The sequence below is a fragment of the Lepeophtheirus salmonis genome, chromosome 13 (genome assembly GCF_016086655.4).
Source record: "Lepeophtheirus salmonis chromosome 13, UVic_Lsal_1.4, whole genome shotgun sequence".
NCBI lineage: Eukaryota > Metazoa > Arthropoda > Copepoda > Siphonostomatoida > Caligidae > Lepeophtheirus > Lepeophtheirus salmonis.
Window position 1 is genome coordinate 21324194 of NC_052143.2, and position 72089 is coordinate 21396282.

At 30.9% G+C, this 72089-nt stretch overlaps 1 protein-coding gene across 2 annotated transcripts; it reads left to right on the top strand.

Moving 5' to 3' along the window:
• The first annotated feature begins 946 nt into the window (after positions 1 to 946).
• On the top strand, positions 947 to 54149 carry LOC121128502 (troponin C, isotype gamma). Of its 2 annotated transcripts, XM_040724087.2 has the most exons (3): positions 947 to 1072; positions 33274 to 33458; positions 52644 to 53751. In XM_040724087.2, exon 3 carries the CDS (start codon positions 52714 to 52716, stop codon positions 53203 to 53205), a length of 492 nt encoding a protein of 163 aa, XP_040580021.1. In that variant the 5' UTR covers positions 947 to 1072; positions 33274 to 33458; positions 52644 to 52713; the 3' UTR covers positions 53206 to 53751. The 2 variants fall into 2 exon arrangements, with proteins under 2 accessions (XP_040580021.1, XP_040580019.1); XM_040724085.2 differs by lacking the exons at positions 947 to 1072; positions 33274 to 33458 and adding an exon at positions 44269 to 44634 and having other exon boundaries at positions 52644 to 54149.
• Positions 54150 to 72089: the final 17940 nt, after the last annotated feature.

The following is a 72089-nucleotide window of genomic DNA, read 5'->3' on the forward strand; positions in this document are numbered from 1 at the left end:
CAAAAAAACTAATATGTATCGTAATGAAAAAGTTAGGAATTTTTATTATTATTATTTTAAAACAAGAAAATAACAAGCAAACGTTCGAAAAAAAAGATCCTTCGTGGACGCGTTTCGATTTGAAAATCATAAACCAACAATGAAAGTATATTTTATATTAATATTTTAGACACTGTGTCTCAAAAAACGATATTTGAGTAGTAAAAATGAAGAAAAACATCAAAATAAATAGCCGTAATACTAAAATATCATATTTATTTATGGGAAGCATGTTTGGAACTGAAATACTCATATCACAATGCAAATTACAGAAAAAACTTGTTAAAATATTATGGAAAGATATATGTTTCTTCTATAATACTTATACGAATAAAAATCTTGTAACTTGATTCAAATCGATAATTTTAAAGAAACAAATTCCATTCTTTTTTTCTAAATTTGACAGATCTTCCAATCAAAATGAAGGACCTTTTTTTTCTCTAAATTTTATGTTTATTTTCTTGTTTAGAGAAATAAATACAAAATACAAAATTCCCGATGATACTAAATCCTCAAATTTTGTCATTACCTTCCAGATTAATATATAAAATCCTACAGAAGCCTCTCTCACTGCTAAAATTTATTTAACCATTTTTGGATACATTGTGTGCATATATTTCGCACATGCCCTACTCATAATGTAAATTATAAATTAATATCACAGGAAATAGTTTTATGAAGAGGCCTGGACTTTAAAAAAGTAAGCTTTTTACTCAGTTTTTTTTTTTTTTGTAACTAGTCATATGCACGACTCGTAAACATACATTTTACCTACGATGATGAGTCATTTTCTAGGGATATTATTACATTACGTACTAAGATATTCGTCTCCTTATTTTTGTTATGTAAGCAAGTTAAATATTTAGGAAGATAAATTAGTTTTCATGTTTAAATGGAGTTTGAAACAAGTCCAAAACATTATACGATATATATTGTGCAGTTAATATGATAAACCTATTACTAATATATATAAACTTTAATATTCCTTAAAAATATACTTATTTAATATAACCCCTATGCGAACAATCATCAGGTAGGTATATTTGATCAAATAAAAATGTAGTGAAATATGAAATTCACTATAAAGAAAGGAAAAAAACCCGGCAAAAGGCGAAAATGTAACAAGGCAAAAGCGTTACAATGCAAATACGTATAAGGTGGACACATTCAAGGCAAAAATGTTCATGGTGAATCCTCCTAGAACCGTGTTATGATTGGTTTAAAATATCTTTCTCTGTTTAGTAGAGGTTTTGTGAATTGGATCCCAAAATATCATCTAAATGAAAACGCCATCTATACCCAATCAAGTTATTTAACATAATGATCTTCATTGGGTACCTCAACCTTTCCTTATACATTGATATAAGAGAAAATATAAGATTTTTAGCCACTTTTACTTTTCTTGTTGACTATTGGATAATTAATTATTTATTTATTAGTGGTATAGAAATTATTACAAAATAGTGAAATTAAAATAAATTTCAACAAATCGGCGTTAAAATGGACACTAATTAGAGTAGAAAAATATGTCAACAGCTTATAAGAAATGCACTTAGTAAATGTACTATAGTTATTGTCCAGTTAACACTGTGACTTAAATCATTTAATTTGTTGTTAAGGATTGGGCATGTTTAATTACTTTTTCGTTTATTCATCAAACATTGTTTACGTTATCATTTTTATAACTAAATCTAATTGATTATGGAGGTTGATTTATTCATTTATTATTTACATTTACAAGGTATTTACAATTTGAAAAATTGTCATGAATAACTGTAGTTACTGACAGTAAAATATCCATACATGAGTACAAGAAAATCTTGCCAAAAGTTGCATTCATACTTTTAAAAAAAATTATTTTTACACATACTTGATCTAAAATATTACATATGTATGTAGTTATATTAAAAAAAATGACGGATGTGATCTCAGCTTTCTGTTAAATTTCAATTAAAAAAAGTTATTCAAAATTTTTAGTCTAATTCTCATTTCAGTTTCTAATTAAGATTTAGATATTGAGAAGAAAACCTATATGAGCAAACATTATTCTTAAATACTTTGATATAATCTTAATGTGAATGGTAGGTTGTCAAAGTCTCACATTTTCACGACTAAATACTATAAACGATCTCAGTAATGAAAGCAATGCTCATAATCAACTTTATTTGATTAGTGATTTAATCATAAATATCCACTTAACTAATGGTTAGAAAAGTTGGACAAATACCTTTGTTTTTTATATAAATGATCTGCGGTAAATATAACATAAACAAAAATTATATCTGCTGTGGATGTAGTCCTCTGTCATAGCGTCCCAGTGCTGCCTGATATTAGGTTTGAGGGCCTCTGTGTTAGGAATGACATACACTGCAGTCCTTCCCCTAGAAATACATACAAAGGTGTGGTCGAAGTGGTTGGCATCGGGGCTGTACCGCCCACAGCCCTGATGCCAACGACCCAAAGTGTCAAAAAAGAACAAAAATAATTACAAAGGACACATTCAAAAGAGTCTTGTAACGGAGGAGATGGGATTCTTTCAATGCGTTTGTCAAAAGTGGCCTCTCCATCCTATCCAAGCTCTTTTCCCCTACATTTTTTTATAGCTCTCTGAACAGTCTAGTGTGAAATAATTATTGAATAAGTAGGGTTCAGATTTCAATGGATCACCCCGTAATACAGTTTAACGATTATATTTAGTTACTATATCAAAACTAGCAGTATCCGACATTGCCCTGAGTTATTCTACGTCATTGAAAGATAAACTTTGTCTTAAAATATATAACATAACTACCCAAGAAATCATATGTGTTATTCACCTTTTTTCATAAGTACACTTACATTTAGTTACCCAATCCATTAATGATAGATTTCCTTTTCTTCTCAATATAATACAAGTATAATAATAATAGCTTTAGAGAAAAAAATAACATGAGGTTATGACTTATGTCTGATGAGCCAGGGTCTACTTTAGTCTTTGGAGTGATACCTAGCGGAGTCTTAGCTACATACCCTCAATGTTACATGCAAAATGCCTTGTAAGATTTTATTAATATAAATACTTTCATGAAACATAATACAGATCCAATATATGTACAAGATATACATCAGGGAGCATTATATACTGTTCACCCTGTATACACGCTTGATGCTACATGCAAAACTCCTCCGAGATTTCATTAACAAGACTAAGTTGTTATTTTTTTGGATTAAATATATATATATGATATATTTTCATTTAAAAATTATTTGTTACTCGTTAATTGTTACTTAAATTGAATCAATGTTACTTTTTTAAGACTTTTTCACGACAATTACCAGGATGTTTTGTAAAAGAGCAGATGTTTTAATAAATTCATTCATGTTGTATTACCGTATAGAATGCCCCAACTGTGTATCATGGACAGAATTCACTTAATAGGACATCCTTCTGTATTGACGGCCACAAGAGAAAGTTATTATCAATACCCTTAATTTAAATAATATGTATTTAAGAGTGACGATGTTCAACTAGAAGCAAACCTTTCGATAGATTGGTATGAAATATATTAATAGACAAAGTGAAGTGATGTAATGCTAAACTACATTTGTATATACACACTGTCTGTTTATAAATATATGTACAATATATAATATATCTGAACATGATGCCATAAAAACAAATCTTTTTCTTTCTTTCAATGTAAGACTTTTTATAGGTCAAAGCCTTGACTTACATATTCAATGTATCCATAAATATATTTTACAGTGTACATGCAGAAAGAGTACTACTACTTAAACAAGTAAGTAGCTTCATCATTACAACGAACTGTGGCTGCTTTTAGAAATAAAATGAAATGCTTCGAAAGTCTTTTGTTTATGTTTTGTTTGGACGTGAAAGTATTCACAGATTAATATTGAAATTAAATTTAAAAAAAAAAATACTCTTTCCTTTACCAAAAAAAGGATCAAATCCGCTGTGCCTCCTCCAAATGTATGAAAGCATCCAACGGCCCAGGGTACTACTAATCCTCATTTAATACATAAATAATTATAAGCTAGCGATGTACAATCACTCTATATATAGCCGGTTTTAGAGAGGGGTACTGACAGAAAGTGTTCCAGGCCCCACTCTAGATAAAAATATCAAAAAAGTCTAATTAAAAAAGTAGTTGAAATAATTTTCATTCAATTAATAAACAAATAATGATAAAAAAGGTAAATAAAGATTTGACCTTTTATAGAAAAGGTCAATTCAAAAGTAAATTCCTGTCATTCGATGAAATATGGACAGATTAAGGGTATTTTCATTATATTTCAACAAATGCAATATACTCATGGTTGAATATATAAAAAAATATTTTAAAATGGCACGTATACAGTTAAACTTACGCTTCCAAAAAATAACTTTAAAATCGGCCTACCGGTTAGCAAGATATGGCCGTTTTTAAAATCTTAATTACTAGGTGGTACTCACATATTTAAAAGCTTTAATCACTGATTTTAGAGGTCATACTTATGATTTTGGTATCAAATTATATTTTTTCGGGGTGAAGAGCTTGAATTTGATGATATAATCAGTGTAAAACAAAGGAAAAGCAATGTTTTTATGTTAAATTAATATTAAATTTGTATTGTTGAATTAAAGTCAAAGGAAATAACTAATATAAATACATTTTTTTTAGTGAGATATGGAACTCTTGAAAAAAATCAAAGAATTATGTTTTTTAAAATTTCGTGCAATCCTTCATCCTCAAATTAGGCCCCAAAGATATGCCTCTCGAAAAATATAAATATTGAAAATCATTGCTTTCCTTTAGTTGTACATTCATTATACTATCAAATTCAAGGTCATCCCCCAAAAACATATAATTTGATACCAAAATCAACCTTATATCAAAAGTAGGACCTCTAAAATCAGTGATGTAAGTTTTTCAATATGTGAGCGCCACCTAGTAGTTAAGATTTTCTACAAGGAGCCATATCTCGCTAACGGGTTGGCCGAATTTAAAGTTATTTTTTGGATGATCATATTGAATGATACTCCATGCAACTGTGCAGTGAAAATAAATTGCCATCGTAATGAGTATAAAATTGTTGAGATATGATGAAACTACCCTTAGTCAAATTTTATAAAAGGAAAGAACGAAAAGGGCCCGTACATATATATTTGCCTCATGCATGCTGAAGCTTAAACAACCCTCACTCATTGAATTCTATAGACCTTCGTATAATTTTTATGCCTCCATTAGGGCATTAAAAAAGGCGTGATTAGTTGAAAAAAGAAAGGAAAAAAGTCAATATAATTTTTACTCCATTCCAAGTGAGTGCAGGATTATTCTATGTGTCTAGAATTCTATGCTTCACTCTAAATATATCCATAACAAATAGATTTTTTTTTTTTTTTTTTTAGGGGAGTTTGGAGGCAATTTCATTTTTCAATTTTTCCCGAATATAACTTGCAAATCAATACAAACTTAGAACTAGTATTTAAAATAAGAAGAAAAAATTGCTTTGATGACTTTTAAATTAATAAAAGACAGTTTTTTGATGGAGTTTATTTATTTTCCATTTCGGTTTTTATTAATTTAATTTCTGGGGAAAAAAAAAATTAAAATTAATTCTCATAATATAGCTAATGATTTGGACAATTATTTGCTAAGTTTGATTAAATTAAGAGGAATCAATTGCCCCCTCCCCCCTCTTTTACACCTATGCAATATTCATATATCTATAAAGGAATTAGAATGAATTACATAGAGGGATGAGATACTGAGCAATAGCAAGGGGCATTCTTTGACGTCACGACAGCAACGAGAGTGAGAAGATAGTTGACCAAAAGAATCGTAAACTTAGCATTTCCTTCTATAATTGAGCCCCAAAACGTTTATAGTATTAGTATAGCCGTTGTAAAAAAAAATCAGTTTTAGGAAAAGGAATAAGGTCTTTCAATCTATTAATGATCATGTTTTTGATCCATGTTCTGAATCTAACCCTAAATTCATACTAATTACATCTATTTCAAGATGGTTTGCAGGTATGAAATTATATCATGTTTGGGAAAACATGAAAGAAAGAGGATTCAAGGGACCAAAATTTGGATCATGCTCACGAATCTTATTCAATTTCAGAATCAATAATTAACTATTCTATAAATTGAATTTATTGTCGAGATAATCTCCCAACTCCAGCATTAATATTTCGACAGACTAAATAAAATTATATTTAAATTAAAAATATTGGAGTAAATATTAATATACTTCTTAAAACGAACTGTTTAAAATACTTTATTAATCTATTGATATCTCTAAATTGATATAATTATGGTAATTAATTATTTTATTACAGTAAAGATTTAGAAAAAATAAAAAATATTTGAAGCACCTTCCATGTTTTCAACATACTTAACTATTACAATTCGAATGTTTTGATCAACTATTACTTCTTTTTTGACGGGGTCGACTAATTCATCATCACTCTATATATTTTATCTCTATGGAATCCACAAGTAATGGTGTTTATCCCGGATCCGTGCACCGTTATTGAAAGTGGAAGGAGGGTAATGACTGTAACAAAAAAGTTTTTTCCATGGACATTCTTAAATCATTAACAAATTTCGAAAATAAATTTTGTTAAAAAAGATTCAAAAATCCACAGCTATTTACAAAAAATTATATATTTTGGAATAAATTTTAAATATTAAAACTTTTGCTCTGCTGCATAATTTGTCCAAATGACCTTTTTTTTAAGAAAAACAATCTTTAAAAAAATAATCCCCTATTTTGTGCTCAGTTTTTGCAATCATTCTCTTCTTGAAGTACATTGAAAAGAAGATGCAATAACTAATCAAAATTATATCTGTAGCATACAGTTATTTGGACTTTTTTTTAAAAGGTTTTTTTAAAGTATGTTTCTATTTTATGCATACAAATATCATTACTTATTTTACTTGTGTCAAGGATAATTTTGAGAACATAAATGAGTAGGATATTAGTTGAGAAATTGGCTATTGATTTGGAAGAATAAGATGATAATAAATGACATTATTTTTAATTTACATCTAATGTCAAAAAAGTCTGGATAGTTAATCGAAATTTGGGTTAAAAACAAGGTTTATGGGTTATAAGTTACATTTCCTAGAATTACATGTGTATTTCAACGTCTTATCAATCCTATCAATAAAACTTTTTGTAGTTTAGGTTGCCCTTATTGATATTTTATCTTTAAGGATTTAATAGGGAAAAGAAAGCTGTTCAACTATACTTTGTTTAATAGCAGGGATAGATTACTGCTTAATTAGAGATACAAACTCAAATTTCTTACTAGTAAACGATTGCACTGAATATCATTTTAAATGTTCAATTAATGTGACCTATTAATATTTCTAAAAATACCTAAAAATCGTATTTCATTGTTTTACTGCATCTATAAATATAGAATTATTATTTGGCTATGTATATACAGGTTAGGGTAGCAAAACGTAGACTATTACTTAATGCTCATTTTCTCATTACTATGAAAAGGTTTAGGGATCATTTTTTGATATTCTGTTTCCGCCGTCTTTTTTACATGAACAGACTAAAATCATTTTTTCGTTTCATCATCATGAGCGAGCAACAACCAAAAAGGCAGTGTATCTCAGATCTCTATGAGCCTGGTTTTTAAGTTGGCCAAGATAAAAAGAAATGAAGAAGACTCTTAGAACCACCAGGAGGTTATAAAGGACAACTTGAAATTAGTTCCTTTCAGAAGGACTTCACACCACCATCTGATAGAGGGCATGAACGCCAGGAGGCTTGAAAAGTGCAAGAAAATCCTCACATGGATCAAGGAAAATGGGTCAGTTATGAAAATTTTCTGGGACAAAAAGATTTACACAGCTTATCAATTCCCTACCGCCGGAAACAAAAGAAGAGTTCCAAGGGGTTTACTACAGCAAATATCTAGTCCAAACAATGACCTTCCGTGTTATGGGCTCTGATGGAAAGAAGATACTTCTGTTCTTTTTCCACGCTGTACATAAAATATACCAGGGGGCCTATCATAAAGTGCTTAGATACATCATCAGGAGTTTGGAATCAAGGTAGCCATATTGTGTAAAAAAGTTTTGCAAAATCCTTCTCTATATATTTTGTTAACATTATTTTTTACCTATTATTGAAAATATAATGTTGATGTTATCTAGTAGATCACATTTTATTATTTTCGATCTGGTGCAAAATTACGGTGGAGGACAACACGGCATTTTATCTCTGAAATGAGCAAGCTGAGAAGGATGGAAAGAGCAAAGAAGACTGTAAATTTTTTCAAGGCCAACAAAAATCCGGCAAAGCTTTGCTCATTTCTGATGATATATTTTTCACCGTTGATGCCACTATAAATAAGCTAAACAGCGGCTGTATCACAAACGAACATACAGACAATGTCTCAGATTCAGTGAGACGTGTTTTCAGAATAAAAAATCCAGTGGTCAGCACAGGAAAAATCTGCCCACCCATTTATGTGGAGAGAAAGGAGCAGCTCAATTTAGATGCTTAAATCGAACTTCTGAATAAGAAAATGCTACTTTGGGCCAGAATAAAGTTTGGGGACAACTTTTTTTCTCTCTCAAGATTGAGCTACATGTCATCGTGCAACTAAGTCACAAGCCTTCATGAGAGACAACTTTCTAGCCTTTTGGGACCTCAACATGTTCAGACACGAACCCCTTGAACTACTTAATCTAAGCGAGTGTGGAGGAGAGAGTGTCGGCTTCTCCTCCCAGGAGTGCCCAGTCTCTAGAGGCTTCCATCAAGAAGGAATGGATTAAGCTCGAGTCTGACTACATAGTCAAGGTCTGCAAGGGATTTAGGCCTCGTATTGAGGCAATTATTATAGATGAGGGCTCACATATAGTATAAATGTTGTGTCGATCACTATTTTCAGATGATTTTGTTAAATGTTAAATGTCCTCACAGAACCTCTTGTTTAAATTTTACTCTTGAGAAATCGAAAAAAATAAAACGTGTACCACTAGTAAAGGTAAACCCTGTAGTTTTGATCCTATATTTGCTTGACCCCCTAAAGTGCCTCATTTCTGACTATGCATCCCATGAATAGACAATATAAATTAACAAAAGAAAAGGATATAGGAGTGAAGAAGTGAATTTATGACGTAGTTCAAAACTAAATATTTGTCCTGGATTCGTTTATCTTGAAATGAGACTATCTACAAAATATTCTTTAACCCACATAATATGCTACACATTGTCTGATTAAGAAATTATTAGAATATTTTGAAAATGGAGATGTACTGATTAACAGGGAGGATTTCTTGTCGGAAACTTTATCTACAGTATAAAATCTTTGTTCTAAATGGATTGTAAATATTTTGATATTTGTTTGAAAAGTATTAATTACTATATAAATATATTAGATTAATTAATGTAATATAAACAACAATGTAAAAATAGATCGTCCGCTTGTAGGGGATAAATTTAAACAAACTTTACGTTCACCTTGCTTTTTCTTTTGTTCAAGTTATGCAATCTTGTCTTAATACGTAGTGTTAGATTACGTGGAATCATGATTAGGTGTTTCTTTATAGACGCAACGCTATTAAGTAACAACACACATAATAAATACATAGGACACGAGTTAAGTTTATAAATAGTTCAATTCAGCATAAGGAAAAATTACTAAGGAAGAGGAGACGAAAGTATTGAAATAACAATAAAAACAAAGAACTCAATTTTGTTCAGCCTTGATAAAAAAATGACTAAGGATAGAATTTTTGCACTTCATTTGGAACACTATCCCAAAATGGGTCTCTTCCAGTATTTATATAAACATCAGTAAAATATTATTATTAGATTGTATTTAGTCAAATATAACTCAAATGGGATTCAAAATACCTATTTCAAAAAAAACAATCTTGTTGGTATTAAAGTTTTGTTTGATTCATTATCGTTATAAATATATTATGAGCTCATTGTAAAAAAAAAAACAATGATTATACACGTCACTTTTACAACTTTCTGAAGCCCCCCCCCTAAAAACATATCAAATCTAATATAAGTATGTTTTTGGTGTTATCACTTATGAAATCCAAAATTATCAAACAGATCAGTCCAAAATTTAGCAAGTAGACGTATAAAATATCCATGTATGTTCCCATGATATTTTTTGGGCCTCTGAGGCAATTAAGAACCTGTTTTGGATCGAAATAAAACCTCATTATCCTATTCTCTCTCTAAATCCCTCTATTTCTTCCCTCTTCTCTTCTCCCTCTATATCGTTTTACATCCTTCTCTTTGTTTCTTTTCTTGTACCTTCATTTTTTGTTTCTATTCCCCTCCATATAGTCCTGCAATGCGGCCACCCTCTGATAGTATACATATATAAAATATAAACCTATATATATCACGGCGTAGATAATTTTGCGGCTAAGCCCCCCTTCCTCTCCAATGATAAAACCTATCAATGCACCTGGTGGTGAGTATTGACGTCTCCTCACTAACAAAAAATGTGAACATAAATCCAATTGGGACTATCAAAGTATTCACTATTGTTGTCCCCATAATCAATAAAGCTAATTATACTATTAGTGGATAGTAAATACTAATTTTATATTATGGGTGTATAATATTTAGAATAAATGTGACTCTGAGTATATTCTATATTCTAACTAGTAACATGTGTAAATTTTAGTACTACTACGTTGTAGATAAAAAAAAAAAAGTTCTTTTTTAGGGGAATTTCAGAGTTTGATTTTTTTATAGAACATAAATTTAGAATCTCTTTATTTCGAGAAACATGAAGGGAATCCATATTTAAAAGATGAGACAGATCATTTTATTCTTGCAATTTTTCAGTTTGAAATTATTCACAATTACCGGGGGTACAAGCATTGTCCAAACTTATTAGGCGTCGACGAACAGACAACCTTTAGTTAATTAATATAGAATGTTACTCCCCCCAGGAAATAATCAGAGTTACTCTCTATTTTTCAGGAGCACACTCACACGCAGTAACTCAATACTCAGATATTCTCTTTTCAAGAATAAAATAATAATTACAGCTTTATATATATATTTTTAATATGATGCGATGAGCCAGGTTGTACCTAGAGACTAAAATACCTCTGAGGTTATTACTTCCTTTTTCTTTTAATATGACGTGCACGCTCGATTGTTTGTTACTTCTCAAAGACATTGACTTCAGGACTTGAACGCTCAAAACGAGCATGTGTATTCTACAACAACTACGTGCTATTGTTTTTCTTATTAGTTGCTATAGTATATTATTAAATGCTAAGTCATTCATTTCTCATCGTTTTATTTTCAATTCTCATTGCAAGTTAAAAAATGTGTAAAAATAGCACATGCACTGTTTAGGATTGTAGAACTGGATAACAATCAAATAAAAATGAAGAAACTAATTCAAAAATCACATTACAGGCTTCCCAACTAATATACATATTATAAATAAATGGAAAATAGCCATTCCAAGGACTTGGGCACAAGGTATTATACTCGTATATGTTACATTGGAATTCATTTTTTTTTTTTGGTTAAAATAATTCATTTTTATTCTACAATACAAACAGTCTAAATAATGAATACACATAAAGATAAAAGGAGATCATATAAATAAAAACTAACAGGACAATTACGTTTAAAAAAACATAATGAATATCATAGTTCATATTTAATTTCCTGAAGTAAAATAACCTGATATAATAAAAAAATTCTAAACATCAGCTCAGGTAAATAAAAAAACGACGATGCCCTCTTATTATTGACTTGATTTGATTAAAATATTACACGGACCTCGAAGGAACAAATTTGAGGATATTTCCCGCCTATGCCCACGACAAAGATGATGACAGAGGGATTTTGATTGGAAGTGCTGAATATCGAGCAGCTGGGCTTATCAATATAGTTTTTAATTCGTCCACATGTAATGGAGAGTCAATAGTTAACTTTTTAGCAATCAATGATTTAATATTTAATAGAGAAAACCGTGGAGGCTTTTTGAACAGGATAAGTATTTTTATTTCTCTTATAAGCTCCAAATTTGCCTTTATTAGGTTAGAAGTAATATCTTCTGTCACACAAACGTTGAATTGGATAAAATATTTGACTACTCTCAAAACCGGGCAATCAGCAAAAGCGTGTAGGGTAGAGTTGCACATAAAACCACGGTCTTTGCACGGATAATAAAATTTGATATTGTCAGTGGAAATTTGAAATTGTGCAGTAAATATGGCCCCGTCTGAAATTCCAGAAATTGATCGGAGAATTCTTCGTTCCCATGAAGGAGGAAGATTGAGTAGTATCATATATTTATCTGACTCAGACTTCCCTACTACCGATGAATTTTGGCAAAGGCTCATTTTTAAAAACCATGGTTTTGAAGGAGTAAAATACTTAAGAGACCTCTCTAGAGGAAGACGGAATCTCCCACCCTAAAAGATAGATTCCAGTCTTAGGTCATGATAACTTAAAATTTTATGATGGAGATCAGTCTTTTCTAATAGAAACGGATTCCCAAACTTATTAACAAAAGGCATTTTTGTCTTATTTTCGTGAGTTATATCAATTGTTGAATCTGAATGATAAGTAGTAGGCCTTCATTTCCATAAAATTCTCTGAATAGACGCTAGAAGTGGCGAAAAAACTTTCAAATCCCGATTAATTAAGGGTGTTCCCATTTGGATCCATTCATAATATTTAGAGGACGTGAAATTCCCCTCCAGTCTCTCAACGGGTATACACCTAATTCCTCCACAACCTTTTTGTAACATTTTGGAATTATACTAGATAAAAGGCAGAGCCCACCGCCTAATTTATACTTTGCACGCTTTAAAGCAGGAATATAATTTTTATGGAAGAGACCCTTAAACCATGCATCTTCTTGAAGCATTGCAGATTCTGCTAGAGAAGGAATGGAGGTAGCTCTGTATAATACAAGAGGAACAATTCTCAAATTGTACAAATCAATGCGTTTTTGTAGAGATAAATGACGCCATTTTTGGATCTGTTTGTTGGCCATCATATTTAATTGTACCCAATTACCTCTTGATACCCCATTGGTTGTCCATTCGATACCTAAAATGTTCACCTTCGTTACAACTCTACAACCTTCAATTATTGTAGAACTATCCGGTTTCCAGGATCCAAGGTGAAGGATGGCGGTTTTCGTTAGATTCATTTCTAATCCAGAGTTGACCTTAAATTTGTTAAAAAAAGTCAAAATAACTTTGATCCTATACTAAAGTTGAATTTCCAAATTGGCTTCAATCATTAACGTTACATCATCAGCATATAGGTCAATTAGATGTGGAGTCCCACAAAAAGAGACACCAAATCCCAAATACTTTTGGAAATGGTCCTTGTTAGTTCATCGATGGAAGATATAAATAGCAAGGGGGCGACTGGACAACCTTGTCTACAGCTCTTTCTTAGTTGAATGGGTTCACTCATTCTACCATCCAATGAAATTATGGAAGAACCGTTAGCAAGTAAAGCTCTGATAGGATAAAAAAACATGTTTTTAGGAGTTCCAACTTTTGGCCATGGACTCAAACCTAACATTGGAAATGTATAAGGAAAATAAACTACTACCCTTATCCGTAGTGAGCCATATAGAGCCTACAAAAAAAACCAATACCTGTTCCGAAGTATTGAATATTTTAGCAACTCTGAAGGGTCTTGAAACAAATTCCAATCCTGATCCAATTAAATATATTGAAAAACAAGTTGAAGCTATTTTGAATATTCTTTCAGATGTTGAGGATGATATCGCTAAATCAATCAGTTTTCTTATGAACAGTCTCTTTGTATTAAAACCTAACAAAGGAAAACACTATTCTCCTACTCTTTTGACTGTTGCTTTTGAATGGAAAATATTTGACCCTCCTTATGTAATTACTTATTTAATGAAGGCCTGCTTATATTACCAACAGTACGTTATTTGAAGGATTTATCATTTAATTTGAACGTTAAGCCAGGGACAGAAATAGAATCATATAAATATCTAGAAACCAGACTCAAATCAAAAACCCTTCTCAAAATATCACCAACTTGGAGGAGCAAATTATTATATTTCAATAAAGCAATTATTAGGAGCTAAAAAAATAGAATTTTGAGTCTTTTTTTTACTTTCTAAAATGTCTGTTAAATGAATAAAATGTTCTTCTATTAAAGCTGACGATCCGGATCAATTTGCACAAATTGTGAATCAAACCCTTCCGAATATTGACATCAACAATACTATCTTTCACAATGTTATATAGTATATAGTATAAAGTCACAAAATGGAAGAATGTCATAAGTTACTAAAGTCCTGTGATTCGCCACCGATTTTTGATCTATCAAATGAAGAGAGTGATTTAGTAGAGCTCAACCATTTAAAAGAAAATTTGTTAAAAATGAATAATAGGGTGGATTAGTTTCACCTTTTGATATCTATCTATCTTGTGGCTTTGCTGTTAAACTATATATGGAAATTATGAATGATGTGAAACAAGGGCATTATTTTTTTCTTTCAGTGAATCAAATGCCTTATTTTCAAACATATATCTTATTCAAATTCAAGAACAGACAGAGTTTAGTTCCATACTAACAATTGTATGGGATAAGGGTAATTCTTTTTTAGATTATTTTCGTCATATATCAAAAAAGTTATTTAATGTAATCATGAAAATTTTATATCTATAATTAATGACTCAATACATTCTAGTAAAAAGCGAATATATATTTATAAGGAAAAATTGTCATTCATCCAAAAAAAAATCTGAAATATCTTCCAGTAAATTATAGTGGTAACAATAACATATTAATTGAATTGTCATTTGTGTCTAGTTTTAGTAAAATATATTCATATTCAAAAACACAACTGTTCACAAGTAATTTTTATGATAACTAGTAGAGTTGAGAGATAATCTCGAGTGAAATTGAGAGTCTTTGCACACGTGAGTTAATGAGTTTCAAGCATCGAGGCTTATTAAAATTTTAACCTTGACTACGAGCTCTAGTCGAGTTAAGAGTCTTTTGCATCCAGTCCTAGTAAAATCATTAATTTATTTTTCTATTCCAAATCGAGTCCTCGTGGAGTTTGAAGTCCCAATTTAATAAGAGCTTAGTGCAACTAGTGTTGAATTGAATTGAGAGATAAGCTCGAGTGAAGTCGCAAAAGTAAAGTCCAATATAATACGACTCTAAGTCAAGTTGCGAGTTTTTGGGTACGTGAGTTTCAAGCCTTGAGTCTTATTAAAATCTGAACCTTGTTGATCTTTACAACGAATTCTAGACGAGCTAATAGTATTTCATATTGAGTCCTAGTCAAATCTGAAATTTCTTTTTTCTAGTCCAAATCGCGTCCTCCTGCTGTTCGAAGTCCCAATTTAATAATAGTTAACTACAACGTATGTTCGAGTTTCCAATTCTGATTAGTGAATTATAATTAATTGATGACCAAACAAACTGAATAATATTTTCTTCACTTCACTTGTATGTATTGAATGTAACTAAAGAAAACAGCACACACTTTTAATAGGTTGCGTGAACCATTCAAGTCATGTAGTAAAAGATGTCTTCGGTCACTTCTTAGATCAAATATCTACACGGTCCTAAGATACACTCAGACATGAAATACGTTGTACATAGACACATAAATACAGATAGAGTTTGCTTTATTAATATAGAAGATAATATGTATTGTAAAATAAATCAATTATTTTTAATATATACGAGGTTTATTCAAAAAGTAAGGTGACTTTGTGTTTTTTAGGAAAAAATATGATTTATTCATCAATATTTATGTTGTTTCCTTCAAAGTAATCCCCCTCAGATACAATACATTTGTGCCAACACATTTCCAATCCTCAAAGTACTTTGCATAAGCACTTTTCGATATAGCCTTGAGCTCTTCCAGCAATGCAGTCTCTTCAATTGTTACAAATCTCCATCTTTTCGTAGGTGTCTTCAGTTTAGGGTACAAGAAAAAAGTTACATGGGGCCAAATCCGGTGACTAAGGTGATTGGGGCATGATTGTGGTGTTGTTTTTGGAAAGAAATCGATTATTCTTTTTGTCAAAATGAAGCAGTTTGAAACAAACTTGGCTGATAATCGTCTCATACCCAAAACTTTCGGAAAAATTATATGGCACGAGCCAAATGATATGTCAACATCCTGAACAACTTCTCGGATAGTGATTAGACGCTTTTCAAAAACAATTTTCTTCACTGCTCCGACGTTTTCACCTGTTGTTGCCGTGCTCGGCGTCCAAAGCGAGGATCGCAATTGGCATCTTGGAAGAGTTTGTACCACTTGTAAACAATTTTGTTATAAGAAAAGTTTCACTGTTTGCCTCTGTCAACATTTTAATTCTTTTGGAGCACTTAATTTAATTTTTTACACAAAATTTGATGCAAATTCTTTGATCCATATTTTCAATAGCAAAAAATAGCCAAACAAGCAAAATAATTCAAACTTTTATGCCTCTCACCAACAAACTAAACAAATTATATAGATGAAACAGTAAAAATATTTTCCTGGCATGTTTACTAAGATAAAATACAAACCATGCATACCAAATGTACCTTGCCTGCAAAATTTGAAAAGTCACCTTTCTTTTTGAACACACCTAGTATATACTTTTTAATTTTTTTCCATTAATTTTTATCTCCTGGGAAGTCAAAACAGTGCTTGCATGACAGTAAGACTCGACAATTTCCATTACTTTATCCATGTTTTCGTAAATTGACCTTCCAGTGCATAGTGCACCTTCGACATTAAAATTACCGGAACGTAATTGACAAAACCAAAATTGCGAGTAATTGCCTATTACAGTATCAGGATCATCAACGCTATTCCTATTTTCAGACGCCTGGATTGCATTTTCCTCTTCATTGAAAAAACAAAACAAAAAAGCCTGTAAAATATTGTATATTTTTTCTTTGCGGGTGCCCATCTTTGACGTCCGTTCAAACAATACTGAGTCAAACAATCAGAAAACTTCTTTAGAAAATCTTTTATTAAAAAATCTTATTTTTTTAACGTCATTTACCGTAAACTGATTGTAATCATACAACGCAAGATACACATTACTAAAGCCATCCACTGTAAAAATGATGTATTTCTATTTACAACACCTAATTTTGTATCATTAAACCATGAAAATAAAATAAAGTAGTAGAATGAAATGTCATTTTTTAATGTTATTTCAAAATTAATAATAATTTTATCTGAGGTATTAGTCCTCTGAATTTGAGGAGGACCTTGTGTCAAGGGATACGTGCATCATTCTAAGCTTTCAAAAACCAAAATGTTTTTGTTTTTTAATGGGGCGGGGGATATAATTCTATTTTAAAGTCTCATCTGTTCATGAATTCCTTTTAAATAATGGGATTTTATTTATCCCGAAGAAACAATTAGTGTATTTTTCATTTGTTAACAAATTCTTAATTATATTGTTGGGAAAGTTTAAAGTTTTTGTAATGTATGTCTATTTCTTTCTTGTTCTTAACGTTGAATGTTGGGTATACACAAATATCTATATATATCATTTATGTATAACAACACAAAAAACTATTCTCCATTGTTGAAGAAAATGTTTCCCTATCAACAGACAATACATTTGTATCCATACATACTATCGTCATAGATAAACACACATAATTTTCATATACTACTGTATATTCATTCATGGAGAACATGATAGCATTTGCAAAAGCAATACAATGTATTTTCTTAGTTGAATGTTTTTCAACCTTTGTAAAGAAATTGCGCGGAACAGAGAAAATTTATATTTTTTTGTTTTGAACATACGAGGTGTGTTCAAAAAGTAAGGTTACCTTTCAAATTTTGTGTGCAACGTATATTTGTTGTGCTAAATTTTTTTTATGTTAGTACATTTGAAAAATAGGATATATTTGTTATTTAATACCTATGTTTAGTTTGTTTGTAAGAGGCATAATGATTAGAAGTATTTTAAGTGTTTAGCAATTTTGGGTTATACTTTCTCTTCCATTTGGACTATTGTGATTTAATTTCGATATCATAACCATGTAAACATGATTTTTCACCACTTTTGAGCACATAAAGATTATCAATGACGTCTATCAACAGCTCATTAGCGATGTTCATACGACGATTCTTTTTGTCAAAACAGTTTTGGCAGTTTCGGAACAAACTTGGCTGACAATCGTCTCATGCCCAGAAAATTCGAAAAAATTTTATGGTACAACCCAACCGATATGTCAATATCCTCAGCAACTTCTCTTATACTCATTCTACTACTTTCAAAAACAATTTTCTCCACTGTTTCAACGTATTTGGGCACCCAGGGCGAGGCTCGTCATTGGCATCTTGGAAGAGGTTGTACCACTTATAAAGATTTTTTTTACTCAGAACAGTTTCACCGTATGGTACTATCAACATTTCAAGTGTTTTTTGAGCACATTACACAAAATTTCTTGCAAATTCTTTGATTCATGTTTTTCAATAGCAAAAAATCGCCAAACAAACAAAAATTTTCTAACCATTATCCCTCTCACAAATAAACATATATAGCCTTCAACAATAAATATATGTTATATTTCGAATGTACTAATATAAAAAAATCCAGTATACCGAATATAAATTGCCCGCAAAATATGAAAAGTCACATAATTGTTTGAACACACCTCGAATATGTAATTTTTTGAGCCTGATTATTCTTTTTGAACATTTTGATTTTCCTCTAGTACTCTTTTCTCCTGACAACAGGAAGTATCTTACAGTACAATAGTCTTTCGCGGAACCACAGTTTTAAAAAAAACTGCTCTTGTTGTATATACATTAGGGTGTACCGTAATGACAAAAGTTGGGAATTTGGTATCACCGGATATTTTTTATTTTGAATTTTATTCCTCTAAACAAGAAAATAACAATCAAATGTCCAAAAAAATGGATCTTCATGGATGCATTTTCATTTGAAAATCCGTAAAATGTCAAAAAAAAGAGGAAATTTTGAAGTTTTTTCCTTAAAATTGTCGATTTGAATCCAGTTAGAGAATTTTTATTTTATTCAGTATTATAGATGAAATATATATTTTGCAAAAATATTTCTACATTCTTTTTTTAACTTGCCTCATGGTATGATTTTTTTAATTTCAAACATGTTGCCAATGAATATACATATATTCTCTTTTGGTACCGCGTATTACGCGCATGTATTTTGATGTTTTATTCATTTTTATTACTCAAATCTCATTTTTTGATACAAATTGTATTATATATTATTATAAAATATACTTGTGTTGTTCATTTATGCCAAATTAGACCTATTATTTATTATTTCTTAATTTCTAGAGTTGATTTGTTTTCATTTAAGCATATTTTATGCTAATTTTTAGTCAACTAAATTTAGTTTTCAATCTTAATTAAACATAAACAATAATTTTTGTTAATAGTAGTCAGAATATTTTGTAATATTAAAGTAATAACCTTAGCCTATGGATTTCTTGTGCTTCTAAACTTATACCAGGTGGTCTGAAAAGTTTCTCCCTTCGATATGAAGATGGCAGAACTTTTAAACAAAATCTAGTTACATCGTTGCAGCTTCTGTAGACAGTTACTTACAAAAGTTTCAGCCATTTTTGAAGTACAGTTGCTATGTGACAGTCGTTTGAGTGAGTTGATGTGAGTGTTGTTGTGAAAAACTATATAAAACGACATAACAACCGCACGCTCAAAATATCTCAAACTTTGGTGAGTGGCTTAAGCCAGAAACTTTTAGACCACCCTTGTACTTATAAGAAAACCCCAAAATTACAAAATCAAACTTTACAAAGTTTTAGATAGTAAAGAATCCTTTTAATGAAGTACAGAAATAAAATATATTTAAATTACTTCTGTAAATGCTTCAAAATAAAACCATCAACTAGTAACAGAACAGAAGTTTTATGGTCTCTGTGAAAGGATTCATAATATATATTGTCAATCGAGGATGAATTGCTGATATGACAGGTATTTTAACCGCTTTGCTATTTGAAAGTAAAAAAAAAGCTTTAGTACAACGAGTGGTCCATTAAAATTTGAACATATTGAATTTTAAACTTTAACAACAATAATACACGATATAATTTCAACAAAATTAATACTATAAATAGATGTGCTCTCTTAATCATTAATGAAGCTGCCCTTAGCGGCAATTATGCCTTCCAAGTGGCGGAAGGTCTGGCACAGCTGTAGATATAGTCCTCAGTCATGGCGTCCCAGTGCTGGATGACAGAGGCTTTAGAGTATCGGTTTTTGGATGATGGACACAGCAGGCCTTCCCTTTGACACGCAACCAAAAGGTGTAGTTGAGGGGGTTGGCATCAGGGCTGTAGTGGGGGCCAAAAATTTCAAAAAAGAGTTCAAAAGAATTCAAAAGACTCAATCGAAACTCATTCAAAAGAGTATTGCAACAAAGGAGATGGGTTTCTTTATTGCTTTTGACGAAAGTGGACATTTTCTTGACATCTAAGTAAGCTAGAGAGCTCAGGTTTGTTTTGTAACTAACTGTTTATGCTTTAATATATCGAAATATGAATTAATTTCAATAACTCAAACTTGAATAGTTTTGGAATTAGTAGTTCAGAACTCAATGGGACATCAAGTATTTATTATTCTATGCAGGTATTCTTATTTAATTACCAATTGCCCAAATCTAGAAATGTACCGATACCAAAATTTAAAATTTACGATTCTGATACCGATTCTTTATTATGTATAAAGGAATTTCTTTTAACAAATAACAAAATGATTTACTTTTTTTAATATTTAACTTTCTACTGATTAGGGGTGAGTAAGAAAATACATGAACATATCAATCATAATTATGATTATAATTAGTGTTATTTAATTTTAAATTTAAAAAAATTAACTCCTTCCTGTGCTCAGGAGTCAATTTATTCCTTGTTGGTCAATATATATTAATAGTATGACTGAATAATCTTTTCACTTTCAATGGATGAATGTGGTTGGGATAAGTATGTACAAGCAATTACGTAGCACCTTTTCTGAGAAAAGAATTAAGTAAATATCAAGCCAAATGCATGATACTTGAGAAGCTGATGTTGGAACAACTGCTGCAAGGGACCATTTATAATACTTGTTGTAGTTTGTTTTCCACATAATTATGATCCCCTAATGGGTAAGTCAGTCTTAAAGAACCACATCAAATACATACATTGAGAAAGGTATTTACAGGGGTCTCAAGTTTTAATTTATCTTTGCGTGCGATTTGTACATTCAAAGATTTTTCAGGAAATGCTGTGTTATTATTAATCGATCCTTATTTAATTTGATTTATGTCTATATGGTTCTTTCATGGCAAAATACGGCCCTGAATCGTAAAAATATACAAAAAACGTTAATTGTTTTAAAGGGTCTTGAGGCCAAACCTGGAACTATTGAAGATTATAAAGTTTTTTAGGACTTTCAATAACAATAATAAACGTGATTTTAGACCAAGAACATATCATGACCAATTTTTTTTTGTTATAAACCCAAGTCCTCTACAAATATGCCAAATATTTAAAAAAACTTCTTCGAGTTTGAGCAATACTTTACATAATTAATAAACGTAAACTAAAGTATGGCTTTCTAAAATATAGATACATTTGTTTCTCATCAAAGAAACATGTGTGTATAATTAAATTATGTACTATAGGCTAACTATTTTTTTTTACAAGCTAACATTCTTAAATTGTTTGGATAATTTTTATTCATATTACAAATAAAATTGAACTTTTAAAAGTAGTTTGAGTAAAAAATGAAACGCATACTAGGACTAAAAGTTTATTTTATTACCCTATTATATGGTTTTGAATATACAAATGGCATTATACTAATGGTAATACAAACTTAAGAATCACATAGATACAATCTAAATGTTACAATCCCTTATAGAATCAAAATAAGTTCTATTACAGTCATCGGATAGAATGAATGTACAAAATGAAATATCTTTTTTTTACTATTTTTTCTGAAACTATCAAATCAAAAAATAAGTTTCTTAGCTGCACCCACAAATATTAAACACCTTGGGCTAAACAAGTAAGCTAATATTTCATTAATATATTCAAATCAATGACCATTGAAAAAGCTAACAATTGATTTGATTTTACAACTTTAATCAAAATTAGGAAATTTTTGTATTATTTTAAGGTACAAAGTCATCAATTGACATTAAAGGAAATCCGTTTTGAAAGAAAAGGAAGAGAAAAAAAACCATTATGCTTATTTACATACACTTAAAAAAACTTCAAAGTATTTACAAGTGAAAACAAGGAATTTGACCCTCACTTTTTCTTGTTAAGTAAAATATCAAAATAAATACCTACCATAGTAGAGTGCTTCCCAAACTAGGGTTGGAGGACTCAAAGGAGGGCTTGTAAGATGATTTAAAAAAATTATTATATATGATTTAAATTGACATTATTTTAAGTGCATCAAAACTTAAATAATGATAAATTTACATATTCTTTATAAGTCTCTTCTGGATTATTTTAAAAAGTATTTTCCAGAAGATAGTGCTAAATAAAAACATAGATGGAAACGGCTCTTTTAAAGCTAAAGGTAATCATCTATCGTGCGAACTGGAAGAATAATTATAATTGATAGTATATAAATTATTCCAAGTGGTAGATATATTGCTGATTTTATACTTACAATATATTTGATTATTTCCTCGTTGTATTTCTTATTTTGTTGCTATTTTTTTCAATATACGTAGGATTAAAATCTTTATTTTGAGCAATATAGTCAAATAACTTAAATTATTTGCCTCCGGGTTTAACTTTATAGGTTGATATATGGCCTCTAAGTCATTTATTTGTATAAAATGAGATGTGTAAGCGTCACACATTGTCTAGCCACATATTTTAAGGGTCGAACGAAAAAAAAGTTTGGGAACCACTGTCCTAGTACATACAACAATATGTTAGTACTATGTATAATGTTCAATATCCACTCTATCCTTGTTTGCCGCAGAATATATCAGGGATTTTAATGTACATACGTGAGTAGAACAATAGTCTTAATGATTTATGAGCTGGCTTTAGTGCATTTTCTTTAAAACACAATATACATACACAAAAGCATTGTTGTGCAAATATGATGTAACAATTCATATGCAAGTTGGAAGGCATAAAAATGTGCATGCTTAATAGAGATGGATATTATTAGGGCTTGAATGATATATCAGTTGATTATACACAGTTTGAGAATAATTGATAATCGGATAAAATTTGTCAAAACACTTTTTGTTACTAATAAACAAAAACAGACATTTCTAAGGGAAAAAACGACATAAAAAAAATAAATAATGAAATTAATCATTGAAATTATCATTGACCATTTTTGAAATTTTATCTTTCTCTGTTATGCTTGATTAATCTGTTTGGTCCTGATAATACTTAATTAACTAATTTATTTAAAAAATGTGCAATAAATGTAGCTCTTATTATTCTTTTATTTTTTGAAAGTGATTCGATCAATCAATTATTTTTAAAAAGACTAGAAACTAGCATTAAATCTCATCCATGGACGGACCAGCCATGATTAAATTCAAACGCCTTTGTGTAGCAGTGCCGCTCTCACGGTTTTGTTATTGAGAGGGGGAGGGCTGATTAGAGGCTATTAAAGCTTTAAATCTGATGAAATTGATTCCGTAATAATGGTGTGTTTTGAGTTTGTCTTCAATAAGACTGATAACTAATGTATGAATCTTAAAATCTAACCAAAACTTCAAGGCATTTTGTTCCCTATACGGAACATTTCATTATTGTCACGTAAAGCCACACAGTTTGAGTCATAATTCAACTTGAGCTCCCCAAAAATGAAGTAAAAAGTTATCATTTATCTCTAATGAACCTAGTCAACCAACAATATATTTCCCCTTACATTTTTTTCGTCTTCCCGACTTTTAATGAACATCTTCTAAAATCTAAAAGATAACTCATAATTTTCTCTTAGAATGATAACAAAATAGTACCTCTAGCGGACATTTTTTTTTTTTTTTTTTTTTTTTTGTGGTACAATACATTTTGAACTATTGATCTCGTAGTTCTAATACTAATTGGTTTAATGCTTTAGAGGTTACAATCGTTTTTTGTTTTTTTTTATATCGGATGAATTGCAATGTACATATCACATCCCTCTTAGGAAGTTACTATTCTAACATTATAATACAAGTACTACTTAAAGCTAATTCGAGCACAAGGTTTTAAGAAACTTCAGCTCTTATCTATTAGTATTAGTATTTAGGATAGTGAGTAACTTAAATGATAAATACACAACCCCAAAAATAAGTATCTTCCTTGAAACTCTACAATGGCTTTGCATTCTCTTATTGATAACATGATGTAGTGTTAAAAGTCCAAACTGGACCCGGGGGAGTTAAAAACATCCCAGGCTAATCACCTTTTGGGTGTATGTCGAGGGAAAGGCCCGTCATCCAAACACTGAGTCCCTCAAAGTCACTGTCAGTCAGAATTAGGACGCCAAGAAAGAGGATTACATCTGCAGTGGGTGCCAGTCCTTCATAGTTTTAATTTGAAAATGACAACGATAAGTCATTGAACGGAACTAAAACGGGTCAATGTAAATCAAACACACGTTTGTTCTAATTTTATCTCTCTTTGTGTATTTACAATTATTTTATAGCTTTATTCTGTCTAAATAATGAAAGGACAACTGCCTTGGGACTATTATTTTCATGATTCAATTATTTGCTCTGAAAGCTTATCCAATCACATATAATAGACAATATATATAATATATTTATTATATACATATTTTGTAATATGCTGTTCCAATATTCAAACTTTGTAGTTTATTTGTTACATCACGTTTGTTTGTTGCTACTTATTTTTATAATCAAAGCTTTCTAGGTATATATTTACAATATACATATAATAAACAAACAACAGATGCAGTCTTTGTCTCTTTCCCAGGGTCGTGTGTCCTCCATTCTTTGTAGCAAAAAAAGTTTCCAATCCTTTACGTTAGATGTAATTGAACTCCACTTAATGAATGTTTATTGTTACTATATTATTTAAGGGTGAATTAGCTCTTTAATTGAAGTAGCTTTGAATAAGTTATGCGTGTTATTACTCGATTTATCATCTGTTCCAACAAATATACACCAATTTGTTTTTGTTTACTCATAAAATGTAAATTGTAGACCAACCTAATTCATGGCCTGGGAATTGAGATTGATTGCATTCCCGCGAATTATCAATTTTTAATTAATTGAGTATTTAAACTTATATTATGGTGTTGTCCCACTAATAAGAACATTTATATTTTTGGTCAGCTGTTGATTTTTCTAATCCTTAAGATTATAGATGTATAAAATATGTTATAAAACAGGAGAATTGAGGATCAATATTGTAGTGAATCCAGTCTATGTGTCTATGCTATGTACGGAGTAGGATTTGCGTTTATTTCCTTCTCCCTAGGCTGTTTGCACCTGATCTAATAATATGTCATGATAGCTTAGCTGCTGCCCTCCAAAATATCCTTCAAATTGTCAGTGGTACTACGTTAATTTTTACATATCGTCACTGGTCAAGATACATTATATACAAGGTTGTGCCCTTATCGGTGTAGTAGTTCTAGCGGTTAAAGCGTTTCCGGTTCTTGATCCGAATCTAGAATGCGATATATTGCTTATCTGTCTCGGTTCTTGTACTTCTGTTCCTATAAAGAAAATACAATATATATTATAAAAAATAAATTAATTTTAATCAATAAGTCAATTTTCTGAGTTTTTTTTTTTTTTTTTTTTTTGCACAATTGCAGCGTTTTTCCCTAATTTTATTATGTCACCAGGGTGATACAGTTGTATCAGAGTTCCGAGTAGCTAAAGGGCTTCTTATTCTTGTTTGGTTGAATTAGTTATATCTCCTTTTAAGCTGTGAACAAATCCAAACAATTATAATTGAATAAAAAATTTATCTTTGGAAGGAATTGGGTAATTACCAGCTGACTTCGGCATTTTTTTTTCTATTTCTTATCGGAGGAGAAGTTGCATGATACTATCTAGGTATATGTGTAAAATGTAAGGTGACTATATAGTCACCTTGGAAAATATATAATACAAAAATATATCCATAAATATTTAGTTATAATTAATGTAAATAAATATCTTATAAATAATATGAATAAATAAAAAAAATAGTATCGCAATAATATTATTTATGTTCTTCCATATGAAGCAATCATTTGTATACAAAAATTTTGATTTCTTATATAAAATTATGTTAAATTAAAAATGTACTATTTATAATTCAATAAAATAAATTAAATTTTTAGTCTCGGAACTTTGTTCCCTTTAATCACAGAACCTTTTGTAGGAAAGGGATCATATTCAGCATTCAATGATAAGAGGTATTTATTAAAGCATCTAAAAATATAAATTATTTAGTATTTACGACTTATATATTAAGTTTGACATAATAATAACTTATTTAAGTAGACAAGAAGTTGGTATTAGGGTCACTAATACTCTAAATTATAGCTTTTAATACTGACCTTAAATATAAATATTATTCTAACAAATGCTTATTTATAGCTACCAGTCTTTTTAATATCGTAAAAGTTTTTTAACGTCCATAAAATAATAATGCATATCTTAGAAATGGGACTCCATTCTCAAATTAAAATGTAGGGCAATTGTAAAGCAATACTTACTAATCATTTTTCCCAATGGTACATCCACTCTCATAATTACAATTTAATGAATTTGTTTCCATTTTCTCAAAGTTACATTGCATAATAAGGATTGTTTGTTGAGATCTTTCAATCTACCTAAATGAGTTTTATGTACATATCAAGGGTACACAATGAGCAAATGTACTTTTATATTCAATGCACCCGGTCAACATTCTCAGTCTCTTCCCAAAGTAATCACAATAATGAGATGAATGCCTTAGTCATCAGCATAATATATGTCTGTTTTTATCTGAAGATACACTGAGCCTCCTCTTCATCTTCATATTTGTCTAAGTATCTCATTAGAGCTTTTACTTGCTGTCACTATTTGTCTTCTTTTGAAGGAGACTTCTTATGTCACCATGTTTGATCTTAGGAGTATAAATAACCTGTCACCTTTTATTGTTATTAGAGTAGTATGTAATAAGTATTTTCTAATAATATATATGTGTTCCTTATAAGTCGTCCATCGTATTATTTAATGAAGAGTGTCTTGAGAGCGTTGACTCAATTCTTATTACTTTCCATGCTTCAGAGACTGCATATGTTTGTACATATATTAAGTGACTTTTGGGGACAAATCAAACTTGTAATTTATCTATGCATAATTAGACAGTTGAAATAAATAAATTATTAATAATCAATTCATTTTCGAAGTGTTCACACACACACCTACATACATAGTTATTGTTTCCCCTCGTATCAATTGTTGAAACCTAGCTTATCTTAATTGAAAGCCTCATTAAATAATTATAATGTTTCGTTGATTGCAAGTCTTACCATTAATATTTTACGCTGTTTTTAACATTTATATAAGTTCAAATTTGTGTTTTTAAAATTTCCACATAAATTTTAATCGAAAACTTTAATTTCAAATGCTGCTAAACTAGTCTTCAATTATGTAGAAGGTATAATTAAATACAAATCATGAAGTTTTAATGTGAAAAGTATTTATTAGGAGAAAATTAATTATTAACATAGTTAATACGTTTAAAAAAATAGAGGTAATCTATTTCTCTACGACTATTCAATCCGTTATATGTTACGTCATTGAATCAAGTTTTCAATTGAACACAATTAACTTAATAAATTGTAATCAAACTTTAATCCAAACATAATCACGTAACTAAAAATATATTTTTAGTGAATATGGCTTGATATTAATCTTCTTGTAGATATTCTTTTCGAGTTTTGGCAATATTTTTTTTCGACACATTATATTTTGTTGTCAATAAATTTATAGAGTTTATTTTTTATAGATTACACTGGAGATTTGAGGAAGTAAAACTTATTTCAATTTTATCAATAGACAGGGTCCGTTAGTTACACTGTGAGATCGGTGTAGGGCAAAGATAAATGGGTGGGCACTTTTCCTCTTTTACTATAAAAAAAAAGATATCTTTACTATTTTTTAAATTAATTTTTTTAAAGCAAAAAAATATTGACCTTTTTTATTAAAATTTTTCAACCGAGTAATAGAATTACGTTAAATTAAAAAAAATATAATGCTCAGTTTTTTTTTAAATTACGTCCATATTTCATGAAATGACATTTTTTAGGAATTAATATTTGTTCCTATTTTAATGGCCTTTTATAAAAAATTATTTTTTTCTCAGATCCCCCTTAAAACCATCCCTATTAAGGGACTCTTATGCACTGAAAAGTAATTTATGACTTCTTTAGAGCAATGAAAGTAGTCTGAATAAAATTGGAATTAGAATACTGATGTGGAATGTTAGTTTCCACTTTTATTGTTATAGGATGAAAGATTGCTCTGGGAATATAAAGTAGCACTAAAGTTATAAGCCAAACGATGACACGTAATAATTTATTCTTCATGTTAAGTAGGCAACTAGGCCATAACTGACGGTACCATAAATATTACAGTATGGTCAATGATTTAAATCTGGTGTTTTTGTAAGCTGGGCTGTTTATTAATAATTGGTAATCTGAAGAATGAATTTTGTTTTCCACCGCATTATTATTTAATTCCTAAGTAGGGAACATCCTTTCTTAAATAGGTTCAATTATATTCCAAACCTGATTGAACGTTCAAGTTTGCTCATAAAAGACCGAGCGTAACCCTAAGGGTTTCTTGCATAGTTATAATTGTAAGTCCTTGTTGGACTCAGAGTAGAATTGGGGATCGATATTGGATTTTTCTAGCAAATGTCCTGGTTTCTACCCTTTTCTCCTTCCTCTTTTGTCACAGCTGATTGTATTCAATCAAATGAAACATCATAAGCATTATTCTTTTTCTCCTCCAAAATATTCTTCAAAATGTCAGGGTTACCATGTTGATAGTTGGTTTTATAGCATGTCCATTCTACACTGGATTCTCATGACTATGTTCTCACACTATGACTAACTACAAAACAACCATGTCATCATTATAATTAAATTAACAAGGTGAAAAATTGCATACGTCATTGAGAAAAAATGACATTTCCGGTATCTCAAAAACAATATCTTGCAGGATGGGGAGGGGGAGGTTAGTTTTCAAAAGCCAAGGAGATAATCTCCGTTCCTCACATTGATTTATAGTTTCAATTTATTATGAGATTTGTAAACTTTATGATTTAAAATCTTCGCGCAAATAAATAAGTGTATTTATTATTGCTTTCAAATAGTTATCGAACCCGTGCAATTTACAGATGATCACATACAGAGCTTTAACCAGTAACATAACTCTCTTTTTTCAAAATACAATAAAATAAGTATTATAAATCAGAAGAGTTTTACTTTTGTTTCATCATACAGATTTGATTTTACACAGTATTGAAGTCACTGAATAAAATTTGGTATTTTAATATCCGATATATTTTTTTTCATATCTCTTTAAATAATTTTTTATTGAAAAGTTATAGAGGGATAGTTATATAATACAAAAAAAGAGACAAAACTTCAAATTTTGCAAATTCGCAACATATCTTATCTTAAATTTCGCATGACAACTTGATAAAATAATAATAAGTTATTAACAAATATAGTAGTATAGCATAGAAGTATATATTATATTTAATGTAATGATTTAAGGGGTAATTAAAGAACACGTTTGGACGAAAACAACATATTTATTGTTTCATACAAACACATAAACATTAAGATACCAACTGTTTGATAGAATTTTTTTTTCAAAAATTAAATTTGTGAAAAGTTTTAGATTTTTGAAAAAAAATGTATTATAAAATTGAATATTTGATTTTTTTTTTTCCAAAATAAGGAAATAAGAAATTTTATTTTACAAATTTTCTTCGAAAAAATTTCAATTTTTAGGTTTTTTAAAGAATAATAAAAATCAAGGAGCCCCACACCCTGCCCCAAAAAAATAATAATTGTATATAATCTTGTGGACGCTCCTGTTTCCGAAATGGTATTTTTTGACTTTTATTTGAAATAGTAAGGAATTGGAATCGGCAATGGTCATTTATAATGGAATCAAATCGGCATAGGGATTTTATTTTTTGGTTCCTTTATCACTAGAAACAATTATAATACAACAAATTAATTTTAATTTTATGGTTCAAAAGTTTACACGATATAAAAAAAAAAAAAGAAGGACAAAATATACTATAAAAAAAAAGAACGAAGTTTTTATGTTTTGTGTACACAAAATGTATAATGCGACCCTATATTATTTAGAGTGGATATTTTGTAGAGTGTGAGGAGAAGGGGGGAGACTTATGATCAGTGATAAAAATTCTGTGTACAGGGGTGTCTGCAAGGGTTGGGCTGGAGGGGCTTTAGCCTAATCCAAATTAAGGAATGTTTCCTCTTAACTAGGATTTTTTTTTCAAAATATTTAATATATCAAATTAAATTAAGTTTTTCAATTTTTGTCTTCCAAAAAATTTAACTTTCTCTGAATAGCTATGAATTTTTGAAAATTTTAATTTTTGGATGTTTTTTTCAAAAAAATTCAAACCCACAAAAAAAATGTATATGGTATGTATGTGCCTATGAAATGAGACTTTTAAAAAAAGTTGAACGTTCGTCTTTGGCTGCAAACCAGCCATCGATCTATTTTTTGGCTTCAGCGTGAGAATCGAAGCATAAATCATTGAGTGCATGGCCCATCGATGCAAATAAGTTGCTAGGTCTGGTGAGTAAGCCGCTTGAGCAAGAGCTTCCCAGTTGTACGATTCAACAAGCTGGTGGGTGGTTAGAAAGCGATGCGGTGGTGCGTTGTCATCAAGGAAAATTACTTTGTGTTGCCTGGCTTTATATTTTGGGCGTTTTTGTTGTACAACATGGTTCAAATTGGTCAATTGTTGTTGGCAGCGATTACCATTAACAGTTTGACCGGGAAGTAGAAGGTCATACCATATGGCACCACACTGGTCCCTAAACACACGCAGCATTGGCTTCTTTCTGAAACTATCTGCCTTGCAGTCGGTTTGGCCTTGCAGCCACGGTCAACATATTCCCTTTTTCACTACGGATTCTTGAAATAGACCAACTTTTCATCGCCAGTTACGATTCCATGCAAAACGCCTTCCTTTTGTACCGGGCGAGCAGCATTTCACAAATGTTTTTTTGGTTTTCTTGCTGCCTTTCATTCAGTTCATTTGGCACCCATCTACCGATCTTTAAAACTTTTCCCATTGCTTTTAAACGTTTTCCAACGATCCGACGGTCAAAACCCAATTTTTCTGCTAGCTGTTCTTGCGTTGGGTGATCATCTTCATCGAGCAATGCTTGCAATTAGGGTTCTTTAAACTTTTTCAGTGGCCAGCTGCACTCTCCATTTCTCACGCCAAAATCACCCCTTTGGAATTTTTCACACCACCTGAAGCACTGTGCTCTGCTTAGAGCATGTCTACCGTAAAATTTTACAAGTATTTGATGGGGTTGAGAAACGTTTTCTTCAATTGGTAACAGAAAATCAATGATGTTCGCACATCGTAGCTTGTAGGCACAAAGGAGACCTTTTTACGAGTGAAAAAAGTGTGTTGTTGAATGAAACTATGCAAACAATAAACTAAATATTGTTGACACATTTGGAAATAAGCATTTAGATTTTTGGACCGGTTTATAATATCTAACTGGTGACACCTAGGGACCAATAGCCAAAAGTCTCATTTCATAGGCACATACCTAGTATAATCCTGCGGACGCCCCTTGTGTACAATGGGTAAGTTAAAAAAAAACTGATAATATATTCAGGGTGCGTGGACAAAATCTGTCACATTTTAAAGACGACATTACTCCACCAGCTGATGTCTGATCTGTCTGTTTTTCGTGTTAAAATTTTTCCCGGGTCATAGGCTTCAGTTATTGTTTACCAATTGTAGTGATAGCATCATTTTAACGTAGCAGCAGGACTGGGCTCCGGCCCACAAAGCTAAGGGGACGCAAGAATGGCTGAAAAGTAATGTTTTTGCGTTCGTACCCTTCTCCTCTTGGCCTCCCTCATCACCGGATTTGAACCCATTGGACTACTTTATCTCCTCCCACAACACCAAGCAGTCTCTCATCAACTGCATCAAGGAGAAATTCAGTGACATAGAAGAAGCGCAGATCCAAAATGCCTGTTCTCTGTTTCGTAGCCGCATTGAAAGAGTTTTGGCTGCAGACGGCAACTACATTAAATAGATAGCTGCTCTATATCCTAATAAAGATATTCATTTATATTTTGTCAATAAATATTATAAAATAAGCTTGTAGTTGTTGTTTTTTGATGTGGCAGATTTTGTCCACGCACTCTGTAATATTATAACGTTTCATTAGATCAGCTACAATCATCTGTGGCAAGGGAAGAAAAAGATAAGGAAATAAACAAGAACATTTGATAGAATTACGTTGTTGTCGATCCCCAATTCTACTCTGAGTCCAACAAGGACTTCCAATTATAACTCCGCAACAAATCATCTGGATTAAGTTCCATCTTTTATGAGCACACAAGAATGTTTAATCAGGCTTTGAATATAATTTAATATATTTTAGAAGGATGTTGATTACACAGGAATTAAATAATTTTAATGACAACTTCTATAAAAAATAAAATTTATTCTTCAAATTACCAATTCCAAAAATAGGAGCCAGTAAAAAAATTCACTGGATGTACATAACTGCTTAGTATACTCCTAAATCAAGGCCCTGTTGCTTGTTATATTATTTTTGAAGGAGAAAATGAATTATGGCTATAGAGAAGAGAACCATCAATAGTAGTATATAGAGAATATTTTAAATTAAATTCTTCGAAACTTTTTTTAAACATTTTCCAATAAATAAACCAAAAATATGGGGGAATTCATCATTCAGAGCGGATGTTAATACCACGTCCATCTATAGGGTAATGAAAAAAAGAAGAAAAAAAGAACGAAAGTACTAAACCGTTTTTCCTTTTCTTATCTTAAAACTGTTAGTTGTTTATTTTATAAAAATTATAAATTTACAAAAATTCCAAAAACCATGCCCCCCTAAAAAGTAATATGTATATAATCCAGCAGACGCCCCTGTACATAGATATTTAGGTTCATAATATATTCTCCAATATCATTAATACTTTTTTTTCTCATGTAGGTACTTCGTCCATCTTTAATCAATGTAAAGTACCAATACGCAAGGTTGAACTTTAAAGTCTTTTCAAGTTTCTACTAATGTATAACTCATTTGTGGTCGTCCAATTATTTTCCCATTTGTCAAATCAAAGGAATAACAAACCATGAATAATTCAAGACGCATAAAGTCATTATCCCAGGCAACAGGTTTGAAATAACTTAAATACATAATAATAAAGAAGGGGTATGTGTAAAGAAAAAACGAAGCATAGCGATCAAAAAAAGGAAAACGGTTGATGTATGTCCTCTTTCTTCTCTTTTGTTGATTATTTATTATTCGTGGGTGTGTGAACATCTTCCTCTAATGTCGCCTTTCTTTGGTGTAACTTGATTTAAAATTGGACAATAAACTAAATATCTATTTGAATTTATATATAATTTTAATATTTTCCCTGTACTCCCGGGGGGTCCATTGAAATCTGAAAACTTACTAATCCAATAATTAATGAAGGTTGATTAATTAAAATTAAGTTATATTTCGATATGTTAAAGCAAAAACAATTAGCTATAAAAGTAAACTAACCTGAGCTCTTTAACTTACGTACAAGTTCAGAAAGTTACCCTTGAGCAATTCGCGAACTCCAAGGAGTTAGTCGTCCCCAAAACCACCGTCTACGTCGTTAGTAATTCCCGAAACGTTTGAGAGGAAGAAGGTTCTGTAAAAAAGGCCAAGTTGGATCTGGAGGAGTTAAAGAAAACAGCCCAGGCCAATACCATAAGTCCATGAGGGGGCATGCAAAAGATCTTGGGGTTTCACACCAGACTGTGCAGAAAACTATAAAAAAGTGGGTGGAAAGTGCCTTGTGAGGGTGGAGAGGCCACTTTTGACATAAACAATGAAAGAACCCCATTTCCTCTGTTGCAAGACTCTATTAAGTTCTTTTGAACTCTTTTTTGACACTTTTGTCCTCCCCCCCCCCCCACCAGCTCTGATACCAACCCCCTCATCCACACCTTTTGGTTTCATGTCGAGGAAAAGGTCTGCAGTGTCCTTCATCCAAATACAAAGACACTCAAAGCCACTTCCAGCCATGTCTTGGACGCCATGTCAGAGGACTACATCAGCAGCAGATGCCAGGCCTTACACCTTTACCTGGAAGCCATTATTGTAAATTAAGGGGGCTATTGATGATGCATAGAGCTCAGACACACATTTAGTAATGCCATTCATTTTTTTGAAATTCTATAGTTAATTAATAAATTATATCTTGTTAAAGTTTAAAATTCAAAATGTTCATATTTAAAAGGACCACTTGGTAATTGCATTGATACTTATAAGGTTTTGTTTTTAATAGTATTAATTCATTTTCCCCCAAAAATCATATAACAATCATCTTATATTAAACATGGTCTTGATTCAGGTGTACCATATGTCTTGTACCCACCTTCTCCTCGCACTCCTTTATATATACCATTTCTGCATGTAACTCTATTTATCCATGATACCCTTCGTTTTATAGTGGTTATAATATTGTTAAATATATAAATAAGCATTGTATCTTTTTCAATTTAGGGCAGCAAATTGAAGTTCAATCCATTATTACCCCAGCCCCACATGTTGTTTCTACAAATAAGAAAGGTTGATTCGAGAAAACGAAATTAATAATGTTTTTTTTCTCTTCTCATCAGCATAATGATAAAAATATCATTATGTTATTAAATCTTAAACATGACTATATATACTAAATGTTTTTTTTGAATTGTAGTTTAGTTTATAGCCTAAACTTAGTGTAATTAATTAGACTGATATTTGTCTCAAATTTTATGAGCAATGTTCGTACCTTAATACAATAGGATTCGGATTATGGTTACATTTTACTGATTCCGAAACAAGGAATAACCAAATTTCATTACAATACGGATGTGTGCAGAGGTATTTACACTAAACTTTAAAATATATGATTGTATATATTTCTTTATTGGGCATAGTTTTTTTTAAATAATAATTTGGAGCAGCTATTTTTGAATATTTTCTTATTTATATTATTTATTTTTGTTGTGGCTACTTAGAAACAACAACAATCAATAAAAAAATAACGCCATAAAGATGTACATCTAAATCAAAACTAGTGTAAATACTTATTCACACCTCTGTGTAGTAATAACATTGGGTTATTCATTGTTTCGGAATAAGTAATTATTAAAAATGTAAACAACTTCTCTGTAAGACCATAATTATTGTTATAAAAAATAAATTGACACATCGTTATTGGCAACTTTTCCTCACAAAGGAAATAGATAAAAGGTCAAAATCAGTTGGTAATTAGTCAATTCTTCCAACTATGGAATTAATTTTCAATAATTAATAGCTGACATTTGTTTACTGCTTAATAAGAACTTATTCGAATCCAATCAATCAATAAAATAACACTGATTAGAAGAAAATAAGAAGAAACATCGACAACAGCCAAACAGTGTAAGTTTTTTGAGTTGGTAAGATAACGCCGTATGACCACAATATTTTTAACATTGATTGGTGGAATTAGAATTAGTTCATTTTAAGTTGTAAGTAATTCTCAACAACTATTGCATAATAATTCCGTAGTTGGAAAAAATGGGCTCATTATAATTAGCCAACAAAATCACACTTTTTTTTATGTATTAGAACATCATATCCTCAACTTAGTAGAATTTGATTCCAAATATCAGAAAAAGGCAATACATTTTTTTGTTAATTTGAGCTATTTTTAAGGTTCAAAGCTGTTTTAAGGACATAGTGTTAAAGATAGGGACAAATCAAGTTAAAGCCTTTTAAAGCGGAATGTTAAAAAAATCTAAAACCATTTTTAAAATGTCTGCATCATGCTTATAACTCGAATTATCTTTGTTTAAAGTGGAAAATAGATGATTTTTATTCAAAGGTTCATAGCTTCAAGACAAATATATTCAGAAAGTTTAAAAGTGTCTCGTTTAGTAGCTGACAGTCTAAACTTAAATTTTAAAAAAAGCTTCCCCAAAAACGCTCTATATCGTTGTCAATTCGAGAAAAGGCCACTAAAATATTTAAAGGGTAAAACCCATTTTTGAATTGATCTTATAACAAAAGTCCACAAATAGGTATTTGGTATGCCCAAACTAGAAGAGATAGAAATAAAGAGAGAGAAAAATAAATATTTGGTACTTACCCATTGATTTTGGCCTTTTTCATGTTTCTTTTCGGGGGAAAGATTGCATAATACAATAAAGGAAACGACGTACGCGATGATACTGTTGTTGTAGATGTCACCCAAGTACTAATCAAGCTTATTAAGATCCCCAAATTCCATGAATCCTTTTTATAATGTTTCAAAGTTCGAGTACCGGAAGCCTGTTCAACTTTCGAATAATCTTGGATAATACAAGTTTACCCGGGTCAGAGCGGTCTGCAGGGTGTGGTTTGGAGGGGTTGTAGCCCCCTAAGTATCCAAATTTCTGAAAAAAATTTCTTCTTAAAAAAAAAGTTAATTTTCTCTAAATTGCTATGGATTTTTTTTTTGCCAAATCATTTAATTTTTGAATTTTTTTCCCAAAAATTATATTTTTTCTTGTCAGGTAAAGATTTTAGAAATTTTATTCCAAAAAATTTAATTTTTTTTTGTATATATGGACTTTTGATTTTTTTTTTTTCTAATAAACTTCACTTTTTGTGAATAGATTTTTGAAAAAAAAATTGAATTTTTTTCCAAAAACATAATTTTGTATCAACAGCTGTGGACTTATGAATTTTTTTTTCTAAAAACTTAAATTTTTTGTGAACACCCGAAGATTTTTGAAGTTTTTTTCAAAAAAACTTAGTTTTTTGATTTTAAAAAAATAAATCCAAAAACCAAGCCCCCCTGCCACCAAATGTATTCCTATAGACGCCCTTGCGTGTATTTCGGATCCGGGTTAACAACCCGTCTTATCTTTAATAATGAGTAGTTTAATTGTCATTTAAGACATGAGGTCGATTGCTCCTCCGACCGTCTTAAAGCGCAGCCTAAGGTACTATGAAAATACCAAAGGGATTAATTTAAAGCATTATTCGTTTTATGGCTAGAGTTATAATACAAATATGAATTGCATTTGCAAAAATAAGTCTTGATTTTAAGTTATACATTTTATTCCAATTTTTGATTTTAAAAATGTATTATGAACAAGGAATGCTTGAGTTACTTGTGTAAGATTTTTATACCTACAATGTAGAAAAGTATAAAATATACATTGTACATATAATGGCATTATAATATTGTAATGAAAGCTGTTGCTTTTCCTAATGTTAGTTCGTGTATACATTCTACCATAATATCACATTATGGAAATCGTAATAACGTTATAGTTCTTGTCTTTATTCATGGGAAGAAAGCCATAAACTTTTTGATTGCCTGCATTATTTCTCCACATACGAAAAATAGAGGCCCATCTATTTGACTTATTTTTGTAAATCTTGTCATTTTAGGAAATATATAATATATTTTTATTTTAAAGTCCTAAAATCAAAACCATCTGATGTAGAGTCTAAATATTTCTAGTAGAAAGTACGTATAAATAATCTATGGTTATTTAGTTATGCTGTTTTCAAACTTTGAAGCACCAACCTTAAAAAGGGAAAATGTACATGTAACCGTGTATATGGGGAGGGAGGTTAAGAGTACTGGAACCAATTCAAAAGTGGAGGGGGAGCCGTTTCTATGCAAATATATACAGAGTGCGAAAGGAAAATTTTCTGTGTCATCAATATTTATATTTTTTTTGCGCTAATTAAGGTTTCAGGTGACATCTCAAGCATTGTTCCGATACATGTATTAATTTTTTTCGTGCTCACTGTTTTAATTTGATCAAAATCGGACAAAACAGGAGTGAACAGGAATAAAAAAGGGAAAGGGTTTCGAATCTTCTCAACGCGGTTGTTGATCCAAAAATAATCTTAAGCATTGCCAGCGTGACCATGAGGACAGTCCGGAATATCAAGGAGGCCAAGGAGTATTGAAAATGAGTCAAACAAAAGGCAGGATGTGTAGAAAATGGTTTGGAACGAGATGAAACATTTCTCAATTCCGTGGAGGCCAAGATCAAGGAAGATCCAACGGCAATAATGCGCCGCTTGTCTGATGAGTTCAATATGGACGAGATCACCATCAGGAGGGCAGTTCATGATTACCTTGGCCTTAAGAGATTTGTCATGATTCCATGATATCTCCTCACAGACTTGATGATCTTTTGGTTTGAGAGATGGGAAAACCTTAATTACCTGAGAAGTCATTTGTCGACTGTGAAGATCTTCTCTGTTAAAATTTAGTAATTTAGTTTCTTTTTTGTCCATTTTTTGGAAATCACTCCATTTTCTTGATTCAAACGAATGTCAAACCTAAAGAAACAGACCCATCTGGCTGAAAGTTGATTCGTGTTCTTCGAAAAGATGTTACTAACTAAACATAACCTCGATACACATCAGTAGGGTTATCTTTCGGACTTTGCACGGAATTTTCAAACAACTCTCGTATTGTATATCAGCTATTGAGGGAAAAATTGTCATTTATATAATATCCTTAAACATTGAGTCTTATGTATAATACAAAAATAAGGGAATCACAAAGTGTAACGAGGATTTCTTTGTTCCTTATACTTATATATTAGAATATTCATAAATTTGTATGCTGTTATTTATGGTTTATACTTTTTAGAATGGACTGAAATGCCTTCAGTGGTATCATTTAATAAATACTATATACTGTGAAATACATTTAAATCCCATTTATTTATGAAAGACAATTACAGTTCCAATAGGTTTAATTAAATATTTTTAATACAAACATTTCATAAGGTAGATATCTTTTAAGAGAATAATAACAAGATACATTCATAATACATATACCTTTTAATTAATGATTATATCTAAAATATATTTAATTTTGTTTAATAATTGAATGAAAAATTTGTAAATTCTAGACTTTTATTTTCTTTACTTGTAACCAATTAAGTGGCTTTTGTATGTGTTTTAGTGTCAAAACATATTTTAACCATAAATAGATTTATTTGACTTGCTGTTTCAACGTTAAGAGTTGAGTTTATCTGGAAAGAACTAATATATAATTCTCCAATGTTAAAATATTATTTAAAAAATAAAAAAATTAATAAATAAATATCTTCAAGCCCTTAGTCCGCGGAAAGTTATGTTAAAAGTTGGTGTAATCTTAATTACTTTAGAAAGACATGAGAAAATTTAAAACTACTTGGAAATGACTATATGACGCATTATTTTATTGGAATGGAGATCCAAGGATCTACCAAATTGGTTTTTTAAAGTCTTTCAAGCAGTTGTGTATTTTGGAAAAAATTTCCAAACAATTAAATTTTGGAAATTTCAATTTTTTTAATTGAAAATATTAATTTTGTGAATATTTTTTTCAAAATGTATTGCTATTCTCAAAAAATTAAATTTTGAGGAAAAAAATTTAAAAAATTCACAACTTTTTAACGAAAAGTTATAATTTTCAACAAATTTAAAAATTTATAGCTGTTCTCAATAAAAAAAAAATTCTCGGCAATGATGGCTTCCAGGCGGTGGTAGAAGGCCTGGCACACACTGAAGATGTAGTCCTCTTTAATGGCGTTCCAGTGCTGGACGACAGTGACTTTGAGGGCCTCAGTGTTTGGATGACGGACACTGTAAGCCTTTGCTTCTATATGCACCAAAGAAATGTACTCGAGGGGGTTGGCATCAGGGATGTAGAGGGCCAAAAGTGTAAAAAAAGAGTTCAAAAGAGTTTTGCAACAGAGAAGATGAGTTTCTTTCATTGCTGGTGTCAAACGTGACCTTCCACCCTCACAAGGATCTTTCCACAGTCTTGTGAGTAACCCCAATATATCTTGCATGGACCCTCATGGACTTTAGGGGATTGACCTGGGTTTATTTCTTTAACTCCTCCGGGTCCAATTTGGCTTTTTTGACAGATCTCTACTTCCTCCCTAACGTTTTGGGACTTGCTGACGGCGTAGACGGTGGTCCTGGAGACGTCCAACGACTTGGAGTGTGTAAATGGAAATTTATTGATCACGTCCAAGTGTAATTTTCTCTATTTGTATGTAAGCAAGAGAGATCAAATGTTTGTAACTAATTGTTTATGCTTTAATATATCGGAATATTAATTAATTTTAATAACTCAAGCTTAATTAATTATTAAATTAGTAAGTCTTTAGTTTTCAATGGACCACCTGCTATATTTACTTTCAGTCATTTTTGAGACTAAAATTACCTCTGGAATTAATATAATATATATAAGGGTGACCATATACACTCTTTTCTCTATATATGTCTTTTTTTAACAATGTGGTCTTTCTTATTAACTATTACATAAAACTACATTTAATAATTTATAAATTAGTACTTAAATAAATAACTGGAGGAATTGCATTATAAAAATACAAATAAACATTTTAGTTTAAAAATAGACCTCCATGGACCAGTTCTTCCGTCCTCTAGTTATATCTCAATGTTAAAAATTATAAAACACTAAGCAATATTCCTCATATCATTTAAAAATCTAAAAAGAGAATCCATAACATTCATGAAAAAACTTTTATAGAAAGTTTTAAAAATTGACATAAATACACAGAAAACGTAAGAAGTTATTATAAAATACAGTAATAAAATTTACATGGTCATAAACTTTTTGAACTTTTTTCTAAAAATGTTAACAATATGATGAAAAATTTTCAAATGAGGTTCTGATTCAGAAGGTATAACCTCACCATGTCAAAGGATAAATCCTATAACTATCCATAGACTGTTGGTATTTGGATATTAAAAGCAACCAATCTTGCTGCTGCATATATTAAAATAGCTTTAAAATTTACTACTCTGATCGTCACTTTCAATTTTTTTTTTAAATACATGCCTTGGAATGTAGGATTTCAAGGTAAAGTAAGTGCTCTGGTTTTTGGGTAAGAATTCCTTCTCACAGGTATTTGAAGACGAATGATGGGCAATAGGAAGCTTAGATTTAACAATTTTATAGAAAAAATAAATTAATTTTACAATAATAATAATTTCCTCCTCTGAAACTGACACTGCCCGTATAACGTGTCCTCTTTCTTGACAAGCAAAATAAACTTTTTTTTTTATTTTTAATTAGGTATGGTGGTGTTGATTCGTTTTTTTTGTGTGTGATTTTTATATGGAATCGAGTTAATGAGTATGGAAGTCATGCATGATAAATATTTATGGACTGAACACTTGATAGAGTGTTTAAATCATAAATAATTCATTGATTATGAAGCAAATTGTATTTCTAGGCATATAACTAGGTATATATGCATTTACAAAGAAAAATAGCAGAAAAATAAGAGCAAAAAAAAGTGGTAAAAATGGGCAATGACTTGTTCTTAAATTAAATACATACATACGGAGGTCAATTTATGATTAACAACCAACACAATGTCACTTTGTTCTCCTAAACTAGTCATCCGATTTTAATAAAAACCAACGCCAAATGAAAACTGAGTGAAATAACGGCCTTGTCTCCACCTCAGAAACAGGAGGAGATCTTGATAACAGTGCCCTTCAGCAAATTCTAGTATTGCTCCCAGATCCTAGACATCAGCTCGGATTTTGTGTTGCAGGAGGAGTGAGCTTGGAGGCCAAACACTGGGTCCGACAAAGTAAAAAAAATAAAAAATACGATCTCATCTTATGATTCACATGCTTTGTTATTGTTTTTTTATTTCCAATAATTCATTATTAATACATAGTCAGAGTATGATTAACGTAAAATAAATAAAGGAGGCGAGAAAAGAGATAAAAAAATATCACCTAAAAAACATGATCAAAAAACAGGATTTGACAAATTAGTGAAATAATAATCCAATTAAAAAATATAAAACAATAACAAAACAAATTTTAAAAAAACTGTTTTCGTTTTTTCGTTTAAAAATTGGACCTTGCAATCATATTTTGCAATAGATTTGGATCCAATTATGAACAGAAGAGCCACATCGTTAAAACTATAAATTTTTTCCTCTTGCGTCAGCCCTCTCCCCAATTAGTGAGTGATTTTATTAGACATTACCGGCCATATCATTTGAAGTTCCTTGCAGTCAGGAAAGACATGGGCGAGCGTTTTCTATTTGTTGCAGTCTTTACAGAGCGACTCTCTCTATATATAATATAATCCAAAGGCGACCCAGTATCTCAAAGTATGACTACTGAGACGTGAGATACGGATTGAACAAATGTCACATACTGTTTCTGAATCCTTCCAAGGTTAATAGAAATACAAGGTTAGACCATCATGTGATCGGGCATGCTAGAATTTTCAATCTGAAGTATTGTACCAACTGCTGTGCAAGACAGGTAGATTTTGACAAACCACGCAACCACTTATATTCTATGACGTCACCATTGCTAGTGTTTTCAATTTAATGTATCATACCGACTGCTGGGCAAGAAAAACAGATTTTGACAAAACCCACAACCACTAATCTACTATGACGTCAATATTAAAAGCGTGATGGAAGTCAAACATAAGTCGTAAACACATTATGGTATAACCTTGTATTTCTATTAACCTTGGATCCCTCCATCCTTATTGTGAATTTTACTTTGGCAGAAATGATAAAAAGTCTTGTTCTTACTCTTTGTTCTTGATTCATAATCACTTCGAGACTCTTCCAGCTTTTCCCTGTTTCTTCAGACAAAGGATGTTCCCAGGTTTAAGAAGCTTTCAATCTCAACATTGTCTTGTCCGGAGCGAGATACTTAGTATATATCTAGACTAGGTTTATCCAGCATTGTCCGGGACATTAAGAAATTAAAATTAATTAAGAATTTTTCTGCTTACTATAAAGCAAAAAATAAAAAACGTAAAATTTTAAGAATTATGATTGCTGCAGGATGGTGAGGGTATGTATCTGTGTGCCTATTTTTGCCCAGCCTTGCCGGGAAATTACTTTGGCAGAAATGATAGTTTCCAGGTGGCCACAGAAGAGCTTTCTCCCATGGCAGATGTAGTCCTCATCCCAATGCTGGTTGATAGTATCCTTGAGGTTGTTGATATTTGGGTAATGGACGGTGTACTCAACATGCACCTAAAAAGTGAAGTCCAATGCGTTGGCATCTGGTGAGTAGTTGGGGGGGGGCACATGTTATTTGGCCAGAAAGGAAGGTTGTCCTCCAACCACTTTTTGGCCTTTTTGGACGCGTGTAAAGGCGCACCATCCAACTGGAACCCCACATTCATGTCTTGGTGGTTGGTCTGGACCCACGGCAACAACTTCTCTTCTGTTGATTTCTTGCCAGTGTCGAAAAGTGAGCAGACCAAAATTCGTTGGTCACGTTCCGATGACCTTTTCTTGGCGCCTAATACACTTTGGAAAATTTAGTTGTTTTTTTTTTAGGTTTTTTTAGTTTTACCCCATTCACAAAAAACTTGATTTATGTAGCAAAAACGAAGTTTAAAGATGTTTTCTCCGCACACGCTAATAAAATATTTTGAAAATTTATTTTTTCATCTTTTTGTATGAAGTAACTATTTCTTTAAAACCTCTCAAATAAAAGTTATTTAAGAGAAACAAAAAAATGAAAAATCGATTCATATGATTTTTAAACAGTGTAAAACAAAACTTTAAACGTTGACTAACATTATGAAAAAATAAAAAAACTTTGATGATTGATTAAAGTTGTTAAATGAAGTTTTGTTCTTGCACCCATTAGTATCATTGATATATGACTTCGTTTTTTATAAAACTGTCCCCTGTACCTATGAAATAGAACAACTAATTTAAAATACAGTTGGAATGAAATCTTGTATTTAATTTACATTTTCCCTTACAATTCAATAAGCTAAGATATCATTTAAATACAACATTTCCTTCCAACTGTATTTTATATTAGTTATTCTATTTGTTTGTAGAAGAATTGAGCTTTTTATAAATACAAGTTCAATATTTGTGACATCAAGCTAAAAAAGTTTTTGCTCTGCATGGATTTACATGTGTATGTAAGTACGAGTACTCAATTTCTCTTTTTATTCCTAATGAACACAAAATACATCGTGTTCATGTTTGTATGTGCTTTCGAACGTATTTTTGCTCTATATCTATTACAATAGTGTTTGCTCTTTCGAGAAACCAGAAGGCGCTAGCGAAAGGCTTTTGTTCTTCCTTATTGAGAATCCTACTTAAGCGTGTATAATTTTTAGGGCATGTATTTTTTCTTCCCCTTCTCATATTTGACTAACGTTGTGTTTTGGTACATTTCAGTTGCTGGGTTTAAGAAGAAGCATAAAGAATACTAAAAAAAAATTTCAAATCCAAATATTTGCATATGTGTTCCCAATCGATACAAATTCTCTGATTAGCTGCTCAGGTAGACTAAATATATTCTTCTCATTATTCAAAAATTGTTTGATTGCTAAAAACTGTACACCTTGCTAAATAAGAGATCATTCATTATCTCAAGTATTTAATATTTGTTTTGTAGTTTCCTTCAGTATGGAGGAATTTCAAATCACTATTAGGCTTTAAACCATTTTTTGATTATTAAATTAATGATCACAAATCATCTTTCCAAAAAGCTTTCAAACTGTTTCTTTTTTTATTTATTCCATTCACACCTTCACATTTTTTTAAATGACAAAGATAATTCCATCGTAGAGTTATTTTTCAAATTGAAGTATGTAATAAATTAAATCATCATAATTAAGTAAGAATAAAATTAATCAATTGTTATTTTTCAATAAATAATGTTTCATCGTATTTTTATTAAGATCTCAATATATTCGTCAGGGAATAAAATGATCTGATTCCCCAATAGACTTATGCTCCGACGATTATAAGCTTAGAGTAAGTTTTCAACCAAAGATCTAATAATTGATTCCAAGGCCAGACCAATAAATCTCAAGAATATTTTAAATCTACTGGGTGAATCTTATTTAGTGGTACACATTTTAATTTTTTTTAAATTTTTACAGAGTAAAATTTAAGCGAGAGGTTTTGTGAGGGCATTTATTTGACAAAATTATCTAAAAATAGGGATCCACTCAACTTTTATTCAACATGTCTCAATTCAAATAATTTTTCCTGCATATGAGGCCTAAATCTCTTGTAGACATTGACTATGTAGTCAGACTCGAGCTTGGTTCACTCTTTCTTAATGGAAGCCTCTAGAGACTAGACACTCCTATGAGAAGTATCACACACCCTCTCCTCTAGACGTGCTTAGCTCAAGGAGTTCGCATCTGGCTAGGTTGGTGATCACATGTTGAGATCCGAAAGGTCCGGAAAGTTGTCTGAGGGAGGCCTGTGTCTTAGCAGTGCAATAACGCGGAGCTCCGTCTTGAGTGAAAATAAATTTGTCCTCGAAATTTTCTTCGGTTTAATGTAGTACTTTCTTATCCAAAAGTTCGATGTAAGCCTCTGTATTAAGCTGCTCCCTTCCTCTCCACAAAAATGGGAGGGGAGCCTCCACAGGAACCAAGACTAGAGTTCCTGCTAGAGTTTTTGCTGTGAAGATAAGTCTCGCTGAAGCTAAGACATTGTACGGATGTTCATTGTGATGTAGCGGCTGTTCAGCTTATTGACAGTGGCATCAACGTTGAAAGTTTTTTTATCAGGAAAGATCAAAACTTTACCCGAATTTTGGATGGTCTTGAGAAAATATAGACTCTTTTTTGCTCTTTCCAATCGTGTCAGCTTGCTCTGTTCAGAGATAAGATATCTTATTGTCCTTCTCCATGATTTTGAACCAATGCCATTCCGGATTGAAAGTAATAAAATGTGTAGCACTAGATAAGATCTACCCTGTATATTATTTTAGCAATGGGAATAATACAATAAACGAAGTACTTAAATGATACCATAATTATACTAGTGTTGTGATGGTTCTTATTTAGGACTGAAGACTCCAGTTTCATTCAGTTTAGTCTCGGTCCAGTGCAGTTCAGTGCTGAAACTTATTGAGTTGGGTCCTTTAGGGCGTCACTAAACTTTGTTTCTTCTTTTTGTTTCCAAGGACTAATTGGATGGTTCCCAAGACTGAACTGGACTGGACCGAATAAATAAACACTACCTTATAGCATACATTTATAAAGTACAATACATCATTGAAATGGTGCTAATTAAATAATTCCTGAAAATGTCATATTATGCAAAATTCATCCCCTAACTTTTCATTTCCAAATTTTGAGAAAGGATATTTTGTGAGGTACTACGGTTTATTTTGTACAGGGAGGGGCACTAGGAAAGAGAAAAAGAGGTGATGATTGTTGATTTATGTGAAGGAGTAGGTTAAGATATTGACAATAGTCGATAGCAGGGGAATATAAATTACGAGATTCTCTTTCATCTACTAAGGTACCAATAATATTCACGGATCCCATTCCTACACACCATTAAAGATTTACGATGATATCATTCTTATCCATAAATCATACCTGTCTAGTGATATATCCATCACTGATTATCTCCAGTACAACTGCTCAGCCCTCCGGTATTACACAAAACCGTATCACGTCACTAAATATGTAGCTTCAAAATGGGAATTATGTGTGCGGGGATGATGTCAATTATTTTTTTTATATTTTTAATGCCCCTTCTTTTTATAAAAGAGCACAATTTGACATTATTTTTTTTTATTATAGAAAAAACGTTTTATTTTACATTTATATTGTTATTAAGCAGCTTTGTAGTCACAGGTCTGTGGCGGAGGTACATGCCTTACAAACAAAAGATTGCTAATCACAATAAGTTAAGTTTCAGTTGAATAAAATTCAAGTCGAGTTCAGTTTGGTTCAGTTTGGAACGCAAGCATAATTCTGGACTCCCTAGACCTCCATAGCTAAGTCATTGGTCCTTTGTGTTGTGTGGGTTCTTATTTAGGAATGAAGATTGCAGTCCCGTATAGTTAAATCTCGGTCTAGTTCAGTCCGGCATATTAGTCCTAAAACTTATTAATTTCGGTTCTTGAATATGTCCACTCAACATCAACGATGTAAATCTGATGTGTCTTTAGCTGGTCGTCCGATAATTTGTAATTGGTAATATAAAGAAGGAATTTTCTTTTCCTTAGCAGTTGTCATTATTATTTAATTCCTGAGTAGTGAACAACCTTTCCTAAATAGATTCAATTATATTCAAAACCAGATTGAACATTTGTTTGTGCCCATAAAACACGAAGCGTAATACTGAAGATTTGTTGCGGAGTTATAATTGTAAGCATTTGTTGGACACGGAGTAGAATTGGAGATCGAAATTGGATTAATTTCAAGCAAATTTCTTTTTTTATATCCTTTTCTCCTTCCTCTCTTGTCACAGCTGATCTTATGAAACGTCTTTCTCTCCTCCTGAACATTCTTCAAATTGTCAGGGTTACCATGTTGATTTTCGTTGTTTTTTTAACATGTCCATTCTTTACAGGTTTTTATCATTGATCAACATTATTTCTTTTCATTTATCAGTTCTAGTACTGACAGTACGAAGGACCCTCCATACATAAAAAGGAACGGTTCCAAGAACTGACCAAATAAATAGGGACTTACTACTCTTACTCGAACTTTTTATTCCTCATCTTAGATTATATGATGTTAATCTTAATTGTTATGTAGCAGAAAGTTTTTTTCTACATTTATATATTTGCCATAAATTTGTGGATTCTTATTCTTTAGGAATGATAAATGGACTATTTACTTTTAAATCTCTCTCTTTATATAATTATTTGATTGCAATCAATTTTCTTCCTCCTTCCAAAAAATAAATTTCTTCCTTATTGGGGCTACACTTACTACTAAAAATCAGCTGATTTTGTGACACTCTTGATTTCAATGTGTTTATTGAACTTTGTTACAAAAATAATGTATGGAATTCATGGATGTACAATCCCACTTACATTATTGAGATAGGATATCGAATAAAAACAAATGTAGACGAATTACATAAATCTTCTAAATATTACAACTCATTTTATAAAATTAGCTAATAAAGAAAAAGATAAGATTTAGAACGTAATCAATCAAATAATATAATATGAGTAGCACATTGGTTAAAATTATCATATTTATCTCTCGTGGAGTAATTTAATAAATTGTATGAAAAAAATCCATTTATTTAGTTGATAAATTGATTTATGGAATTATGCAAATTGTTAAATGTCAAAAAAAGAAGAACATCATTTGAATTTTGTGAATATTCGTTCTTGTAACAAATAATTCAATTCCCTCATTCTGCATTTCAAATAAGCTTATTTGGTTTCAAAACAAATGAAATATTCAATGTATAAAAAAGTATTTTTTTATACATTGAATTTCTATTTTCTCAGTATTTTTTTGAATTATTTGAATTGATTAGATGGAGTTGCACTGATTAAGTATAAGTAAACATTATAGCATTACAATTACTCCATCTAACCTAGGAATCTTGTGTGATGCCCATATTCATAATGTATATTTATTTCTCTAGGAATGATCAGGGCGCAAACCTACTCACATTGAGTTCAAGAGAATAATATCTCCTGAGCCCGTTGTCTATGAACAATGTCGATTTTATTTCTCATTACTGGATGACTCTTCATTTGAAATTACCATAACATTTTTGCAAAAAATAAATCGATTTTAATATGGGTTATGGATTTTTCCTTTATCAAAAATTGCCTCAAACTTCAAAAATAATAAATTTACTAAAAATTCTTGAAAACTAGATTTGAAAATGAAAAAAACGACCTAAATGTTTTAAGAAAAAAAATTAGATAAATAATTTTTTTTTACTTGACCTGCTTTATTTAAAGATTGGTTGTCATATCCAGGGGTGTCTATGTCATAATTTATTCTTTTTGATGAATAAACAAAGTAATAAGTCGATCCATATTTATGCTCCGTTTCCAAAACGAAAGGAATATACGTATTAAGTAACCAAACATTTTTTTATGATGTTTTTTTTTTTTGCCCTACGAGGTAGTTTTTAACTCCAATGGAACCACATTTTTTGAATACGTAAATTTTCATAAAAATCTATTGAATATTGTTGTTGGAAATTATCTTGAACTAATGTGTTAAATTAAGAAAAAAATATTTAATTTAATTTAATAGGCAAATAAATAATATCAAAACCAAAAGACATTTTTTCTAAAAAAAAATATAAAGTTTCAAAACTTTACGACCGCTTAATATTTTAAAAATAGTTTCAAATTAGTCAATGATATTCGTTGATTAAAACAGATATTTTGATAATTGAAGAGACCTTGTACTTCGAACATTTAAAAAATAAGCTCCACCCTGATGTGCACTGCCTATTTTTTCTATTTGAAACTGGAAAAATGTGTTGATTTCTCATTCTTATTCCAGCAGTTTCTTCTCAATACGAATCATAAGCAGTTCATTTCTGACCAAAAGGAAGGAAAAATATATATAAATATATGAGATAAACATGACGACTCAGAAATGTATACAAAATAACGCAATAGGATATAATTTATGGTTTTGACAAATCTTCCCATGATATTGTAATGATAAATTGTTTTATTTTTTGGGGGAATACTCAAAATGTAAGTACAATGCTTGTATAGATACATACAATATATATTTACTAACATGAAGATTTTAAAATGATGAAAGTTTCTTCATAAAAGCTTATTGCAAATATTCTTAAATAGTTATTAGTAGAGATGCCAAAAGGGTCGAAATCTTGGTGAACGTAAAAAACACGGCAGAGAAAAAGTCATAGAAAAACTGGTAGCTTGGAGAGGCCACATATTAACCGCTGACAGCCTATAGTTTTACTTGATTGCACTATTCAGGTTGTGATAACATAACTTCCTTTCTCCAAGAGGCAATCAAACAAGTTTTATAACTCATAACATTTTTATTTTTCTTTCAAAATGATAGTGCACATTTAAAATTATGTTTTACATAGTTTATGAAATCATATCAGATAGGTGACGTTCCCCATTGTACATAAAGTGAAATAAATAAACTTCGATATCTTAATACCTGGTATTTTTTATTTTTTTTGTTTCTCTTAAAATAACTTCTTTGATAAATGGTTACAATAGGATGGTTATTTTATATTTTAAAAAATTCAAAATTTAATAGAAAACATATGTTAATTTCAGATGTGGATGATTAGTTGATTAAGTAATTAGTTATTGCCGATTTTGAAAAGGTTTTTAAATTGTTGGGTCTTCCAGTATAAATCCGCTTTCAATTACTTGATTTGAACAAACTACATATTTATTTGAGAGTTTATGTGTGAGGAAATTAGAACTCTATAATTTTTTTGGTATACAAAGCTACCAATTATTTAAATTTAAAATTCTTGCACAGCGTTGGATCTGATGGAAACAATTTAAGCACTTTACCATTATTATTATTTTTTGTATATTAGAAATTGAAATTAACTAATTTTCATAAATCGAAAAACTATTTATTTTTTATAAGATATTCTGCCATACCATTTTTGGCAATATTGATTTTCGAAAGCAAACGACCGCTTCTCGTTACTCCAACGCATGACAGCAGCTGAATGTATTTCCGAGAAACCTTTAGAATCTTGCCTCTACAATTAAACCTTGCTTACTACACCGCTACTACTTTTACAGCTTCATTGTCATGTAATACAAAAAAGGAGGTCCTTTTTTTGCACCCTGTATGTTTGAATTTTCAATATAGATCCATAATTAAGAACTCATAAAATCTTGGAAGTTACATAATTATAGTCCACAGACACTGATAAGTACATCAATATGAAATGTACCTATTTACATTATAAGTATACCGAGTCGTTCATTAAAATCTGAATACTTTGAATATTAAGATTCAACAAAATATAGTTTATTAATCAACAATAGAATTTCACCAAAATTAATATTAGCGTCAATGATGGCTTTCATGCGGTGGCGGAAGGTCTGAGCAGATAATGTAAACATTTAGTTGCTCAAGTGGACATTGGTCTACTTTATTTGAGAGCCCTGCAATGTAAATTATATATAATCACATATGTATTGTATCAAATACAATTAAAATAAATCACTTTTCACTTATAGCTTACTCATTATTAATTCATATTCTAACTAATTAGTTACACGATAAAGGAACTTAGGAGTAAAACTTTAGAAAAAATACGACATGGCTACAATGGTCCTCACTCGACGTGAACCACTTCAACTTCACTGTTTGGTGTGTCTTTGAGGGCAAGGCGAACAAAACTTATCACCCGAATGTCGATCCCCTCAAGGTTATGATCACAGCTTGAACAACTTGTCCTTGGACTTCATCAAGGCCAGTTGTACTTCTGTTCATCCATGTATTGAAACTATAATTCAGAATGGAGGAGAATATATTGAATAAAAAGTGTAGAAAATTGTTGAATTAATAATTTTTGCTTCAAAATTTTGCCATAAAATTGTACAAAATAAATATATGAAGATGTGAAAACGGCTTTTACAATTTTCTACTTTTTGAGTCCTCAGCCTGTATATACATATTATTTTTTTTTTTTAGTCGAAGCCAGAGCCAAAATATAATTTATGTATAGCTTTCAGCAATTTACTAGAGAAAAATTATATTAATATTTCTCTAACTTGTTCCTGTCAAGGCACCTTTCAAAGCTGTATAAAATCTCAAGTCACTCCAGCTTATGATAGAATTAAAAAGGGCACTGAATATGCCTAAATACAAATGCTCTATTTATTTGGACTAAACAGTAATGAACAGAGCATATTACGGACTTAAAATAATTATAGGTTTAAGTTTGTACAGAGCATTGCATGGTTTGATAATATGTCACATGTTTCCCCCACAAAGGGAGAGGGAATGACAGTATGTCCTCTACCCTTGCACATTGCAACTTTTGGTGCAAACTCAGAGCTGGCTCGCATGCAACATGAAGTAGACTGAAACTTCATAACATAGTCAATCATGTTCAATATGCTGCAATGACGTGTTGATAATATGTACCTAAGACATATTTTTACGGTTAATATGAATATTTTTTTATCTAAAGTATATATGAAATTTTATCCTTTTATAAGTAAAAATTTATTTGAGCTAAAATGGAAATTAAATTAAATGGAATTATTATAAGATTAAGTCTAAGAGAAAATACACGTAAATATTTAATTTTTCTTGGTTTAACAACAGACAACATTATACATAGAATATCTGCAAAGTGTTAAGGAATAAAACTTTCTTGCAATGGATATTTTGGCGCAGAGTTTTTGCTTTTTTCATATGTATGTATTATGTTTGTTTTTATAACTAAGCTATAGCCACCATACTTTTACACATATTATTATGTGAAAATAACTCATCTTGTTTCTTAATTATAAAAAATAAACCATGAATTTAAGATATAAACAACTAATATTATATATTTTGCCATACATTTCAGATTTAATTGAGGCTTTTGACAAACTTATTTACAATAAACATTTTCACCTTCTGTTTCTTATAAAACCAAAATGGCTTCCTTCTTGATTGGAAAGAGTTTAAAAGACCGTCGACAAATCAAAGCCATCGAAGAGCTCTTCAATAAAGCAGACAAAAATGGGAATGGAAAAATATTTGTATCCGACTATATCCATATCTTTACAGATCATGGAATAGAATTAAAAGAAGAAGAGATCGAAAAAGTATCAGGACTTGCAAATGAAGATGGAGAGATTGCGAGAGACGAGTTTATTTCCTATGCCAAAAATTCCGATTTTTTTAAATCTCAAATGGACAAAAACGATGCAGACTCTGTCATATCGAAACAAGAGGCCATAGCAAAGGCAGAAAGAGCTTTCAAACTCTTTGATAAAGACAATGACGGCTTTATTACAAAAGATGAATTTCAAAAAATAAGTAAAAAACTATCAAAGGATCAAATTGAAGCCGTTTTTTCCAAATTTGATAAAGATGGGGATGGAGTCCTTTCCTTTGAGGAGTTTAGGAAAATGCTCAATAAATAATGCTATTTGTATAAGCCTCCATATTGTTATTTTATTAATAATATGATATGTTTTCAATCAAAATAATTGTATATATACTCTGATTGTTGTTCTAGATTTCATTCGACACCCCCTCCCCACCTCTCTTCAAACATGTGAAAGCCAATCTTCATTTTGTTTTTTTCGATTCTTAATACCCCTCCCATTCCTTTCATCCCCTTTTTGCCTCATAAATAAAACAATCGTAAAAAATATAAAACATTAAAAATATACCCAAAATATCAAGACAATTAAATGTATCTTTTTTTCATAACCCCTGCATTCTCACATATTTACCAACACACACTTCAGCACATTTATATTTGTTTGTATATTGTACATGCATAAATAATTATTAAAAATCGTTATTTTGACGAAGAATTTTCCCTTTTAAATACATAAAAATATAAAGGAAAACAATATGTCGTAAAAAAAAGTTGATTGCTCATCAATTGCCAAACCCTTTCTCAATATTTGATGTGTACATGCAAAACGTTTACTTAAAAAATAGTGAACTTTATTGAAGAAGGACTGAGATTAATTATTTATATTCGGGTATGAATTATGAGTGGGAAAGACTTGAAATTAGAGTAGGGGAAGAAGATGGATACATAAGTGGCCATCTTCTTTTTAAATTATCCATTTCAGTAAACCCGTCACGTTCTCAATTAATACCCTCTCCAAACCGCCCATTAAAATATATATATATATATAAATTGACCAAGGTCATAAATAGATACACATCAACTTTTTCTTTTGGAAAAATGCTGGTCATGTTTACCTATAATATATAATAATTTAGGTTGTGCTCACATAATTATTAGTCGATAAATATGAGTCATTAAGCCTTCTTAATGAAATATAAGAAATTGATTATTAACAAAGTAAAAAATTAAATTAAATAAATTGCTTCTTTCAATCAAAAAGGCTGAGTTGATTTAATCATTGAAATTGGTTAATTTTTATTAAAAATTAGGGTCTTTTATTTTTTTCAGCTTAATTCTTTTTAATATTAATTTTATTTCATTATAAAAAGTGTTACACCTGCAATATTTTTGATAAACTGGTAGGGCTGATAAGAAGTTTGTGGTCCTCCAATAAATCTCATGTTATTTAATCAAATTTTGCAAAACAATGATAAGCAAAATATGAACTTTATACTTCTATTTATGACCCTTTTCAGTCCCACTGACCCAAAAACACAATTTTAGTTTCATATAATGGTATTGTTAGAAAGAAGTCTTTAGTTTTTAGTTTTCGGTGTGTAAATAAAAGGAAAATAAAAAATAACAGGGTAATTATGAAAGTTAATAAAAATACAAGGTTATACCATAGCATGTGTACAACTGATGTTTGACTACCATCACGCTTTTTAATAATGACGTCATAGTGTATGAGTGGTTGTGTGTTTTTTCAAAATCTCTTTTTCTTGTCCAGTAGTTGGTACGATACATTAAAATGAAAATTCTAGCAATAGTGACATCATAGACCATGAGTGGTTGCATGTTTTGTCAAAAAATGCCTCTCTTGCCCAGCAGTCGGTACGATACCTCAAATTGAAAATTATAGCAAGCCCGATTACACGATGGTCTAACCTTGTATTCCTATTAACCTTGGGTAATTATTAGAATTTCAAAATGATTAAGAAAGAGAATAGCTTACGAGCTGTAATTACCATTGATTAAATTAGTTGCAAGCACCTTTGAGAGGAGGAGAAAGAAATTAATAACTAATACCAATTTGTATATAGCCTTCAGGGGCGTCTGCAGGATCATACATATTTTTTTGAAGGGGGTAGGTGAGTGTTTATTTTGAGCTTTTTTGAAATAATTTCAAAAATTGAAATATTTGCACTGCGGTATAATTTATCAGATCACCTTTTTTAGAAAAAAACAAATCCTCAGCTTTCTCATTAAATTTTTATTCCAGACTAATTTTCATGGTCCAAGAAGAAAATTATTGCGTGGGAGGGGGTTACGTACCTTACAGCCCACTCCCTACAGACACTTCTTGCAATAAACTTTTCCAGTAATTACTCTGATGTTAATTTTCAATGTTCATTCCTCAAGAATGAAAAAAACTTTAAAAAAAAAAAAAAACATTACTCAGGTTGTCAATCACAACAAAATTCAATCGCCTCAACAATATACATCATTAATTATGCCTTAGTTGATACATTTCTAACCGTGTTGAGCATGGTAGCCTGATAGTTTTTGTAGCTTATAACTTATCAAGGCTTTCGATGTTCGCTTTCGTTCAATATCCGTTGAATGTGTTCGATTTATCATAAGGTTTTGTCCCAAAACCCGACACAAATTATAATTTTTAAATACATAAAGTTAGTGAGACAAAGTGTTGAATGAATATAACATCGAATGGAGAATGCTATAAATGGATTTGTAATGAGAATCGAACAACAATTTTATATACTCATAATTTATATTTGAAATTTTTCTTTGACAAATATAATAGATAATTGTTCTTTACTGTACAAAAGACTTCACAACTAGGCACGAAAAATACAAAATTCTACAAAAAATATATAAATTTATCAACAAAAATCGTGGGTATTTTCTAAAAATCTTTTTGGTTATTAAATCAAAAAAAATCCAGTGGAATAGGAGCATCACTGGCCATTGGACCGTCCAGGGGCAAGAAAAGAACCTTCTCCACCTGTACACATTCATCCAATACGGGGAGGATTTTTTTGATCTTCTGGAGAGTAGGGACATGTGTGAATAAGAAATCTTGGGGGTTAAAATCCCACTTGTCATTATTCTCCACGAAGCACAAATAGTACTGCTCCCCCTTTCGGAGACGAAGAACGATTCTCCCTTTCAACGAAAACAGTGTACCAACGTCCAGCCAGCTTCGCCGATGATCCAACAGCAGGGAGGTCAAGTTGTTTTGAATCCCATCCTTATTGCCAATGCTGCCTCTGCCTAGATTACTGGACGCAAACTACCAAAAGAGGATCAAGAATGACAAAGGGATTGAAAGAGAAGTCGTGAAGGAATAAAATATGATACTATATTCTATACACAAACGAATGTTATACTTGTCCGACATTTGTAATCCTTTTGGGGTATTTATAGCAAAAAATATATAAGTACTTTCTAATAAATAAAACACAAGTATCAAATAAACATAATAATTAGAATTACGAGGGGCCGTAAAAATTAAATTCAATTTTAGCCCTACTTGTTGGATGCAAGAGTATATTGTAAGTACTCTAGAAAAAGAAAAAAATTTCGCCCAAAAAAAGCCATACCCTAAAAATTAGTTTTTGCTAATCAAATTATTTTTTTTTTAGATATTTTTCAAGTATGTATACTGTCAATTAAAAATTTAATATATTTGATGAATCAAGATGTAATTTATACTCCATATTCCCACCCACTGGTGGGGGTTATGGGGGGAGGGTATGCATAGTATTGTGTAGGTCCTTATTTATTCGGTCCAGTTCAGTTTTGGGACCGGTTCTAAGGACTGCCTATCATTTGGACCGGTCCTTAAGACCTTAGGTAAAAATATTGAGGGATTATTAAGCCAAATAAGATATAAGAAATATATATTAAGATTATTGCACAATCCTTCCTATAATATTACATTATTACTTGGTTATATAATATATTTTATTATAGAACGAAATAATTAAGAAAGGAAAAAGACACTCAATGACATCACGAGGAACGATTTACCTTCTATAAGGACTGAAAAATGGTACTGGACTCCATGGGATTGGACTGTACTGGACCGCGGTCCTAAATAAGGACCGAAACAACTCTAAGTATGACCCCTTACTTCTTTGCAATTTATAAAGTTAAATTTTTTTTTTTGGAAATAGCTAATCAAAATAGATAAATACTTTTTTGGGTTACACATAGGCTCCAAAAAATTTATAATATATATATCTTGTTCCTGATGACTCCCATATGACAACACTGTAGAAAACAAATTCAGCTTAATTATTGTATCATCAATATTTTACTCCTGATTTGAACTATTTGAACTTGAACAAAATTTAGTCTGGTAGTTTACCCTCGCGATTATGTGTTTTCCTGCCTCTACCTTTATATTTGATCATTTTACTCAAAAACTAAACGTGACCCAATCAGTTTTGCTCAAATTGTCCTTTGAGGGAGTCGATTCTCTCTAAACTTATCGAATAGTGAGATGTATTAGTATATGTCTATTTAATATAATCTTTCCCGTGATTAGCAACATCCAAAAATGTTTTATACAACAAATTAGTACTTAAAATAAAGGAACTTTATCTTGTTTTGAAAACAAGACATCCTTAAGATATCCTAGATCTTTCCCAGCCAGTCAGCTAGCCTTTCCATTAGTTCAAACAGAATTGTAAAAGTAATCGTTAAATAAACATTTTATATGTATAAATAAACTTTTTGATTAATTTTTACCCCATCAGTAATTCGGAATATAAGTGATTTAGCCACATTTGAAACAACAACGCAAAGCAATTTTTTGGCTAAATCCTTGCTGTCATATATCTTTAACAACAAAACCTTTCAGATAGTTACTTTATGCAATATAAATCTTTAAAAAATGGGACAATTTTAAAAAGCATCCCTATACATAGCACTTAAAACTTATAGAGTTATGTCCTATATAACTTCACTCAATTTTATTTCTTCTTTGTTTAATTAGTTCTAGTACTGACAATCCTAAAGACCGTTCTTAAATACCAATAAGACCATCCCTAAGACTGGACTAATCTGGATCAAATAAATAAGGACGGAAACAACCATAGAATTATATATATTTGAGAATGAAATTAACATTGAAACTTCAAGACGAATACATAAAAAAATACTTTGATAGAAATTCAATACTTTTCCAATTATCTTTATAAGCCTACGAAATGGCATAAAAAAGAAGAACTCAAAGGAACAGTTTATTTAAAAAAAAATATATGTATATATTTCCGAAAACATACATAAAAAAGTCAAAAATATCTATCATTATTTTTTTCAATATTTATGTCATGAAATTAATCAACCACTTCTTTCATTTTTTTTTCTTGCATGATAGTGGCATGATTTTCTTTGAAAATCAAGTCAGTTTTAGATATGTACAATCGTATTCCTTCAATATCCGATTTATAAATGCATAGACTACTTTTGACATTCAAGGAACTTAAATCAGATTGAAAACGATGAATTGTAATTATTTTTGATTAATGGTATAACATTTGTGATTATTTAAGTGTTCCCAATAATTTATTAATGAATGCCATTAGTCACATTGATAGAAAGGCAAGTATGCAAACACACTTGTATTGCATGTATTTTTAATAATAATCCGTGTATAAGCCAATTTACACTTTTGTTACTCTATAAATGACTCTTGAATACATCTTGAAATTAAACAAAGTAATCTTCGATTCAAATCACGGAAATATACGTGTGTATGTGAGTTTAAAATAATTCAATTATTGCAAGGTTAAGATAAGAACAAAAGCATGTTTTCGTGACGTTTGTAAAGAGTCAGTGTTAATTTTCGTCTTGTAATATTTAAGGATACCTCTTTAGTGCGGATGGTGATTGAAAAATATATACTAAGTACGAGCATATTTATGTATGGAACAATATAATTTTGAGTGTATGTCTGTCCCTTAAACACGCGCAAACCATTGGTTATTTTATAATGGACTAAGTCTGCCAGTGCTTGGGTCCGCCTTCAAATCTTTGGTTTTTTATATCATGTTGCATTCTTGGGTTTTAGTTTAGATGCTGTATAAAATCTTGGGGTTATTATTTATATGTATTATACTAATAAAGAACACTGACTATGTTAATTTACTTATTTCATTCAACCGTATATACTAGTAGATACAGTCTTGTGTTTTATACAGGTGTGCGCGTCTAACACTGACCACTCCTTTAAATTTTACGCCATGCACATATTCGTGATTTTATTGAGTTGAAACTGGTTTATACTTCGAGGCAAGGGTCTTGACTAGTTATAAACAAAACTCCAGCAAAATTTAAATAGCAACAGTAAAACAACAGCCGATAATATGGAGAGACGTCGAGTCGTAATTTTGGAACTTGCCGCGCGGGAAAACTCCCACTGAAATTGTCAAGGTTCTGAGCTGCAGCCGCACCACTGTTTACATCTTGGTAGACAAAGGGACTCCTGAGGCGACCACAAGATCTAATTCAAGGCCTCGAAGGGTTGCTGCTGTGAAAATCTGTCGAGGACAAGAGAGGCTAGGTCACCGTCAGCGGCCTCTCCGGGGAGTTCATCGTCAGCAGAAGGACCATGGGCCAGCTAGTTAAGAAAGATCTTGGCCTTAATGTCTACAAGAGAATCCATCATCAAGCCCTCAAGCCTGTAGACAAGGAAAAACGCCTCGCAAGGTCGAACATTCTTCTCAACAGGCTTAAGAAAAAGCCAGCTGATCGCCTGATTGTTTGCCGCTTGACTTAGCAGTGTTTGGGCGTTCAAAGGGGATGCTGTTGGAAGTCCAATACAAGCCCAAGGGCCAGCTGAAGTCTTCCCTCAAGAATGCCTGAGCCAACCTCGACCAGAGCTTCATCGCCAAGTCATGCAGCAAGTTCCGGTCCAGGCTGGAGTTGTTAGTGCTGAGCATGGGCGGCCATATTGAATAGACATGTGTCTAAGACTCTCATCTTTCATGTTAAATAAATTAATTTGTCGACCACTTTAAAAATTACATAATTATTTAACTATTTTTAAAAATTTGATAGTGTTCAGTTTTAGACGCGCACACATGTATTACATACACGTTGGAAACCGTTTTGAAAGTGTATGTTTTAACAAAAGAATATAATACACATATAAAAAACTAAAAGAGCAATACGGGCAGTTCAAATTAACTGGCTGCCTTTTTTTGTCGTGGGTTAAACAGTTGAAATTAAGTTAAACAATTGAATTTATATATCAAAGAATATATACTATTATCTTGTGTTTGTTAGTTATTATCAAAGAATATATATGTATATAAAGAATTCGAAGAACTTAATGTTTATTGCAATAATTTAATGGAGCTGAAATTTCATATTTACTTTTTCGGCACAGTAAACCCAACCAAATTGCTCAATCAACATAGCAGAGAAGCTAATTCTCTAGAAATATGAAAATTTGACAGAATTCTTGCTTAATATAACATAAAAGCCAATGAATATTTACGAAAATTCTTTAATTTTATGTTGTCATCTGCAACCACATTAAAAAATTGGTATTCAACCATTTATAGCGCACCTAAATTAACTGAAGAATCTTTCAAATGCCTTAAAGCTAAGACTCAAGAAGTCTCTGAAGAAAAAATTATTTGCATTCTTATATTGGATGAAATGGCAATAAAAAAGTATAATAGAGAATGATGGTATCATGGATAGGTGGAACTTAGTAGAGCTACATATTCGCCCAAACCTTCAGATTCAGTTACTCAGATTAAAATTGTTTTTATTTCAAATAGAAGGCTCAAATTACCAAAGGCTATATTCTCATAAGTAGTCTATCTGGAGGGGAAAATGCTAACTTGGTAACTTTGTGCGTACAAAACTTTATGATGTTATAATAAAAGTAGCAGCTTTGATATGCGATGGGCCTTCTGTACACTTCTACATGATTTTAGTATTAGGTTTATATTTGGAATTAGATAATATACAGCTATGGTTCCGTATCTAGCAACTCTGGATAAAATAATTTATGTCTTTATTGATTGTGCTCATATGATTATGTTAGTTAGAAACAGTTTTGCTGATTGTAAGATAATGGCGATAGAATTGAATGGAGATTTATTCATAAATTAGAAAAATTACAAGATGAAGAAGGGGTTTTATGTACAAATAGACTGACGAAGAGGCATATATACTTTCAAAAAATGAAAATTAAGTTTTCTATGCCAAACAAACTCTGAGCTCATCGGCAGTGAATGCAATTGAGTTTCTGAATAAGGATTTTATTAATAATCAATAAGTGAAGTTTCTAAGAACTATGAATTGTTTATTTGATTGGTGCAGTAGCATGAATTGTTTAGGAAGAGTCTTTAAAGTGCCTTTGAATTGTTTCAATGAAATTTTTGCGAACCATTTACTGAGGATAGTTTCAACTACATAAAGAATTTAAAAATTGATTATTCGATGTATTTATGCCAATCAAGGAGAAACACTGATTTTATTGATTTCTGAGTAACTATCAAGTCCATTCATGACATCTTCAATACTTATTTAAGTTGTTCCAAGATCAGCCAGAACTATTTTTCTGTGCTTTATTTTCCAGGTTGTGGCAAAATAATAATCCATATACGCGTCAATTTATGGTGAACTTATAATACTTGTTAAACATTTACTTTATAATCCCACATTTCTTCATCACTTCAGGCAAGTTGTAGAAGGCTTTTTATCCACCAGGAAGTCAAAGGAGGGTATAGAAACTGCTTGACTGTGGATGCCAACATAAAGCTTACTCCTAGAAAACTGTAAGCAGATGTACTCTAGAACTATTACTTGAACAAAACAATAGATAGTCTTCCAATTAAAGAAGAACATGATTATTATGAGATTCCACCTCTTTGACCTCATACACTCTCTTCATTTAAGGAAGCTGTGATCAGCTATATCGCTGGATTTATTATCCTCAAATTGCAAAGACGTCTTTGTTGTATCTTTTACAAATCAACATTCACAAATTTATCCTAAGTTGATAACAGAATTTAGCATTGATTAAAAGGAAAGATTTTGGAGGCCAGATATACTATTCACAAGATGTATTTGCTTTGTGTCAAGAAACTACAATAGTATGTGTTCAATTGAATTTAATGGACAAAACTTATATTTTAATAATAAATTAATTAATCTTCCAATTGTCAAACAAGCATTAAAAAGAATTAGTAAAAAACATAATTAGGTTTTTACTGATCTTAATGAACACATGTTAAATGGAAATCCACCGATCAATCCCATTTGTCTATTGACCAAAGAGTTGGTATCATCTTATTCTAGCACCCGACTTTTTCATCAAGGGAGAGTTGATAATCTAAAACTGCATTAGGAATATGTGATGAAGACAAATTGTGATGCAGTTTTACTCAGAGGATAATAATTATAATAAATACATTAAAAACTTAATTTTGTTTGTGTCAAATATTATAAATAACTGGTAGCACTTATTATGTAACAGTTTAGTAATAATGTCATAAATAAATAAGCAATAATTAATATTTGAATGAATATAAATGTATGTAGGATAACGAATTATAAACAAAGTTGCACTGGCCAGAAAAAGTTTGAAAAAATATGGAATTTCACTTATTTTTCTAACTAACTATGACTTTATCATCAGGTAACACAGTAATTAGGCTATTAAAATGAAGATAAATTAAGGTTCAATATGTGTATAAACATTTATTTGTAAAAAAATTTAAGTATTTTTGTTTAAATTTTAGCTTCATCAAAAAATCCTCCCTTTGCCGCTATAACTGCTATACAGACTTTTGGCATTATCGTTGTTTGTTTTTCAAGATGGTTACGTGTAATATCGTTCCACACATTCTTCAAAATGTTCCAGAAATAATTCTCAATTGTTAGGAACTTTTCTGTCTAGGTGTTCCGCAATAGCTCTATTGGGCTCTAAGCGGGAGATTGAGCTCGTCATTGGTTAATAGATAAAATGTGAGAGGCTTCTTTCTTTTCCAAGAAGTTTTTGCAGAGCTGGGATGTATGTTTGGAGTCGTTTTCTTGTCTTGTTTCCGCTTCAGGCTTACACGAATTTTATCATTTTTGACCTTTCAAAGTTGCTGATGTTGATATTGAACACTTTGCATAAAATTTTCATCAATAATTCCTGGTACTTGTGACCAGATTCACATTTGTTATCCTGAAGAGGGAATGCATTTTAATCGGCATTAATTCTTTGAAATGCCCCACAATTGAAAATATTGGTAGGAAATGAAGCGTTGAGTAACTTCTTTCTTAATCTGGTATCTTCAAAATGATATTTAGAATGCTGTTTATGTAGCAAATTGTCAAAAAGAACAAGTTTGAAGGAGTAATACGTCCTCCTCTATTAATAAGTTCAACTAAACTGTTTTTTTTTTACCCATTTATTGGATATTAGTTATATCGAAAGATCTCTCCTTCAATAAAAGATTTTTGTAGCTTGAACAATAATTTTTCTAGAGACCGACCTTCCAATGAACCCACCTAAGTCGTAAAGTGTAGCATTGAGAGTGAGAGATCTTCATTGATAAACCCAGGCTTGTGAACGGAACGCAAAATTGAACGGCGTTCCATGGAACGTGCGTTCAATGAACAGACCAGAGTTTATTTATTTTTGAACGATGAACACTGAACGCTAAAAAGGAGATTTTAACGTTTTGTAATAATAGTAATTTCGGAAGGGCTGTAAGTGTCCACGGGATAGGTATCCTAGAAACAATGCAAATTCAGGGGCAATTTTTGAAATTGGGGAAGTATCTAAACCTCCACCCCTGCAAGCACCCCTGATATTAATATTCCTATAAATGTGAATTAACCCCTCTAAAAAATACATGATTATTATTTATATCCCTTTCATGCAGTAATAATTTAATTTCTCTTGTACTCAATGAAACACATTCTCACGCTCCTAGTTTTTATTTTTTGTTGTAATTTTTCGTAGGGATTTTAAGTACTTCACATTGAGTGGATATTTGAGTTGGATATTCTAATGATCGTTACTGGCTGCACTCAAGGGTAATATTATTTCTATTAATCTTGGCTGCAATGTATTTTTTCAATGTCGCCTATATGTCGGGATTTAGTTTTAAAAAAACTATTTATCTTTATCAAAAATACACGAATCATAACTACAAAGGTTCAATCATTTGTATTTATAGAATGACAGACAATATTTCAAAGAGATATTATGGTCAAGTATAGGCATTGAATTCAAATTTCTGAGATAAATTGAAATACCCATGATTGTGATCTGTAGTTTAAAAACTCCGTTTTCTTTACCTGACTTAATTTGGCGCAATATTGTCTTAGAAATATAATTTATTAACTTTCTAATTCTATAAATGTGGAGGTGAATTTTGGCTACATTAAGTACAATTAGCGGTACCTTAAAAGGGTCAGAATCATTTTTTTGTTGAAATGAACTATAATTTGTTGGAAAATTTATTTCAGGTTCGATTTTGAGAAAAATTATTCTAACTTCCTTTTGGGTGACGTGCTACAAATATGCAATTTTATTATAATGACTCAGTATTATTAAGAGTTCATAAGTTATTTATAATAGATTTTAATAATTAATTATGACTTAATGGATCTATATTTAAATTTAGGATTAAGAGGAGATCGATAACGGAACGCCAAAATAGCGGAACGCTTACAAGCCTAAATAAACCTAATTTCTGTGTTGCATAGTTACTTCCAGATGTGAAAAGAAAAATCTAAGCCTCTATCAAATTCAAATTCTATGTCTTCTTCAAATATTTTGGGCAACTTTACATTTAAAAAAAGCTCTCAAGCGAAGAGTTTTTTTCTGCTTGAAGAAATTGCTTTATTGAGATGAGATAGTTTGCTCCTGCCATCATTTGATACTGTCCAAATCTGTGGTCAATGTAATCTGATTGGAATTATCTGTCGAGTACAAAATCAACTCCCCAGATATTTGTTAAATAAAGTACAAATGATGAAATTTCTTAGAAAGGTTTAAGTGTAATGCAAATTCACATTAATTTTTTTCGTTTTAAGTTTCCTTGGTTGTTTCTTCTGGATCATATTAGAGTTTCAAATTTTTTTTTTTACGAAAAATACAAAATTTTTGACTTATGGATCAACTTTTTATTGAAGAATATTTAATAAAGTGTTATCAAATTTTATCTCACTTGGACAAATCATCATTTCAATAGAAGAATGTGTTGAATATGTATAATATTTTAAAATCCCAGTACTATCAGATTAAAAGTAAAGCTTGATGTCTTAGTACAAACAGTACTGTGGTAGTGATGTAAATTGTGTGTATTTTTTAACAGGCTCATTTTTTATTTTTTTTTGTGTGGAATTGCTAATTTCAAGAATGAATTTTCTTATCCTTAGCAGTTGTCATTATTATTTAATTCCTGAGTACTAAAATTCATTTCTTCTAGGATATTCAATTATAATCAAAACCTGATTGAACATTGGTGTGTCCTCATTAAAGACAGAGAGTAACCCTGAGGATTTGTGATTTGTTGCGGAGTCATAATTATACCTAAGTCCTTGTTGTACTCTGATTAGAATTGATGATGGACATTGGTATAATTCTTGCTAATGATTGTAGCAGATCCAATAAATTAAAATAAAATAAAATAAAGCAAAGCTGTTCTGCTCCAAAACATTTTTCAAATTGCAAAGATGACCATATTGATTTTCGGTTTCTTTTTTTACATAACCACAATACACACGATTTGCATCACTATACCAAGAATCGTTTTTTTCAAAATGTTTGCACCAATACAGCACAACAAAAAATATTGGACTAAATTTGCATATAATTTAAGTTTTGTATACATGTATTTATAAAATCGATCTAAGTGATTACATTTCTTTCTTAAATTGTATCTTTTACACTGCATAGAATGCTGTAAATAATTATAATGTTCTTAAGCTTCTCGTCCCAAAAAAAGGGGTTTTACATTTTACTCTTTCTTAAAAGGATATTAAAATAAAGAAACAGACTTAACAATGGAAGCAATAAAAAACTTCGCTGTTGGAGTATGTGTATTATACCATTAACTTTTAGGATAAGTAATCATAGAATGTGTTTGTGAATCCATATATTTCATAGAAGCTAGTTAAAAAATAAGTAACTATGCCTTAATGACCCATCGTTTCATGTTTCAATGACTTTTTATACCATATTTTATTCGTATTTTGTTGAATTTGTAAGACGAGAGATGTTTTATATTAGTACATGCAAAGTATGTATATATTAAAGGGGTATGGAATGGGAGGCTTTAAATAAGCATTAAGTAGAGGTTTAACATAAAAAATTACATATTCAGGCAAAAGAGCCTTTCATCTTAATATACAATTGTTTACGTTCCACATTTTTCAACATCCTCCTCAATAATTCAGACATATATATAAATAAATTTTAAAGAGTTTCTATTTTTAATCTTCCGACATTCCCCTTTTAAAAAATAAAAAAACTTTTATTGTACATATCTCTCAACTTTTTCCCCGAAAAAAACAAAAAAAAGCAACAACAAAAAAAAGAAAGGAATACTCAAAATCAGTAGGTAGATAAGCAATTCTTGCAAACTATAGAACTATTATTCAGCAATTCCTTGGAAATTTTTACAGCTTAACAAAGTATAGTTTTAATTCAAACAATTAACGTTGCTAATACTAGTTAGGGTAAATTTTTATGTTAATGAGTTTATGCCGTGAGGAGATCTTTGCAATGTTGACTGGAATATTTACCTGGGAACTTTCACCTTCCAGAAGTCTTGTCCTCATACTTATATTATGACATAAATATATATTCGAGCTTATTTTTACTGGCTTAAGTCCTTTGTATGTCATTTTTTACTTTGAATAACTTGAAATTCGGCTATTTTAATTCAATTTGGATGTATATCATTCATGTTAAATTAATGTAGTCTCTTATTTTATGAATTCGAACCATTTTTTTAAACCGGTGAATGTACTTTAGCTGAGAGAAAAGAGAAAGAAAAATATTTAATTTAATTGCAATCATCAACAGTTGTCAAATTCAATTACACTTCTAAGAGCGAAAAAAGGGAGCTGCTCATTTTTAATTGAGCGGGAGTGCGCTCATTGCTTTAAAGAACAAGTGGGAGTGCGTTCACAAAAACAGTAACTGAGCGGTAGTGGCAGCTGAGCGGCAGGATTTCTGAAGCGGACTAATGCTCTGATCATTCATATGTAATTCATGTAGATATTTTTTCACTTAATTCTGACCCCCGTAGGAAGTCAGTCTTGTAGAGCCACCTCAAATACATAGAGATACATATTCACTGGGTGCAGCAGCATTTATTCATTTTTGCTTGAGAAATGTGAATTCAAAAGATTTTCATCTATAATTGAATATTATTATACATCTCGAAAATGCTTTAATGTTATTGCTCAATCGTAATTAACTTTTATTTATGTCTATAGGGTTTCTTTTGGCGTGGAATGACCCGTAAGTGAGTTAATGAGCTCTTTTAATTATTAATTTATTTAATATAATAATGTATTTTTTTTTATTAAAATCATGATGAAGAAATTGTGTTCGCATGAACTCTTATATCCCTAACAAATGAGAGTGTTTATAATAAAAATAAAACTCTTAATGAGTTTTATATTTCTTTAACAATAAATGATGAATAATTTTAGGGAACAAAGATCCCATAAACTTTTGCTCTTCTCCAGCAAAACCAAAACCAAATAATCCAACAATTGTCATACAAGAAGAAGTGAAAAGGCGCGCATTTATAAGCATGTGAGAATACAATTGTAAAACTTTTGGTTGTACAAGTGTCTGATTGACAGAGTTGTGATCTTAAATTTGGAACAAGTTTTGCCTCAATATCTTGGTAACCTTGATAACCATGCTTATGAAAGTTTGCTCATCAGATTTAGCTGACAATATTGTATTAGAAAAAACCCAATATCCTTGATATGTCCTCGAATTACGAACACCATGTGGACATTTTTGTGAGCCTCCGTCCCGGGTGCACACCCAAGGAAGCAAATAACTCCATAGATAATGATATTGGAGAGCTTAAGTTGATGTTAACAGATCTGGTGTCATGCTAGAATTTAACATTTAGACAGTTTGTCCAAAACGAGTAAATGGAATCGGATTTATTTCACAAAGATCAACATTTTTAAGACCTTTATCTTTTGAGAAAAGGGAATGTAGGCTCCTAGCTACCAGATCTGAACCCCTTGGACTACTAGGTGCGGACCCTCATAGAGAAAGTTCAATAAACGTGCACAAAACACTACATGAACAAGGAGTTCTCCATCAAGCCCTGTGTTAGGTTCAGGGCCAGATTGGAGGGTGTGGCTGATGCTAGTGTAAGAGTAACAAATTTTTGAATTGCTCATTTAATTTTGGGAAATAAATTGTTATGTACATTATCCTGAAATTTTTGGCCTTTAAAAATCCCACCCTATACTTGTTATCATTTCCCTGATACTGAGCATCGGGTATAAACTGCATTCCGCTCGAATCTAATTGATATTTGTTTCTAAAAACATGAATGATCAATAGTCTATGTTTGTTTGTTATTTATTTCCCCCTGTAAGTGTTCATATGAAAGCATGGATGTCCAAAACGTGGCTTGAGGCTCGTATTGTACCCTGCTTAATTTTAAGTGTCCCCACTACTCATTCTCACTTCAAGTAGTATTTTTTTTAAATTATCGCTCTACAAAAAAAAAATTATGAGAAAACTGAGAATTTTTTTTAAGGATTACTTTTCTAAAACTTTAATTTAATAGGTCTGCGTCCCATTAAAATATTTCAAGTGACAATGTAGCCCATTATATTAAATGGTTGGGCATCTCTATATTAAAGCCTAATTTTGATGTTATTGTGTACACATTTTCAAAAAATGGTTTCCTACGATTATAGCTTTCATTCCAAAATAAATGAAACTTTATAAGAAGTTAATAAAAAAATACACTAAATCTAATGTGTGTTTTAATGAAAAACAGGTATTTATTTTGTAATTCTTTTTAGACAAAGTTTATCTGTTATACCACATACTACCTCTATTAAAATAAAAAAATAAGGTAGCTACATATATGTACTCAAAAGAAAACTTCTGTAGTAACTCATTTAGTTCAAGGTTCTCCTCCCATAATTCCCTCATTCAATCACTTGCTAATAGCAACCAATTCCAAAACAGTATGATTGATCACAATTTAAATCTTCTCCTTGTAGATAGAGGATAATTCTATTCCTTGACCTCATTCAAGAATTCAAAATGTCTTTAGTTTGAATTCCTACAAAAAACTTTATTTTTAATACAAATATACAGAGGATCCGATCACATCAGAGTCTAAATATGATCAGATCAAAAAATCAAATTTAAATTCATGAAGAATAAATTACTTATAAAATCTTGTGTGTAATTAAGATACTAAGGTACATAAACATTTTATGAATATAACATGTTGTATGATCTTGTCAATAGTTTTCATTCCTCTTAAATGATTTTCTATAACAAATACCAATGGATGGAAAGTTATAATGAGTTGTAATATATTATGTGGTGATTAAGATTTCTTCTAGGATATAATATTAGGAAGCTGGTTTGTAAAGTTTCCGACCTCAAATGTGGAGATGGCAATACTTTTAAATGAAAGCTAGTCACATCTATCGGGCATCTGTAGACTGTTACTCACCAAAGTTTCAGCAATTTTGGACTCATAGTTGTTATGTAACAGTTGTTTGAGTGAGTTGATATGAGTTTTTGTAAAAGTGGACAAAATTGAGTATCACTCTGTTAGGGCAGTTTAGGTGCAATAAATTCGAGTTTTGGTGCCAATTAATTACTTTAGATAAAAATTGGATACACCATTATACGCCAAAGAACAAATATAGTCCAAACAGTGGAGAGCAAAGATTTTCGTCAAATGAATTACCTTCGTCAACAATTATTTTACAGAAAAAATCGACGGCTACTGTTTTGTCGGGTTACAGAGATTGGAGCATCGCTGGGAGAAGTGTGGTGAGTTACAAGGAGACTATGATGAAAAACTAAATACAAAATTAAGCAAAAATATGATGTATCTCTGCTGGGTCGGAAAATTTTCAGATCAACCTCGTAGCTTGTTATAATGAAAATATTGTGCTTTTGTTTTAAGTAAAATAATTTGATTTCACTTTTTCATTATTGTTTATTGAGGAAAAAAGTACTTATCAGTAAAGAAAGAATGAAATACATGGGCTCTGGAATACAGCTCATAATAAAAATCAAACTTTTTCTAAATGGTTTGTAAAAAAAGAATCAATATGATTTTACATAATTTTTCCCTGACCTTCTTTTTTTCTTTCTAATGCCAACTTTTGAATTCTTTACTATTCTTAATATATTCAACAAGCATGAGATATTAGTTTTTTCTACACAAATGATTGAATTACTCATTTATTCCAATCGAATACACACAATCTATATCCCACAATAACTGTAATTATATTTTAAAGGTAAATTCGTAGTTATTTCCGAAATCAATCTCAAAGAAGACGATATTTATAAGAAAAGGAAATCATAAATAATAACAATATAATTGAAATCCATTGGCACGCAAAGAAGTTCATTAAGGAGTTTACATGTATTATAATTTATGAAATATGTGGTTGATACATGTACTACAAAGCAGCACATTTAACAAAAAAAACTTTCACTTTTTTTTTGTGCCCAATCTTATCCATAGTAATAATTGAAATATTGATGAGGTTTTTTTAATGTCCAACACATTGGCCATAAAAGTCTCCTCCTATGCCGAATGTGTTACGTTTTAACAGCAAGTGATTTAATAATTTATGGGTGCTAATTTAATATAATAACTTAATAACCATATTGTGGACCTGGAGCAAATGTGCAGCAAGTCACTTTTACAGAAATGAGACGTTAAGCTCACATTAAGTCCCTATCAGCTAAAGATATAGAGCTGTGATAGGTTACTAGAGACTCATGCTTGATCCTTGAATGTCTTGGTCTTGATGTCTAAAAGTGGCGTTGAGGTCCTTGGTTTTTGGATGACGGACAATGCAGGCCTCGATATGCACCCAAAAAAGAATTCCAAAGAGACATGTTCATTGTTGGTGTCAAAAGTGGCATCTTCACCCTCAAAAGGCTTTTTCTACAGACATTTTTGACAGCTTTCTGGACATTCTGTTGTGAAACCCCCAGATCTCTTGCATGGACCCTCATGGACATGAGGAGATTGGTCTAAGTTGTTTCCGTTAAATCCTCCTGATCCTGTTTGTCCTTTTTTGACAACCCATCTTCCACTCTAACGTTTTTTACTGGTAACAGCGTAACAGTAGTCCTGGAATTGCTTGAAGTGCGCCAATGGAAATTCGTCGATCACGATCAAGTAAATAACTGTTTGTACTTTAATATATCGAAATATGAATTAATTTCAATCACTCCCCTGTATTCATTATTTAATATGTAAGTGATCAGATTTAAATGGACCACCCCTGTATATAGATAAGAAAAAGTAACCAAAAATAATATTATTCTTACTACACTAAGAAATATTTTGAATTCTTGGATTACCGTAATTAAAATGCACTTACAATATATCTGAAAATTTTATTGAAATCAATGAGTTTGAAGTGACTCATTCAAATTCAACATAAATACGTTTTTATCAGGGGTTCTCGTTTCCTGGGAACTTGTTTGTGAGCGAAATCCTGTGAAATATTTGTTAACTAAACTATAATGTATTTTTTTTTTTATATTTTAGCCAGGAATTGTACATTTAAAGCTAGTTTTATTCTTTTTTTCATTTGATTATTATCACTAATAGTAGGCAAGCTAGTTTTTTTTAAGTTAGTAGATCCAAATTTTGGAATTATGTAATCTGATTTGTTCTGCAAGAAACAAAAACTTAAATAGTAAGTGATAAAAGAGGTAAATTTCGATGGAACAAGGGTTTTATAATTATGTAATACATCATCCTAACCTTGGGCTAAATATCAGCTCAGTATGTATATAGATATTATTATAACAGTTAAGGCTTATGGTGTAAAATAATTAAATGAAGGATTTTCCTAGATGTGAATTGCACGAGGTTCAGTGATTGGAAAGGAATGAACAATGAAGCAAGACGCTTCCCTCAAAATTTATAAGCTCCTACAAACTTCTTCATCTCA

What these genes read in the sequence shown, in the direction of transcription:
- LOC121128502 (XM_040724087.2), top strand. Translation starts at nt 52,714, where the DNA reads ATGGCTTCCTTCTTGATTGGAAAGAGTTTAAAAGACCGTCGACAAATC.